The following is a 69,449-nucleotide window of genomic DNA, read 5'->3' as shown; positions in this document are numbered from 1 at the left end:
CTCGACGCCCGCGGTGATTCGCAGCTCGTCATCGACCAAGTCATGAAGAACTCCCACTGCTGCGACCCGAAGATGGAGGCCTACTGCGACGAGGTTCGGCGCCTAGAAGACAAGTTCTTCGGGCTCGAGCTCAACCACATCGCTCGGCGCTACAACGAAACCGCAGACGAGCTGGCTAAGATAGCCTCGGGGCGAACGACAGTCCCCCCGGACGTCTTCTCCCGGGATCTGCATCAACCCTCCGTCAAGCTCGACGACGCGCCCGAGCCCGAGGTACCCTCGGCTCAGCCCGAGGTACCCTCGGCCTCCGAGGGCAAGGCACTGAACGTCGAGGAAGGGCAGAGCGGGGCCACGCCAGATCAAGATTGGCAGGCCCCGTACCTGCAATATCTCCGTCGAGGAGAGCTACCCCTCGACCAAGTCGAGGCTCGGCGGGTAGCGCGACGCGCCAAGTCATTCGTCTTGCTGGGCGACGAAGAGGAGCTCTACCATCGCAGCCCCTGGGGCATCCTCCAGCGATGCATCTCCATCGCCGAAGGTCGGGAACTGCTGCAAGAAATACACTCGGGGGCTTGCGGCCACCACGCAGCGCCCCGAGCCCTTGTCGGAAATGCTTTCCGGCAAGGCTTCTACTGGCCAACGGCGGTGGCTGACGCCACTAGAATTGCCGCACCTGCGAAGGGTGCCAATTCTATGCGAAGCGGACACACCTGCCCGCTCAGGCTCTGCAGACAATACCCATCACCTGGCCCTTCGCTGTATGGGGTCTGGACCTCGTCGGTCCCTTGCAGAAGGCGCCCGGGGGCTACACGCACCTGCTGGTCGCCATCGACAAATTCTCCAAGTGGATCGAGGTCCGACCTCTGAACAGCATCAGGTCCGAGCAGGCGGTGGCGTTCTTCACCAACATCATCCATCGCTTCGGGGTCCCGAACTCCATCATCACCGACAACGGCACCCAGTTCACCGGCAAAAAATTCTTGGATTTTTGCGAGGATCACCATATCCGGGTGGACTGGGCCGCCGTGGCTCATCCCATGTCGAATGGGCAAGTAGAGCGTGCCAACGGCATGATTCTACAAGGGCTCAAGCCTCGGATCTACAACGACCTCAACAAGTTCGGCAAGCGATGGATGAAGGAACTCCCCTCGGTGGTCTGGAGCCAAAGGACGACGCCGAGTCGTGCCACGGGCTTCACGCCGTTTTTCCTGGTCTACGGGGCTGAAGCTATCTTGCCCACTGACCTGGAATACGGCTCCCCGAGGGCGAGGGCCTACACCGAACAAAGCAACCAAGCTAGCCGAGAGGAATCGCTGGACCAGCTGGAGGAAGCTCGGGACAGGGCCTTACTACACTCGGCGCGGTACCAACAGTCCCTGCGACGCTACCACGCCCGAGGGGTCCGGTCCCGAGAACTCCAGGTGGGCGATCTGGTGCTTCGGCTGCGGCAAGACGCCCGAGGGAGGCACAAGCTCACGCCCCCCTGGGAAGGGCCATTCGTCATCGCCAAAGTTCTGAAGCCCGGAACATACAAGCTAGCCAACAATCAAGGCGAGATCTACGGCAACGCTTGGAACATCAAACAGCTACGTCGCTTCTACCCTTAAGATGTTTTCAAGTTGTTCATATACCTCGCACCTACGCAAAGTTTAGTCGTCAAGGAAGGGTCGGCCTAGCCTCGGCAAAGCCCGACCCTCCCTCGGGGGCTAAAAGGGGGGAGACCCCCTCTGCGTCGAATTTTTCCTCGAAAAAGGATCTCTTTTTAGCAGGATTTCTTTCGTGCTTCTTGACTACTTCGGAAAGCGGATCCTGGAAACGATGGAGTACACGTAAGCAGCCAAGGCTGACCGAGCCGAGGGACTCCTACGCCTCCGGGATACGGATACCTCACTCATCACCTTCTGTGATAAGTAACTTGCGCTCGGATAAAGCGACTCCGTGGACCGAACAAGTCTTCACGTTCGGAAGCTCTCCTGCCGAAGCAGTCCTTCAAGCTTTCTCGACTAAGTCGGGGACAGGGCCTCATGGACGGGTGAAAGTACGCGTAAGCGGCAAGGCCGACCGAGCCGAGGGATTCCCACACCTCTGGGATACGGATACCTCACTCGTCCCTTCCGCGAAAAGCAACTCTCGCTCACACAAACATCCCTGTTACCGACAGAGTCCAGATGCTCGAAACAAGAGGAAAAAAGACGCAGCTTCGCAAGCGCGGCGAGGGTGTGTTTTTCTGGCCTCGGCGGCCGCAGAAAGCACACGCTACAAGATGATCTGATCCTGCAGGCTCGGGTCTTCACGCTGAAGGGAGCCGTAGCACCCTCGGCATCGACGACGTCTTCAGCAAAGCCCGACCCAGCCTCGGGCGGCGACGCGGTCCAGGGACTCCTCCGGGAATCCAGCCCGAGCAGGCGGCTCGACCGGTTACCCCTGGGGCCTCGGTCAACCGGCTTCCAAGGGCGCCAGCCCGACCCGAGGCCTCGACTGATCGACTTTGGCGTCGGCTCCGCTGACGGACAACACGACTAGGCTCCGGCCAACCAGGTTCCCATTCTCGAGCCAACTCCGCCTCTGTTCATACTGATATCGCTACCCCTGGCCTCGGTCCACCGAAGGGCGGCCGAGGGGTCACTTTAACTAAGCTAGAGGAGCCCCAGACAACAAGGCCGAACGGGCCGAGGGATTCCTACGCCTCCGGGATACGGATACCTCACCCGTCACCTTGACACGGGGCGACTCATGCTTGGTAGAGCGGTTCAGATAATCAACAGGCGAGACTTAGTGCTCGAAAATGAGGAAAAAACACGGCTCCGTGCCGAAATTACATACATGTTCAGGCCCCGACAGCCACAATAAACGAAGAACACTGGCATTCGAGATGCCACTACCAACGGAACTCCGGTTCCCCCCTCCGCAGGAACGAACAACCCCACTCCGAGGGGGAAGGCCCGCGGAGTAACAGAAGAACAATGAGCGGCTCGCTGCCGCCCGTTCCAACCGCGACGACAACCACCCCTGCCCTAGACAGCGAAGCGGCTTAGGCAGCAGCTTTGGGGCAGGTGTCACGGCAGGAGGGCTCTCCCCCGCTGAGGACGAGAACTAGCCATTCAGGCAGGGAGACGGAGACCCAGGGCCACTAGCGCCCTACCTATCCCGGCATGGCTGGAGGAAGTCTCCGTGGGGCTCAAGGACGCCCTTCACCCCCGGGCGCGGGGGGAAGAAAAGGGCAGCCGACCCACGCGGGGGCGGCCCCCCGACTCGCCTCATCTTCCATCTTGGCCTGGATGACGAAAATCCTTGAGGCCGAGGGAGGAGTAGAGGCCGCGGCCTGGCCCGCTTTCCCCACCGTCGAACTAGAGGTCACCATCTTGGGTGACCGCCGGTGGCGGGGTGTGGCCAGGCTGCGTGATGAAAATCCTTGAAGCCGAACGATGGCTGAGAGGTACCAACTCCCATGGAGTTGCGTTCCTCCAACGAGGAGGCGGAAAGGCGGCGGATACCCCCCATCCGGGGGCTTGGAAGATGGGAAGACACGACTCTTAAGGGAGGAAGAAGACATGGTTGCCTTCCGAAAGGAGTCTCCCTCCTTTTAAAGGCAACTCTCCCTACGTGCGCCCCTAGGCGCCGCGGGCTGAGTCTTCTCCAACACGCTCCAAGGCCCTCCCCTGCGACTCGGGGGCTGGGTCCCGCATGTCATGCAAACCAGCTTAGGGCAGAAAAAGCCAAACCGCCGCGCGTGGTGCGCACGACCGTCCAGCGGTTACAAGCGACCCCCCATTTTCGCCCAGACCAACGGGCAGAAGGGGCGGGCAGCCATGCAGGCGGCATGCAACCGCGCCAGATGGACGCGCTTCTCCGACTTCTGACACGCCAGCTTGGGAACCCAGGCCCACGCGTCGAGCAACCGGCGCGCCAGTTGCTGCATGCAAGCAACCGCACCACCACTTGTGCCACCATCGCGCCTCTTCGGTTGCGGAGCCTATGCCGCGACTCGAGGCGACCCAACAGCGCCAGCCTGGCGCGTCGGTCAAAGCGATCGAAAGTGGGCCGGCAGTAATAGCGGTGACAGGCGGGCGGGCGCAGCGGTCACGTCGTCAGCCAGGCTCACGTCCCATCCTGAGACAGCAAGAGAGCCTCCTCTCACGGCGTGGAGACGGTGCACCCGTGACCCGTCCCTCGAACGGATCGCACGCGCGCAACGGCCGCCCCGCCAACCACTCGCCCCGTCGCATTAACTCCGAGGCGGGACACGCGGCGTCTATGACGGGAGGAGCGCGCGACGCTTCACCTTCGCCATAATAACCGCGTCAGAAAAGGTACGCCACGTCGTCCGATTTCGTATCCTTTTCCGTTTTCCTCTTTCTCTATCTCTTGCAACAGGGACCGGGAAAGGGGGATACCCCGAAAGGGATCCTTCTCCGCGAAGGAACCGGGCTCCGAGCCCCTCACTACTGATCAGGGGTTCGAAGGCTGGCCCTCCGAAGGGTTCAACAGCCGCCTCAGATCGCGTGGGCCCGACACCCACTACTGGTCAGGGGTTCGAAGGCCAGCCCCCCGAAGGGTTCCATGGCCGCCTCAGGCTACTCGGGCTCCGCGCCCATTACTGATCAGGGGTTCGAAGGCTGGCCCCCGAAGGGTTCACAGTCGCCTCAGACACCGAGCGAGGGATGACCAGGGGTACGTTCGATACATAACCGAGGCTCGGGCTGCGCTCCCGAGGTACCCTAGGACACTTCCGAGACCAGCGGGAACGATCTTGTAACGGAATCCCATCGGAGGGAGGCATCGAGCCCTCGGACCCCGTCGCCAGGGGACCGGGTCCGGCAAATCACCCGCAGGTACTTTTGGGCGTGCCTCTGGGCCCCTAGCCGACCCCCAACGAACGGGGCACAGACGTCCACTCGGATTACCCGCTTGCAGCTCACCGGAGACACCATGTTCGGTGCCCATCGAGGGTAACATGGCGCACTCCCCCCCTCCTCCTTGCGGAAAGGCGACGTAGGGGCGTATGTAAAAAGTCGAGTCTGTCCCTGATCGTCCTCTCGCCCCGTGCAGAGGCTCGGGGGCTGCTCTCGCAAAACCGGCTCCGGCCAAATCGTTGACAGCGTCAACATACCAGCCCGAGAGCTTGGGCCCCGACCGTGCACCCGGGCTACGGCCAGTTCGCATGAGGGAACGACCAGACCAGCCGAAGCGTTACGCGAGGTATTAAGACCTCGAAGGAGTGTAACCACTCCTCCGAGGCCTCGGGGGCTACACCCGGCGGGTGCGCTCGCGCGCACCCACCGGAACGAAATGCAACCGAGAAAGGCTGGTCCCCTTGCAAAAAAGTGCGACAAAAGCCTCCAAGCGAGTGCTAACACTCCCTTCGAGGCTCGGGGGCTACTGTCGGGGACCATAATTAGGGGTACCCTCAAGACGCCTAATTCTCAGCTGGTAACCCCCATCAGCATAAAGCTGCAAAGGCCTGATGGGTACGATTAAGTCAGGGATCAGTCCACACGAGTGACTCGATCACGCTTCACTCGAGCCTAGCCTCGGCCAAGGGCAGCCGACCTCGAGAGACTTCCATCTCGCCCGAGGCCCCCTTTTTATGGCGGACACATCACCGGCTCGCCCGAGGCCTTGGCTTCGCTCAGAAGCAACCTTGACTAAATCGCCACACCGACTGACCAAATTGCAGGGGCATTTAACGCAAAGGTGGCCTGACACCTTTATCCTGACACGCGCCCCCGGCAGAGCCGAAGTGACCGTCGTCACTCCACCGCTCCACTGGCCAGTCTGACAGAAGGACAGCGCCGCCTGCGCCACTCCGACTGCAGTGCCACTCGACAGAGTGAGTCTGACAGGCAGTCAGGCCTTGCCAAAGGCGCCACGACGAACTCCGCTCCGCCCGACCCCAGGGCTCGGACTCGGGCTAAGACCCGGAAGACGGCGAACTCCGCTCCGCCCGACCCCAGGGCTCGGACTCGGGCTAAGACCCGGAAGACGGCGAACTCCGCTCCGCCCGACCCCAGGGCTCGGACTCGGGCTAAGACCCGGAAGACGGCGAACTCTGCTCCGCCCGACCCCAGGGCTCGGACTCGGGCTAACACCCGGAAGACGACGAAACTTCGCTTCGCCCGACCCCAGGGCTCGGACTCCGCCCTGGCCTCGGCCGAACGACTTCCGCCTCGCCCGACCCCATGGCTCGGGCTCGGCCACGGCAACGGAAGACAGACTCAACCTCGGCTTCGGAGGAACCCCCACGTCGCCCTGCCTAGGGCACAGACCGCCACGTCAACAGGAAGCGCCATCATCATCCTACCCCGAATCGACTCGGGTCACGGAGAACAAGACCGGCGTCCCATCCGGCCAGCTCCGCCGAGGGGTAATGATGGCGCTCCACAAGCTCTATGACGACGGCGGCCCCCAGCTCTCTTACGGAAGCAGTACGACGTCAGCAGGGACTCGACCGCTCCAACAGCTGTCCCTCCACCAGGCTCCGCCGCACCTCTGACAGCCACAACATCACGCCAGCAGGGTGCCCAGATCTCTCCGGCTGCCACATTGGCATGTACCTAGGGCGCTAGCTCTCCCTCCGCTAGACACGTAGCACTCTGCTACACCCCCCATTGTACACCTGGATCCTCTCCTTATGACTATAAAAGGGAGGACCAGGGCCTTCTTAGAGAAGGTTGGCCGCGCGGGACCGAGGACGGGACAAGCGCTCTCTTGGGGCCGCTCGCTTCCCTCACCCGCGTGGACGCTTGTAACCCCCCTACTGCAAGCGCACCTGACCTGGGCGCGGGACGAACACGAAGGCCGCGGGACTTCCACCTCTCTCACGCTCGACTCCGGCCACCTCGCCTCTCCCCCCTTCGCGCTCGCCCACGCGCTCGACCCATCTGGGCTGGGGCACGCAGCACACTCACTCGTCGGCTTAGGGACCCCCCTGTCTCGAAACGCCGACAGGACTAGCTTGAAAACTCAAATTTTTCAAGTGATTCTTATTTTCCCAAAGGAAAATAAACTATTTTTCTTGGAAAAATAAAAATCACTTATAAAAATGGGTTCCCAAAGTAACCTTTAGAAGATTTTGCCTTCCTAGATTTGTCGTCCCTTGCTCTCAAACTAACCCTTATTTTGATTTCCACCTCCACAAGGACCCATGAGGTAGTATCCTTGCTGCTGTTTGCCATGTGTAGGGCTATCACCGTCATCTCTAGCGAAACATATATATGCGCTGTTTTGCACTGTTATAGATTAGAGTTTGAAATAAGGAGTAAAATAGAGGTAGGATATGGATGCTGCTAGAGATAGCCTAAATGTATCATATTATGTATATATAACCGTGTAAAAACACTGTATTTTACCGTTTACCACTGTAGAATGTACTATTTTTTAGAGTGAAAGTTTGAAATATGAGATAGAGACACTACCGGAATCGTGTTCTAAGACACTCGGCAAAGACCATTTTACACTCGGACCTTGTCGAGTACTTTTTAGGGACACTCGACAAAGACTTTGAATAAAATCAAATTTACATGTTTTGTGAATGGTGAGATTTGAATTCGCAACCTCTCTCCCGCGCATACCCTCCTCTACCACTACACTACTACATCAATTATGTATATATTACGTTTTCATTCCTCATGTAATATAACAAACCGAGAGTAATTTGATTATTTGAGACTAAATGAATTCATTTGAAAATGTGACCAACTATAAAGTTACATAACTTTTCAAGATCTATAAGTTCTATTTTGATAGTTTCTATATCCGAGGTCGTTTACAAAATTTGAATTTCAAATTTGAAAACTTCACACGAATTTTTCAATGATAAAATGATTTCAAATCAAAAAATTGTCAATTACAAAGTTTCATTACATTTCAAGACCTACAACTTTTATTTTGGTGGGTTTTCCATCCAAGATAGTTTAAAAGTTTAAATTTTAAAATTCAAATATAGTTTTGCATGACAAGATGATTTCAAATCAAAACATTGTCAACTACAAAGTTTTATAACTCTTCAATACCTACAACTTTTATGTTGGTGATTTTTTCTTTCGTGGTTGTTTTCAAAATTCAAATTTTAAAATTTTTAAATTCAGACGTAGTTTTAGTTGACAAGATGATTTCAAGTGAAAAAGTTGTCAACTACAAAATTCTATAACTTCTCAATATCTACAAAGTTTTTTTGGTTGTTTGGTCATTTGTTCATCTCACGTGATAGTTCTAACAATATGCACAAATCTAATACATCTCTCTCGTAGTTTCATAAACTACGAGAGAGATATAGGTTTTATGAACAAATTTACTTTTATTTTATCATATGAAGAAATATTCAAAATATAAATTATAGATCATGATGAGTCATACAAATTTGTAGTTGAAAACTTTTTCATTTGAATTAATTTACTGCTTTAAAATGTGATTTTTAAATTATCTTTGTCTAGTGTTGAAAAAAACACTCGGTAAAAAACTCTTTGCCGAGTGTCAAAAATAAAACACTCGGCAAAAGTTTTTTTGCCGAGTGACCGAAAAAATACTCGACAAAACATTTGGCACTCGGCAAAGAGCCGAATTCCGGTAGTGACATGAGTAAACTTGTGGAAATAACCTAACCATATAAATTTCATGGGAGAGAATCAGCAACTCTTGAGCACATGTGAAGACAATAGAATAAAAAATAATATCTCGAAAATTCTAATAATTAGGATATCTGCACCTCATCGCACCGTTGGGACAACAGTATGAATGTATGATTCACTCAAAATAAGAAAAACTAACAAGATTATAAAAGGAAAATTACTGACATCTCATCGCAACATACATGCAGATGCAGTAAAGCACAAGAACGAAAGGAAAAAGAAATGATGATGGTGAAGAGCTTCGAAGTTCGAACCGACAATGAGGACGCAGTTTTTCGCGGTTTAGAACGACTGAACGAGCCATGTCCGTGTCATGCCATGCAATCACTAGTCTATTTTGCCGACTAGCTATCTATACGCGCGCGCGCCAAAAGTCAATAGTATTATAACCCAATGCACCTGTCAGTTAGATTGGGAATTATTTGATTTTATAGGCATCATTAAGGCATGATGTATTCCATGCACCTGTCAGTGGCACATTTGTTTCAGCTTTTTTTTATGAGGTTTTCTAAGAATTCAGCCGTGGAAGAATACGGATGTGGAAAGAATCTGAGTATCGTGTGAATTACGTGTGGAGAAAGATGAATAAGCCTATAGGGTTTAGGATCTTAAAAGTGACGGATTTCTATTATTTGCGACAACTCGATTGATTCTATGTCCACATTGATTTTAGATGGTTTTCACCAAAGCGATTATCACAGAACCGACCTAACAAGTTGGAGTTTAACAGTCCGCAAAAGATATCGACCACCAGAAGTTGAAAAGCCGAAACAAACAACCCCCACCACTTACCCAACGAGTGGGAGCAACCCCGAGATTCGCCAACTTTACTAAAATTTCAGCATCATGTATGTCGGCGTTTCGACCCCGGGGGGTCCCTGGACCGACGAGTAAATTTGTCGCTGCGTGTCCCAGCCCAGATGGTTTGGCGCGAGATGGAACACAAGGGAGAAACGCGGCTCGTGTTATCCCGCACCAGGGGGGTGTGCTCGTAGTAGGGGTTACAAGCGTTCGAGAGAGAGAGAGAGAGAGTGAGCCTGTTCGTTAGCTCGTTCTCCCGCGCGACCTTCTCGCATGCAGGCCCTGGACCTCCCTTTTATAGATGCAAGGAGAGGGTCCAGATGTACAGTGGGGGGGTGTAGCTAGGCGCTAACGTGTCTGGCAGGGAAGTGCCTGAGCCCTGTGTACATGCCAACGTAGCTGTCGGAGAAGCGCTTGAGCCCTGCGTAGGCGATAACGTGGCCGTTGGAGAAGTGCTTGAGCCCTGTAGAAGCACAACTGTCGGTGCTGCTGGGATCTTGTTGACGTCTCCTTGCTTCCGTAGGGGGTTGAGAACCACCGTCGTCATGGACGCACGCAGGGAGCCATCATTACTTGTTACCGGGGCGAGCTAGATGGGACGCCGGTCTTGTTCCCACGTAGCCTGAGCTAGCTAGGGGTAGGGTAATGATGTATCCCCCATGGCGCGGTCGGTCCGAGCCCAAGGTCGGGCGAGGCGGAGACTTCTCCTGAGGCCAAGGCCGGGGTCGAGCGAGGACGCGATTCCTCCCGAGGCCGAGGTTGAGGCCGAGCCCTGGGGTCGGGCGAGGCGGAGACCACCTTCCGAGGTCGAGGTTGAGGCCGAGCCCTGGGGTCAGGCGAGGCGGAGACCTCCTTCCGAGGCCTAAGGTCGGGCGAGGCAGAGCTTCCTGTTGCGCCCGAGGCTGAACATGGCTGTCGTCAGCCTCACCCTGGTGGGTGGCACAGCAGTCGGAGCGGGGCGAGCGGCGCTGTTTTCCTGTCAGGTCGGTCAGCGAAAGGGTGAAGTGACTGCGGTCACTTCGACCTTGCCGACTGAGGCACGTGTGTCAGGATAAGGTGTCAGGCGATCCTCGCATTGAATGCGCCTGCGATACGGTCGATTGGAGAGGCGATTTGGCCAAGGTTGCTTCTCGACGAAGCCTGCTCGAGTTGGGCCTCGGGAGTGTCGAGGGTGCGCCCACTGCCTGAGGAGGCCCTCGGGCGAGACGCAACTTCGTTCGGGACTATAGTTCCCGCCCGAGGCTAGGCTCGGGCGAGGCGAGATTGCACCCCTTGGGTAGACGAAGCCTTGACCTGAATCGTGCCCATCAGTCTCTGCAGCTTGTGCTGATGGTGGTTACCAGCCGTGTGTAGGAGTGTTAGGGGTACCCCTAATTACGGTACCCGACAGTAGCCCCCGAGCCTCGAAGGGAGTGTTGGTACTCGCTTGGAGGCTTTGCCGCACTTTTTTGCGAGGGACCGACCTTTCTCGGTTATACTTTGTTCCGGTGGGTGCGCACGAGCGCACCCGCCGGGTGTAGCCCCCGAGGCCTCGGAGGAGTGGTTTGACTCCTCTGAGGTCTTAATGCTTTCCGTGATGCTTCGGCCGGCCTTGTCGCTCCCTCATGCGGCCTGGTCGTAGCTCGGGTGCATGGTCAGGTTCTGAGTTTTTAGGCGGGTTTGTTGACGCTGTCAACGGTTTGGCCGTAGCCGGGTTGCGAGAGCAGCCCCCGAGCCTCTGCACGGAGCGAGAGGACGATCAAGGACTGTCTTGACTTTTATTATACGCCCCTTCGTCGCCTTTCCGCAAGGAGGAAGAGGGGAAAGCACCATGTTGCCCTCAGAGGGTGCCGAACATGGTGTCTCCAGTGAGTTGCTAACGGGTGATCCGAGTGGACGCCCGTGTCCTGTTCGATAAGGGTCGGCTAGTGGCCTAGAGGCGCGCTCCAAAAGTACCTGCAGGTGATTTGCCAGACCCGGACCCGTTCGATAGGGTCCGAGGGCTCGATGCCTCCCTCTAGTGGGATTCCGTTACAAAATCGCTCCTGCTGGTCTCGGAAATGTCCTAGGGTACCTCGGGAGCGTAGCCCAAGCCTCGACCATGTAACGGACGTACCCAGAGTCATCCCTCACTCTGCGTGCTCTGGGGCGGCTGTCGAACCCTTCCGAGGGGCCAGCCTTCGAACCTCTGATCAGTAGTGGGCGCGGAGCCCGAGTGCTCTGGGGCGACTATCGAACCCTTCCGAGGGGCCAGCCTTCGAACCCCTGATCAGTAAGAGGGCTTGGAGCCCGAGTGCTCTGGGGCGGCTGTCGAACCCTTCCGAGGGGCCAGCCTTCGAACCCCTGATCAGTAGGAGGGCTCGGGGCCCGCTTCCTTCGCGGAGAAGGATCCCTTTCGAAATATCCCCTTTCCCGGTCCCTGTTAGCAAGAGAGAGAAAGGGGAAGAGGAAAAGGATATGAATTTAAATAGAGTGGCACACCTTTTTTGACGCGGTCATCATGGCGGAGGTGAAACGATGCCCGCTTCGCCTGCCAAAGGTGTCGCTTGCCCTGCCGAGGAGTTAATGCGACGGGACGGGCGATTCGCGGGGCGGCCGCGTGCGTGGGTTGTTCGAGGAACGGAACATGGGCGCGTCGTCTTCACGCCGTGGGAGAGGGCTCCCGTGCCGCTTCTGGAGGGGACGCGAGCCTGCAGGCGATTTGACCGCTGCTTCCGCTCGTCTGCTGCCGCCATTACTGCCGGTCCACTTTTGGCCACATCAACCGTCGCGCCTCCTCCCGCGGCTGACTGACCCGTGATCGTTGTGCTCGATTGGCACTGTTGGGTCATGCGCAGGGCTGCCTCGAGTCGCGGCACCGGTTCCGTAGTCGAGAAGGCGCGTCATTGGCGCAAGTGGCGGTGCGGTTTCTTGCACGTAGTAACCGGCGTGCCGGTTACGTGACGTGTGGGCCTAGGCCTTCACGCTGACCCACCGGATGCGATGAAGCCGAAAGGGTGCACAACCGTGGTGCGGTTGCACGCCTCCTGCATGGCGGTCCGCCCTTTCGCCTGCTGGTTTCAGCGAGAATGGGGGAACGCTTATAACCGCGGGGTGGTTACCTGCTTCGCGCGCAGTGGTTTGGCTTCTTCCGTTTCTGGTCAGCTTGCTTGACGTGTGGGACCCAGCCCCCGTGTCGTAGGGGGAGGACCCCGGAGCACGTCGGTGAAGACTTTGCCCGTGACACTTGATGATGCGAGTGGGGAGAGCCGCCTTTAAAAAGGGATCGATCCCCCGGGCGATAGCCATGCCTTCGCACTCCCCTCATGCATCGTGCCCTTCCACCTTCCGAGCCCCCGGATGGGGGGCACCCGCGTTGCCTTCGTCTTGTTGCTGTTGGAGGAGCGCGACCTCGCGGGGGTTGGTGCCCTTCAGCCATCGCTCGGCTTCAAGGATTTTCATCATGCAGCCCGGTTGCATTCCCTCACCAATGGTCATCCAGGATGATGACCACCAGTTCGGTGGTGGGGAGAAGCAAGCCGGGCTGCGGCCTCTGCCCCGCCCTCAGCTTCAAGGATCTTCATCATCCTTGCTGTGGCGGAGGGCGAGCTGAGCCAGGGCCTGCCTCCGCTTGGGCCGGCGACCCGCTTCTTCCTCCGGCATTCGGGGGAGAAAGGCATCCTCCAGCTCTGCGGAGGAGGCGTCGTCCAGCCATGCGGGGGAAGGCGAACTACTGCTGCTTGGACAGTGTGCAGCTGTCCGTCCTCCACCCGGGCGACAGTCGCCGGCTGCACCAGGGGGTCGCACAACACGTCGTACGCCGCAAGGGCGGTACTCGTGTTCCGGGATGGTCCCGTTCTCGTTCTTGTGGCGAGAGCGGGAGTGAGGACCTGCCGGTGCGCTTTGGGGCGGCCGCCGCTCGCTGGTGCGGTGTTGGTGGGCAGGTGGTCGCTGTCGTCAGTGCTGAGGTGGTGGTCGCCATAGGTGAGGCTGCTTCTGATGAAGCGGTTGCCCCTGTTGACGAGACCGTCAATGCCACCTGCGCTCCGGGCCTCCGGCTCTTTGGCTTTAATGGCTGGTTCTCGTCCCCCATGAGGGGACGTGAACGAGGGCCTTCCAGCGGTAGCGTTTGCCCTGGGGCTATCGCTGCTGCTGTCTAGCCACCTGAGACGGAGGTCGTTGCCGCGCTGCTGGTGCAGCGGTCGCCGGCGAGCCACCTGGAGTTTGTTGTCCCGCAGGCCCTCTGGTGTAGAGGTTGTTCATACCCGCGGGAGTGGAACCGAAGTCCTGTTTGTAATGGTACCCTGAGTATGGGCGTTTGTTCATTGTGGCTGTCGAGGTCTGAACATCTGGGTATTTGGGCGTGAAGTCGTATTTCTTCCTCATTTCGAGCACTAGGACTCGCTTGTCGGCTAGCTGAACCGCTTAACCGAGTGTGAGTTGCCTTGCGCGGAAGGTGACGAGTGAGATATCCGTATCTCGGAGGCGTAGGAGTCCCTCGGCTCGGTCGGCCTTGCCACTCAAGGCCTCTCTTGCTCAGTTTTAGAACCTTCGGCTGCTCTGCGATGAGCTGGAGCCGGAGGTAGCGGTGTCGGCGTGGACAAAGGCGGAGTCGGCTCGAAAAGAGGCTTCATCGGCCCAGGCGCAGGTGGCTTCCCAGGCCGAGGAGGTGCAGCAGCGGCGGCTGGAGCTTGGCCAGGTCATCCGCGAGTGGGACCAACCTCGGAGTCATGCTGCCGAGGCCGTGAGCCGGGCTGAGGTCCTCGGGGGACAGCTGGCTGAGGCTACGGAGCGGCCAACCGAGATGTCTACTCGGCCCGGGGCCCTGGCGGAGACCCGGGCTGCGATGGCCCAAGCGCGGTGCTGGCGTCCTCCTTCGAGGTGGAGATCCTTCCGCCCGTGTCGCCGTCCGAGGCCGGGCCAGATTCCGCCGATGGTGGAAACGACGCCGAGGGTGCTGATGCTCCCTCTGTCGATGTCTGAACCTGCAGGAACAGTTTGTTTGTAGTATGCGTATGTTTTTTGCGGCCGCCGAGGCCTAAACATCTTATTGTCGTATTATAAAGCTGCGTTTTCTTTCCTCTTGTTTCGAGTATCAGAACTTGTTTGTCGGTAGCAGAATCGCTTATCCGAGCGAGAGTTACTTTTCGCGGAAGGTGATGAGTGAGGTATCCGTATCTCGGAGGCGTAGGAGTCCCTCGGCTCGGTCGGCCTTGCCGCTTACGTGCACTCTTACTCGTTCGCAGGATTCTGTTATCGATATAGTCGAGAAGGCACGAAAATCGTTCTGGCATAAAAGTTTTCGAGCGTTAGGACTTGTTCGGTAGCAGAATCGCTTATCCGAGCGTGAGTTACTTATCGCGGAAGGTGATGAGTGAGGTATCCGTATCCCGGAGGCGTATGAGTCCCTCGGCTCGGTCGTCCTTGCCTCTTACGTGTACTCTCGTCGTTTTTAGGATCCCGCTATCGAAGTAGTCGAAAAGCGCGAAAGACGTTCTGGCAAAAGACTTTTTCCGAGGAAAATTTTGACGCAGAGGGGGTTCCCCCCTTCTAGCCCCCGAGGGAGGGTCGGGCTTTGTCGAGGCAAGGCTGACCCTTCCTTGACGGTTAGACTTTATTTATGTATGTAAAGAGAACGAGGTATATGAACGACTTGAAACATCTTAAGGGTAGAAGCGATGTAGCTATTGGATGTTCCAAGCGTTGCTGTAGACCTCGCCTTGATCGTTGGCCAGCTTGTATGTCCCGGGCTTCAAAATCTTGGCGATGATGAACGGCCCCTCCCAGGGAGGAGTAAGCTTGTGGCGCCCTCGGGCGTCCTGCCACAATCGAAGTACCAAGTCTCGCACCTGGAAGCCTCGGGGTCGAACCCCTCGGGCGTGGTAGCATCGCAGAGACTGCTGATATCGCGCCGAGTGCAGCAAGGCCACGTCCCGAGCCTCTTCGAGCTGGTCCAGTGAGTCTTCTCGGCTGGCCTGGTTGCTTCGGTCGTCATACGCCTTTGTCCTTGGGGAACCGTATTCTAAGTCTGTGGGTAAGATAGCCTCGGCCCCATAGACTAGAAAGAACGGCGAGAAACCCGTGGCTCGGCTTGGCGTCGTCCTTAGACTCCAGACCACCAAGGGTAGCTCTTTCATCCATCGCTTGCCAAACTTGTTGAGGTCGTTGTAGATCCTCGGTTTAAGTCCCTGCAAAATCATACCGTTGGCACGCTCCACCTGCCCATTCGTCATGGGGTGAGCTACGGCGGCCCAGTCCACACGGATGTGGTGGTCCTCGCAGAAGTCCAGGAACTTCTTCCCAGTGAATTGCGTGCCATTGTCGGTGATGATGGAGTTTGGGACCCCAAAGCGATGGATGATGTTTGTGAAGAACGCCACCGCCTGCTCGGACATGATGCTGGTTAGGGGCCGGACCTCGATCCACTTGGTGAATTTGTCGATGGCGACCAGCAGGTGCGAGAAGCCCCCGGGTGCCTTCTGCAAGGGACCAACGAGGTCTAGACCCCACACAGCAAACGACCAGGTGATGGGTATTGTCTGCAGGGCCTGAGCGGGCAGGTGCGTCTGTCTCGCGTAGAATTGACACCCTTGGCAGGAGCGTACAATCCTAGTGGCGTTGGCCACCGCGGTCGGCCAGTAGAAGCCTTATCGGAAGGCGTTTCCCACGAGGGCTCGAGGTGCTGCGTGGTGACCGCAAGCCCCCGAGTGTATTTCTTGCAATAGCTCCTGTCCTTCGGTGACAGATATGCATCGTTGGAGAATGCCTGAGGGGCTGTGGTGGTAGAGCTCCTTTTCATCACCCAGTAAGACGAACGACTTGGCGCGCCGCGCCAGTCGCCGAGCTTTAGCCTTGTCGAGGGGTAGCTCTCCTCGGAGGAGATATTCTAGGTACGAGGTCTGCCAGTTTTGGTTTGGCGCAACCCCATTCCGCTCTCCCTCGATGCACAAGGCCTCACCCTCGGCGGCTGAGGATACCTCGGGCTAGGCCGAGGCCTCCTCGGACTCGGGCGTGTCGTCGATCTTGATGGAGGGTTGATGTATGTCTCTGGAGAAGACGTCAGGGGGAACCGTTGTCCGCCCCGAGGCTATTTTTGCCAGCTCATCCGCAGTCTCGTTGTGCCGTCGAGCGATGTGGTTGATGGTGGTTTTCGCCAGCTCATCCCCGAAGCCTGCTCGAGTTGGGCCTTGGGCGTGCTGAGGGTGCGCCCACTGCCTGAGGAGGCCCTCGGGTGAGACGCAACTTCTTCCGTGACTACAGTTCCCGCCCGAGGCTGGGCTCAGGCAAGGCGAGATCGCGCCCCTTGGGTAGACGAAGCCTTGACCTGAATCATGCCCATCAGTCTCTGCAGCTTGTGCTGATGGTGGTTACCGACCGTGTGTAGGAGTGTTGGGGGTACCCCTAATTACGGTACCCGACAATGTATAACTTCATCTTTCGCTTTGTCCCGTCTGCCAGCATTGTGTATATATAGGGGTGGATATCAAGCCAGCTTGGGTTGGCTGATCCGAGTTCGAGCTGACTTGTTAAGCTAATAAGCTAGCTTGGCTCGGCTCGTTAAGCTAACGAGCCACTAAGTCAGCTTGACTCGACTCGTTTAGCTCGCGAGCTAGAGAAAAAATGTATATAATAATTAATTTCAAACTAATTTAGCAATAGAAAATAGTAATTATACTCATAATTTTTTGAAGCTTAAATTACTGTAGGGGAGGGCCTACAGTATTTTTTATTGCATAAAGAGAAAAAGAAAAGGTAGATACAGGAAGGAAAACGAAAATTACAATACAGAACACTGAATCCAGGTTTTAATTATATCCCCTATCGCTGGTTTAACTCAGTGACACAATAAATTCATTTCTGTTTTGAACATGTCCCGACATCCTTCCACCGTGGGTAGAATCTCATTGAACACCCAATTGTTTCTGCTTTTCCAGATGCACCAGGTTAATAGGATGATAGTTTCAAGTTTCCATGGGACTTGCCAACGTCTTCTGATCCTCAGAATGGTGTTGATTAAATCAGTTGAACATGGCGGGGAGATTCTAATAAAGGACCAGCATCTCCTAGCAAAACTGCATCTGAAAAAAAGATGGGTGACTGTCTCTTCAGCTTGTAGAATACAGTTGTCACAGGTGTATGAATCCAGTAGCATAGCTCGCTTTCTTAGAAGTGCCCGGGTATTTAACCTGTCCTTAAGTAAGAGCCAGAAGAAGACCTTGTGCTTGGGTTGGCATTTTGATTTCCACAACCAAGTGAAGATGGGATGGGTCCACTGGTTGCCCATCAAATGAGAGTAAATCTTTTGTGATGAAAAGAGGCTAGCAGAAGCATTGCTGAGCCATTTGTCTCTCTGATTATTATGCGGAAGATTAACCAAAAGACCATTCAAAGCTTGAAATTGAACAAAGGCCTCTGCTGACAGTGGGGTGTGAAACATCTCGTGCGAAGCTGCCAATCTTGCTTGTTGGATGGTGATGTCCTTGCGTCAGGCAAAAGACCAAAGTTCTGGATACTGTGCCGATTTGCAAATACCATCCCAGTTGTCATGCCATAGAAGAGTTATTTTTCCATCTCCGATCTCCACCCGAGGAATTCCCTTAAAGGATTCAAGAGTTTTAAGGACGTCTCTCCACCAGAAAGAACCAACTGGTTTATCTGAGGGCAGAGAAAGGCTATAATGATTGGCCCAGATGATATTGATCCAAGGGATGTCAGCTTTGTTATAGAATTTATGAGGATTTTTCATGAGTATGGCTTTATTTTGTAATGCCAAATTTATGACACACAATCCCCCTGAAATTTTGGCTTGCAAACTGATTTCCAAGCAACTTGAGGGGGTTTCTTGGCATTTAAATCTGCACCTCTCCAAAGGCAGTGCCGTCTGAGTTTGTCAATATGTTTGATCACCGTTTTGGGGAGCTTGAGAGTGCACATGTAGTATGTTGGAAGTGAGGAGAAGACTGCATTAACCATTTGAAGCCTGCCAGCCTGTGATAAGAAGATAGAGGTTGACGCCAGTCTTTTTTCAATTTTCTGAATAAGAGGAAGAAAAGCACCCAGGTTGGGTCTTTGTAATCCCAAGGGAAGCCCTAAGTAAGTGAATGGCATTGATCCAATTTTGCAGTGAAATGTATTTGCAAGGATTTCCATTTTCTGGTCCGTGACATTGATGGGATAAATATTAGATTTGTGGTAGTTAATATGAAGCCCTGTGGATTCAACAAAAGAATTGAGCATCGCTTTTAAAAAGAAAAGTTGTCTAGGGCAAGCTTCCATTATGAGGATAGTATCATCTGCATATTGAATAATAGGGAAATCCGGACCACAATTGCTCGACAGAGGGAGCCATAGAATGCCACATTCACAAGCCTTGTTGACAATTGACTGCAGAAGATCAGCTGCAAGAACAAAAAGAAGTGGAGACAGAGGATCTCCTTGTCTAACTCCACGTTTGCAGTGAAATCTTTTCCCAGGAACTCCATTCAAAAGAACTTCTGAAGTGCCGAAATCAAGAATCATAGAAACTAGTGAATCCATTTGTCATCGAACCCCTTGTGTCTCAAAACCTCCATAATAGCTGCATGTTCCAATTTGTCAAAAGCCTTTTCAAAATCTAGCTTTAGAATGACCATTTCTTTTCTAGACTTATGGCAAAGGGAAATGTATTCAAAAGCCCAGGCTAAGCAATCCTGGATCGACCTAGCCTTGATAAAACCATATTGATTCTGATGAACTAACTTTGTGATCACCTGTTGCAAACGATTTGCTAAGATTTTTGTCAACACTTTAACACTTGTGTTAAGGAGGGAGATAGGCCTATAGTCACCAACTGAATCCGGAGAACTGTTTTTGGGAATGAGAGTCACGTATGAACCATTAATGATGCGCATGTAGAGAGATCCTTCAAAAAAATTATTGCATAATTCATAGAAGTCAGGGGCAATCACCGACCATCATTTTTTCACAAAGTCCGTATTAAATCCATTTGGACCTGGCGATTTATTTGATGGCAGACTTTTAATGATCTGATCAATCTCATGACAAGAGAAGGGGAGCTCAAGTTCTGACAAATTGCCAATCGACTGAATCAAGGACGGTAAGTTAAAAACCATGGATGTTTGTTGAGAAGTCCCCAATCTGTTCTTGAAGGCATTGAAAAGCATAGATTCTTTGTCTGTATGAGAAAGAGTCGTATTTCCATTGTCATCCTTTAGCGTCAAAATAAGGTTGTGTCGATGCTTAACAGTAGCATTGGCGTGAAAGAACTTAATGCCAGCATCACCTAGGGTGACCCATTTAATTTGACCTCTTTGTTTCCAATAGGTGCGCTGTTTAGATAAAAGGTCATGCAGATGGAGGATAAGAATTTCTTTGAAGTTCCATTCCTATATAGTTAAGTCTCTACTCTCCTCAATGAAGTCCAATAGCTGAATAACCAATTTAACCTTATCAATCAATTTTTCTAAATTAGGGAGAGACTTACACCAAACTTGGATCGCTTTGCGTGCCCTTTTAAACTTGGCCATGAGCCTTTTAGCTGGGTCTGGTTGGAACAGAGGCTGACTCCAAGAATCTTGGAAAATTGAATGGAAATCTTCAAGCTGGAGCCAATAATTTTCGAATCTGAATATGGGCGGTTTGGGAACATTAATTTGGACATTGACCATCCAAGGAATGTGATCTGAGGTTCCTCTAGAGAGCGAAAGTGCAGAAGTGACCGAGAAGTTGACGGACCATGCCTGCGAAACAAAGCACCAATCCAATTTTCGAGTAGAGGGTGACGTTGCATATTTGACCAAGTGTAAGCTTGTCCTTTGAGAGAAATTTCTTGAAGCCCCAACTGACTGATTACCAAGTTAAAATTCATCATTCTGAGATGGTCCCCTCCAGGTTTATTGCGGTTTTTTGGAGATATGATCATATTAAAATCGCCAAGGAAGATCCATAGTTTGTCATCATTAGTCTGAAGACTGGAGAACCAAGAGAGAAATTCCTCTCTTCTGTGAGGGGTACATGGGGCGTAAATGTTGGTAAGCCACCAGGCTTGATTAGTCAACTTTGTACGAAAAGAAATCATGTGACCGAAAGCATTTTGATCAATCACCTTAGCATCAAAATGAGAGCCTTTCCAGATTGTTAAGAAGCCCCCAGAAGCGCCAATAGAAGGTCCAAAAGCGAACTTATCAAAGGATCTGTTGCAGAAGCGACGGATGCAGGAGTCATCGAAGGACTCTTTCTTTGTCTCTTGAATACAAATGATGTCACAGTTAGTTTCCATAATGTTATTGCGCAAGGAATTCCATTTAATATCAGAGTTGATTCCTCTAATATTATGGGACAGAATTTTCAAACTGCGGTGCAAATTTTGAGGGCCAGAAGCCATGGATGAACAATAATCTTCGCACTAAGAAATCCCGGTATGCATAGCATACACCAATAGTTCTTCATAAAAAAATTGCCCATAAACAGAAGTAACCAGAGAGCCATTAAGTAAGCATGACGTGAGGGACAAAAAACTTCAAAGGGGCCAAACTAGAAATTTCCAAAAGGAGCCAACATAACAAATAACAGAAATTCCAAACACCATAATTATCCATGCCGAGAATCAAAGAGTCATCGACTCTTTCAGAGTTTGTTACGACAAACAAAAATAGCGCCACATGCGCACCGTCACCAACAGTTATCATGTTGCTATACATGGGAAACCACCAAAATATCCACCAACCGGGGCACAGAAGACACTGTAAGGCCCAAAAAGGGGAGGCAAAAGCCTTACAACCCCGTCGAGGCACTAGATCCCGCATCATCATCATCATCATCAAAGAGGGAGTCCACCGCCTGGTCTTCAGATATCCTGGGCTCATCGTCCTTGCTGCTGGGAGGAGCATCTGGCCTCTGAATAGCAATACCAGTGGCCCTGGATCTGCTTAGGTCATCAGGATTAAGTTTGGATGGGTCCACCTTACAAAATTCAGCTCCCAACTTCTTGATGATATCGTGCTGAATGGAGGGTGGAGCGCATTGTGCGCAGCATGAACAATCCCTTTTACCAATCCTAGTGCAGGTTTTAAATCCCTTGGCCTTTGCCCTAAGCCTGGCACTCCTCCTAACTGCAGTGTCGACCATGATAGGCTGCCTTTTCCTAAGAGCTGCCTTTGTCGGGGATGGGGACTGTGGCTCAACATGGGTGTCCTGACTGGAAGGGAGCAGACACTTGGAGGGAATCTTGATTAAAATGGTGTCCATGCTGGGCTCGACGAAGGTAGAGGTAGCTCCTGACAACAGAAATTTCTTGGCCCAGTCAAAAGAATCTGGCCTGAATAATAGGTCCATGAAGAAAGCAGCCCAGACTTTTGGAACAGAAACAAGGCCAGCATTGTTGGGGAATAAATCAGCCCAAGAAGAGGAACACTTTCTGGCCATAAAATCTTCAAAAGCAGGATCAGGGATGGACTACTCCAAATGTAACATGAGGCCCACATTGATGTTATCTTCAATTTGCATGTTGTCTTCTCCCTGGTCGTTATTTCCCTCCAAAATCATGTCTTCGGGAGGGAATGCTGGCAAGGCGAGAACTGCTTCAGCCGGCACCGGGGCTTCCTCCTGATGGAACTGGACTCCCTGAGGGATAATGATATCGTTAAAGTAGCCCACCGATTCATCAGAAGGAAGGTCCTCAAGACCCGACAACTGATAACTGAACTGTTCTTCTGCATTGTTCGCAACGTTTGCATTATTTGCATTGGCCACTGGCTCAGGGAGTTGAGCCTGCTGAACTGGCCAAGGGTCCCAACCTTCATCATCATTGTTGGCAACATCTTCCTCAACATTGTTCCCTTCCATGGGAGGAATGTTGAGATCGAACTGAAAATTGGCCACCGGCTGACCCATTCCAAAAATCTCTACTGAAAGCTGGTGCCCATCATGTGGGTAGGGTGGCACGGGATCCTCATCTTGAGGTTGAGCACCAAGCATAAATTGTTGCACGATGTCACATTGGACAGTCCATGAAATTCCCTGGAAACCTTTAGCCACCGAGAACACGATGAACTGGGGCACTTCCTGTAAAGATGTCACGCATGCCCAGACCAATAATCTAGTTGCATTATTTGGGTCAGGGTCCCACATGAGAACCCTCCCAAAGGCTCTGACCGCAGATGTGCTCATGCGTCCAGAAGTCCAGAGGAAAACCAAGACGAAGAAGCTAACATTCATGGTTAAAGGTTAGGGCACGCCGATTCCAGCCCTCATTGTGTCGAATGACAGTAAAAGAAAAACCTAGGGCTTGTTGTGGACCCAATGCCACTAAGTTGTCCCTGTCAAACGCGAACCTGAATCACACAAGTGCCTGTCCCAAATGGGAGCGCTGAATGCTCCTGACTTGAACACGCCGGACCCCCACAAGATACTCACGAATGATATCCTTAAAGATGTGGAAATTGACCTCATGCTCCGGCAAAGGTTGAACAAGCACAATGCCCCAATCTTCATGCGCAGAGGGTTGAGGACGAGTCACAGTACGCACCATGATTTCACGATGATCGACCTGCTGCGCCACAAAGCCATGGGGGAGGAACGACACAGGATCAACTCTGTGAAAAGCCATTTCTTCAGCGGCTCTGAGAGAAGCAAACCGCGAAGGCGGCGGAAGCACCACACTCAGCGGAGAGCTCAAAGTCGACGGATTCTTCCACGGCAGCGGAGCGGAATGGGGTTTTGTGAACAGTGCAAGTTCCATGGAAGGCGAAGAGTTTCTACTCGATAGAACCGCCTGAGTGAACTCAGCAAAATTGTTAAAAAGGGCGGCGAAGGAGGCCCACCTGTAAGCGACAGCAGAGGGGGCCTGAACCATAAACGCGGGGGATACACCCAGGAGGCTTTCTCGAACTTATTGGGGAAAGAGCCAAAAGGCCGTTTGCACTTCTGCCCCGAAAGACCAAATATTTGTGAATTTTTTCCTGAGAGAGAAAGGTCCCAAATATGACGGTGGCCCGTCGCCGCTGGGTCTGCAGAGCCATTAAGTCTGGGGACAGAATCCTGCCCCAAATTCCCCGGGCACTGTTCCATAATCTTCTTGGGCCACCAAATCAACTTCCGCGGGGCCCAAGGGAGAACGCGAGAGGTCCTCAATGATGACCGAAATCCGGAGCTAGCAACGCGGCCGATGTTGTAATTTGAATATTTTTGAAATTGCGAACGAACAACATATCCTTGATCAATGGCGGGGCGGAGTGGGAAGGAAATCCGATCGAAAACCGAATGCCGCTGCTTTAATCTTAAGGAAGAACGTCCGGGCCTTCCCGGCCAACCCAAAGGAACCAAGTTTCCACCTGACAGAGCTGGCTTACGAACGATATCAGCGAACGAGACCGGTGAAGAACGGCGATGAGAAACCAATTTCCAAGACTTCGATTCTTCCTCTGAATAACGCTGCCATTCAATGATCCAATTTGGACCGCCAGAGTTCCATAGGTGCAGATACGCTTTGAACACAGAGCAGGAGTAAGAACGAAGCCGATAAACCGCGAAACCAACATTCTTGCAAGAAAGCGAGAAACGAAAGACCCGATCAGAAAGGGGCGAGACCCTGAATAAGTCCGCCGAGCCACCAATGAAAGATTGAAGGAGAAGCCCCACAGACTCTGAGCACAATCGCAAGGAGCATCTGCCAAAGGAGACGACTAAAAAAACTCATGGCGGTCGAAGTTACCCGGGAGGAGGTTGATCGAGCGATTAAACTTGCTGGAAATCCAATCCTGAAAGCGAAGACCGTCGGAGAAATCCAAATCCGAGCATCCCAAGCCAACCTGAGGACCCCCCATGGCCATGTGCTGGGGGGCGCACCAAGTCGAGACGCGCCGGCGGACACCGAGGGCGACCAACGCTAGATCAGCAAACTCTTCTCTCTAACACAGTGTGAATATGTCGTGTAAAGCACTGGTAGTTTCATAGACCACATCAATGTAACACCAAATTAAGACAAATTATCAATCACAATTCACACTCAAGTTCATTAGTTTAACCCACAATTATATTCACATAAACCAATTTAACACATAAACACAATTCATCAATCATTAGTTTAATTCATAGGCCATAGACACCACACATACATATAAGTATATAATATGTTCATCAGTTGTTAAATAACTGATATATAGTTTCGTTTTGCTAAAATGTGATAGTTTTTTTAGCTTGAGAGCTGACTCGTTAACAAACTGAGCTAACTCATTAACAAACTGAGCTAGGACGTTAACTTCGTCCGTGAAAAAATTCGAACGAACTGATCCGAATAGAATCGATCTGACGACGAATCGAGCGAACCTGACACGGGTAATTCGTGCGGCCCTAATTCTATACACGTCCAGCCAGTTGCTTTGCTTGCGAGGCATGTTAGAAAAAACGTGTACAATGCAATATGCCTTCTTCGTGAGGCATTTTTTTTTGTTTCTTCTAAATACTTCTTCTCTGTTAATATATGTCTGACACATTTTTGTCGGTGGGGCTTTGAAAAAAAAAATATATACTTACGGTACAGCTACGTACGGCGCTGTCCATATTATTGATCCCGGAGAAGAATGAATTGAAAACAGTATATATATCTATCTAGCTATATATATATCTACAACTAACGGACATGCACGTACGCATGCAACAATATAAGGTCCCGGCCGATTATTATCACTGCATGTGAATCATCTGGACATTTAGGTACTTGAGTATTTGTGTACATGTATATTGTATACACTACCAGAGACGCGTTATTTACCGAGTGCAATATATCATGCATTCAGTAAATATAGACTTTGGTGAGTGCCACACTTGATAAAAAGTAAACACTTGGTAAAGAATGTTTTACCAAGAGCTGAATACTCGTCATAAAAAGATCCTCGACAAAGAACTCTGCTCCGCTGTGTTCGGTAAAGAACTCTGTTCCATGTTCCAGTAGTGATAGTGATAGGTGCGTGTAGCTTAGGCACGCCCGGCAGACTTTCTGTAGCAGGAGTTGGTCGGCATGGATTTGTCAAGTACTGGATCAAGTGCATGTGTACTACGATCTGTCGTCGTATTTATATACACAGACGCTTGCCGTACTCACGGACTCTAAATGAAACGCTACGCATATTGAGTCACGGTTCCAGTAAAAATCTCCTACAGCCATGCACTCTACGCACTACTCAAAAACTCTAACGAGCAGGGAAACTGTATTCCTAGAGCTTGCTTCCGTGCTACTGGATGGTACTCTGGATGGGACCGGAGGTGGGGCCCGAGACGGAAGTCGTGGGAGGCTGCGCATGCATGCAGTGGTGGAGGTGGGCCATGCTCGCCTCCCTGCATTGGGAATGGTGCTGGTCTTCTCGCAGTGGCCGGAGGTGGATATAGGGTAGACATTTAGAGTAAAAATGAGTGTGGAGGATTGTGGTATAGAGTAAAGAATTTTGCTGACCAGGACAAAATATTCTTTTTAGGGTAGAAATTTAGAGTAGTATGAGTGCGGATAGCCTTACCTAGCTAGCTATATGTGCAGCTGATTATTATGTGTACTACGTGATTTGTTGGGTAACTATACGTCTACCTCGTATCACCATAAACACAGCTAGCCGTTGGATGATACATGCATGCATTATACGGTGCATATATATGGTTCATTGCCAGCTGTAGTACGTGCCATGTACCGGTCATGTGTTTATTAAGCAACTGGTAGCTTAGGTATGGGAGCCACCACACCACTATAAATACCTCTGCTTGCTTGCACAGGCACATCCAACAGCTCGCTGGCTCACAACAGCGCTGCTAGCTAGCTTGTCAGCAACAAAGTACATACTTTTTATCCACGCGTGGACCAACGAACTATGGCCAACAAGCTGGCTACTACGTCCCTCCTCGCCGCCGTCCTCCTAGCGCTCGCCGCCCCCTCACTCGCCGGCGACCCGGACATGCTCCAGGACATCTGCGTCGCCGACTACAAATCCCTCCAGGGACGTAAGTCACGCGGATCTAATCTAATGCATGCATTTCGGTGATCTCGATCTCCACGCGCGCGGCACGCACACCCTATTATTAGCTACTATATATATATATATATATGCCTTACTGCAGCACTGCGGCTGAACGGATTCCCCTGCAAGAGGCCGGAGAACGTGACGGCGGACGACTTCTTCTCCAACGCGCTAGCGAGCCCGGGCAGCACGTGCAACGCGCTGGGGTCGGCGGTGACGCCGGCGGACGTGCGGACGCTGCCGGGGCTCAACACGCTGGGCGTGTCGGTGTCGCGCATCGACTACGCGCCGTGGGGCGTGAACCCGCCGCACGTGCACCCGCGCGCCACCGAGGTCATCTTCGTCCTCCAGGGCTCGCTCGACGTCGGCTTCGTCGCCGCCACCGCCACCGGCGGCAGCCGCCGCCCGCCTGTACGCGCGCGCCGTCGGCGCCGGCGAGGTCTTCGTCTTCCCCCGGGGCCTCGTCCACTACCAGAGGAACAGCGGTGGCAGCCCCGCCGCCGTCCTCTCCGCCTTCGACAGCCAGCTGCCCGGCACGCAGCCCGTCGCCGAGGCCCTCTTCGGCGCCTCGCCGCCGGTGCCCACCGACGTGCTCGCCAGGAGCTTCCAGGTCGACGGAGGACTCGTGGAGGCCATCAGGTCCAACTTCCCGCCCAAGTAGCTCTGCCACTGCCGTGCTCATGCATGCAAGCGCCGGCCCCGCGCGTACGTACTTGTACTTACGTGCGATCGATGTGTGTAACGAGCGTGATGGTTTAGTTCGTTGGCCTGGCCTCTTCTTGGTGCGAGGTCAGGAAGATGGCACCGACAGTTCACTGTTGCTGTGTTTCAGTTAATTTCTGCATGAGCCACTTGTATGTGTAAGGTGGTGTGTATCTGTCAACGAAAATACCTGGCAAATGAGTGTCCTCGTTGTTGCCCCCTGTATATTAATTGTTGCTATTGCAACATATTCATCTGATAATGAAACCGCATTAATAAAGCACGCATACAAAAGCTATACACATAAGGTGAGGATACAACAAAGGGATCCCTCTCGGTTCCACTACCCAGATGAATGTTCATGTTGTTGGTAGCAACCCAAGTAGTGTTAACAAGGCCGAGAGTTATACTTATAAGAAGCTATGTTTGGTTTGGAAATCGACTTCTCTGGAAGTCAAGTGACCATGCTTAAGTGAAGCAATCATGGTTAGACATGATTATAATGAAGGATTGGATTTTTCCAACATGTTCAATTGTATCGAGTAATATTCGGTACTGAATTTATGAAGTGGATCACGAGAACAAGAACCGAAGGTAAATGCACGGGTAAGACCAACCCTATAAGAGGGACAAGGGGGCAAACTGGTGTGCACTCTTTGATGTAATCCAAACCTTTCAACAACCCCACAATGTTGTATCGCCGTTGTAAAACCCTACCATGTTAATATATAAAAATTCAAGTGCTATTCGTCCACTGTTGCAGTTTCAAAAAAAAAAGAATCAACATAGGCCTAAGAAACGAATCGACACTGATCCTAAGAATTGGATTTCTCTCGAAGAAGTTGGAGAGCAGAACTCGAACTATTGCATTAATATAGGTTCTAAAGTATGAGTTTTTGTTCCAAACTTTTATCTTACCAAGCACCAAGTGATATCAAGTGCAAAATATCAAAACAAAGTAAGTGTTTAGGATTATAATTTACATTTTTCATTTTATAAACATTAAAAAATTTACTATGCTCAGTAGAAGTTATGTTTGCACATCAATTGTACCCTTTTAATTATGTGTTCATAAAACTATATATAGAGATAGTGGGAGGGGCCTCCATATTAGTATTCGCTCGGGGACCCCAAAAATGCTAGGAGCGGCCAATAGAGGAGAGTCGAGGATTTAGATAGGTTCATGCTCTCAATGCAAGATAATACCCTATGTCATGCATGTGACAGTGTCTATTGCCTATACAATATGGTTTGTCCTCTTGGCACGCCCTAACCCCCATTTATAGTCTAAGGGAGGGCAGTAGTTACAGAGATTATTTGGTCGATCGCCAGATAAGGATATGGATCCGCCTTGCCATGTCTGTCACTGAGTGGTGAACCTGAGATATTTTAGGGCCCAGGGCAAGTTTTAGAAGAGACCCTTTTAATTATTTTTATATAAAGTTTCTTCTAACATGTTTAAATATGATCGAGATATGGATACGTTGTGGATGTCAACTCTTCGACACTTCGTCGCTAAACTATTAAATCATAAACTAATAGTCTAGACAATATAAGTATATATCTAGGATTGGGCCCTTTAAAATCGGGGCCCGGGGCGGTCACCCCTTTGCCCCACCCTCAAGGACGCCCCTGCTATCACTAAAGACAAGGACACTTATCTCTATTTTTATATGCAAATTACCCTTATCTTTCGGATTCTACCATATTTACATGAAAAGTCGCCTAGAGGGGGTGAATAGACAAAACCTAAATTTTAACTTAAACAACCAAAACTTAATCTGAGATATATAATTTTAAGTGTTAGAACAGAAGGGGTTAGTTTGGTATAAGTCTAAATTCAACACTTGTGATATGCTGCTAACAAATATAAATATGGAAAGATCTTTAGTAACTATATAAAGATTAAGGCAAGTAGAACTTAGGAAAGAAAGGTGTAAAACAAATTGCAAAAGCAAGGCACAAATACACAATAATTTGTTTATCGGAGTTTGGTTTTCAAACGAAACCTACGTCTTCATTGAGGAGTTCACTAAGGACTGGGTCACTCTCAGGCCTTTTCTCACTCAAATGATCACTAAGATCAAACTTGAGTTCCCTTTCAATTTGCTCAATGGTGAGACGAAGTTTTTGCAAGGCTCTCCATAACTTAGAGGCTCTTGCCCGCTTTACAATCTCAATGGAAGCTTTGCTCTAAGGCTCAAGGATCACAAACAACTCCACATCTTCAGCTCACACAAGTGGTCTATCACTTTTCTCCCAAAGAATGGCTATCTCTAAGTTCGCCACTCAATTTGTGGCACTTGGGACACTTGTATCACTTGGAGTTATTGCACTACCTTGTATAACTTGTATCTCATCTCTTGGTTGTTGTAATAACAACTTCAAGTCATATTTATAGGCTCCCATTGCCCAAATAGCTGTTGGAAATCCACTACCAAATATGCTCTGAAACTAGTCACACTGGACTAGTCTGGTGGAGCATCAAACCTGACATTGTTCACCTGTCCCATCAGCGACCTTTCTATAAAGTTGTCAGTTGTCAGCGACACTAGACCCATTTGGCCACTGCCATGTAGTAGACCATTGGACCTTCCCTTCCGATTGTTGGGTTTACTGTTGGTTCGGTGGCACATCGGACCAGTTCGATGCATCCTTGCTGCTAAAGTCCAAATATGTGCTCTATGTGTGCTAAGTACGGTGGGCAGTCTAGTGGCACACCGGACTGGTCTGGTGTGACAAGCCTCGAAGGCCCAAAAACATGCTCTCTGAGTGCCAAGTCTGGTGCCCGGTCCGGTGCACACCAGACCTGTTCGGTGCACTTAGAGTAGCCAGACCTTGTCCAATTCGAGCACAACTCTCTTAGCTTCAACAAGATGATCGCTTTGTATGATTTGGTGGACTCTTAGATGTGGTACTTAAGGTCTTGTTTCTTCATACTCTTCTTCTCCTGTGTTGCCTTCTTCTCCTCCTTGATTACCTTGAATCCCATCTTGAGTTGGAGGTAATGCTTTTGTGAAGGATGGCTGATCTTGTTCTTGAGTTCACCGAGTGATAGGCTCTTCAATGCAACACATGAAGCCTCTTCATCATCGAATTCATCAAGATCAACTTGCTCTTCTTGAGAGCCATTAGTCGTATCAAGCACAACATCATAAGACACTTCAACACATTCGGTGCATTTGTTGAAGACTCTATATGCTCTTACGTTTGAGTCATAGCCAAGTAAAAGCCCTTCTATCACTTTAGGAGCAAATTTGGAATTTCTACCTCTTTTACCAAAATAAAGCATTTGCTCCTAAAGACTCTAAAATATGAAACATTTGGTTTTTTACCGGTTAGGTACTCATATGCAATCTTAAGAAGTCAATGTAGGACTATATATATAACCAATTTATGGCATGGCAAGCGGTGTTAACCGCTTCCGCCTAAAATTGATCGGATGTCTTGTACTCATCAAGCATGGTCCTTGTCGTATCAATTAGGGTTCGGTTATTCAATTCCACCACTCCATTTTATTGTGGTGAATAGGGAGTCGAGAACTTATGCTTGATGCCTTTTTCTCAAGATATTCTTATACTTGTGTGTTCTTGAACTCTGTTCTATTATCCTTCCTTATCTTCTTGATTCTCAATCTGAATTCATTTTGAGCCCCTTTCAAGAATTTATTCAATATCCCTTGGGTTTTAGATTTATCCTAAAAAAGAATACCCAAGCAAAGTGTGTATAATCATCTAAAATAACTAAAACATACTTACTCTCGTCGATGCTAAGCTATGAGGCCAAATAGATCCATGTGTAGCAACAAAAATGACCTTGATGTTGTCATGATGTTTTTATCGGGGTGGCTTTCTCCGACTTGCTTTCCTACTTGACAAGTACTGCATGGTCTATTTTTCTCAAAGGAAACATTGGTTCGTCCTTAAACATGTTCACCTTTTAGAAGTTTGCGAAGATTCTTCATCCCAACATGGGCTAGTCAACGATGACATAACCATCTCATGTTAGTTTTAACAATTAAGCATGCACCAAATTTAGATTTATATTTCGAGAAATATACTAGATAAAGCTTGCCCTTTAATGCACCATTAAATGCAACTGAACCATTACTACTTCTAAAAATTGTAACATCCTTATCGGTAAATAAACAATTGTAACAAATTTCGCATGATTGAGATACCGACAATAAATTGCAATTCAAAGGATTAGGTAGGAAAACATTTGATGTGGAATGGTCGGTGGTGATGGTTATCTTATCGAAACCTTTTACCTTTCCTTGCCTTACATCACCAAACGTGATTGCATTATTAGGGTCATCATTCTTCTCATAAGATGTAAACATTTTCTATTCTCTGGTCATATGGTTTGTGCATCGACTATCTATTACCCAACTTGATCATTTGGATGCATGTACCTACGAAACAAGTTTATGTGTTGTTTTTAGGTACGCAAATTAGTTTGGTCCTCTCACATTTTACAATACATTTTAACACCCAAACGCAAGTCTTAATGTTCTTATGCCGGGGCCCAACAAATTTGGCCACAACCTTGCCATATTTTTTTCATAAACAATAAGAGGCATTAAAGTTATGGTATGACATACAAGACATTTTTATGCAATGCTATATCAAGATCTAGTGCTAGCATGTAAAGAATGAGCATATGAACTATTATGGTTAGCATATGAAGTTCTAGCATGTGAGGAACAAGCATGGGCATGAGAATATGATAAAATGCTAGCTGTTTTTCTGCCAAGTTAATTTGAAAACATCGATTTCTTGTATCCCGGAATCTTCGGATGTAATCATTAACTGATTCATCTTTACCTTGTCGTAGGGCCACTAGATCTACTAAATCTAGCTCGTAATCGCCAGAGAATAAATGGTCATGAAATTTTTGCTCTAAATCTCCCAAGACAAAATAGAACTAGGAGGGAGTGTGGCATACCATGCAAATGCAGTCCCTGTTAAAGGTAAAGAAAATAAACACACACAAAATGTCTCTGTATCGGTCAATTCTCCTAATTGTGCTAAGAACTGGCCTATGTGTTCGTGCATGCTCTTTCCTTGGTCACCCAAGAACTTTGCGAATTCGGTTATCCTGGTTCCCTAAGGGTATGGGTGGTGGTCAAATCAGCTGTCATAAGGTCTCTGATATGACCATGCTAACTCCGAGCTTATCTCGGAACGCCCCGGCTATTTCTTCCCTTACTATATCAATAGCAACCGGTGGGAGACCGCCGACTCTTTGGTCCGATATGGGTGAGGTTGTTTGGATATTAGCATGTTGTATTCCCCCCATTGGTTGGTTTTGTGACGTATTAATATTTTCCCTATGTGGCTCATAGGAACGACCGTCTCTTTCCGACCTTCTATGGGTCGGAAAGTACTCACTCCCATGTGTTTGGAATGCTATATTACGATATTGGGGTGTTGTAGTATATGACGCGAAGTTTAACTGGGACAAATGAGGATTTGGGTAACAATCTTCCTCAAAAGACTACGCGTCGGACCGTCCGGTTAGATATGCAGACCGTCCGGCTGCGTGCGCGGACTGTCCGGCCATATGGTCGGATCCTCCATTATTGTATGTGGACTATCCGTCGTTGTACGCGGACGGTCCGACTGGGTAGTTTAGGGTTTGCGCAGTACGTAGCTGCTCGGGTGCATTTCTAAAAATGGGACCGGCCGCTGCTGGCCCGGATGGTCCACGCACGTGCGGACGGTCCGGACATGCACAAATCAGCAAATTTATCGCAGATTTGCGTAGGAGGCTGTGGTTACCCAGGGTGTGTGTGTCTATCGGCATCCCATAAAGGGGTTGTGACTGGTCAGGACAACATGTAGCCGATGAATCATGTGTATTTTCCCCCCAGTTCAACCTCGTGCGAAGGAAAATTTGCGATGATGGACTTATCAAAAGCACGTACTAGCCTTTTATAGTAATTTTGCATACCCCCTATGATATTTTGCATTTGGTCTTGCTGCTCATCTATATAATTTTTAAGAGATTGGAGTTTGTTTGTGTCGCTTACCTTGGGGGTAGCTGCAGTCTGTCGGAGTGAAGCCATATCAGTCGTCCGTTGCCAAACGACCTTGTTGTTCCTGTCCACCTGGAAGTTGGCTAGGAATTTTGCCTTTGCTTCCTGGATCAGCTACTCCTTGTGCTCCTTGAACTGGAGCTGTTTTTCAGCTGGCAAGGTTTTTGTCGGTGTCTAGTGTCCGACCGCACACCCGAGGGTACCCTCGTGGTGCTTTTGGGTAGAACGGTGTTGTTGATCGTAGCTCGATGGTTCGTGCCAGAAGCACGAGAGAGAGAGAGAGAAAGATAGAGTCGGGCGATTTTCTATAGGTTCGGGTCGGTTTGAGAGGCGTAATACCCTACTTTCTTGGGTGGCTTTGTATGTGTGGTGTGTTTACAAGTGGTGTTTCCCGAATGGGGAGGTGCTAATGAGATGAAAATGATGGGGTCCCCCTAGGCCTTATATACACGACCGTGGCGCACTCCCTACGCACACGCTGATCACACTCTTCCGGCTTATCTCCTAGCAAATAGCGAACTAACTTAACTTATCTTAAGGAAAACCCGATGACTTCATCCCGATCTATCTCCGGCGTTTGAGGGCGTCGGGCACGGGAAAGACGAACGACTACCTTAATATTACGCATAATCCGCGGATGATCCGGGCACGAACCCATTGCCTTCTTGGGTCGGCCCATTTCAATTGTAGTCTTTTCCCAGCCCACGATGAGACGACCTTGCGGGGCGACTGGCCTGTGGCCCCACGCAAGGGTTTTTGCCTTCTAGTGGACCCGAGAGATATCTGTCCCCCACAAGCCCCCAATCTTTGATTTGATTTTGAAATAATCGACTCAAAGGTTCCTGGTCCTGCCTGTGGGTTCGTTGCATGGCCTGATTTTTGTACTACTGTTGGGTGCACCGAAGGTGCACCCATTAGGTGTAGCCCCCGAGCTTTGAGTGGATTTTAGAAGTAATCCATTCAAAGGTCTTCATCTTTATGCTTTTGAAATTAGCATTTTGGCTTCAAGGTATTGTGAATCTGTTGGGTGCACCAAAGGTGCACCTGGTGCACCCAATGGGTGTAGCCCCCGAGCTTTGAGTGAATTTTAGAAGTAATCCATTCAAAGGTCTTCATCTTTATGCTTTTGAAATCAGCATTTTGGCCTCAAGGTATTGTGAATCTGTTGGGTGCACCAAAGGTGCACCCAATGGGTGTAGCCCCCGAGCTTTGAGTGAATTTTAGAAGTAATCCATTCAAAGGTCTTCATCTTTATGCTTTTGAAATCAGCATATTGGCCTCAAGGTATTGTGAATCTATTGGGTGCACCGAAGGTGCACCCAATGGGTGTAGCCCCGAGCTTTGAGTGGATTTTAGAAGTAATTCATTCAATGTCTTCATCTTTATGCTTTTGAAATCATTTTCAGAATAACCAGGCGATGCCATCTGTCCATGCTTTGTTAGGTCTGGAATCAATTTGATCGTGACAAGTTGGACATCTGGTTGGTTGAGACAGAGGGCCTTCAGCTGGACACCACTCTGCCCTGTACTTTAATGTTTTTGTTTATTGGATTTGCGCTTCAGTAACCACATTTGAGCTTCCTCCCATTTTAATCGATCTCCTCTTTTGTCACAGTACATTCATTGCGTATATTTTGTGGGTATCACCTCTTCAGAAAATCTTGAAGATTCCGGGTGATACACCCAATGGGTGTGCCCAAGGGGTATCTGAGAGCACCTAGAGGGGGGTGAATAGGTGATCCTGTAAAAATCAAACACTAATAGCCACAAAACTTAGTTATGAGTGTTAGTATGGCTAAGTAGCTTGAAGCAAGTTCTTGTGAACACAAACAATCATAGAGAGATCAACACAAGACACGCGATTTTTATCCTGTGGTTCGGCTAAGTAACACTTGCCTACTTCCACGTTGTGGCGTCCCAATGGACAAGGGTTGCACTCAACCCCTTTCAAGTGATCCGATGATCAACTTGAATACCACGGTATTTTCCGTAGACTTTCTCACGTTTGCGAGGAATCTCCACAACTTGAAGCCTCTCGTCCTTACAATGATGATCACAAAGAAAGCACAGAAGTAAGGGAGGGGAGAGCAACACACACAAGACTCAAATCCACAGCACAACCACGCACACAATTCACAACTCGAGCTCGAAGTACAACACACGGAGTTCGCAACTCAAATGGAGCTCAAATTGCTAACACAGAGAATCAAATGCGTAGGAGCGGAGTCTGGATGCTTTAGAATACTCAAAGAATGCTTGGGTGACTCCTCCATGCGCCTAGGGGTCCCTTTTATAGCCCCAAGGCAGCTAGGAGCCGTTGAAGATCAACATGGAAGGCTATCCTTGCCTTCTGTCGAGTGGCGCACCGGACAGTCCGGTGCGCCACCGGACAGTCCGGTGCGCCACCGGACAGGTCCTATAGATGGTCCGGTGCTTGATCTCCTTCCAATTTTGGCATATCCGACTGTTGCTCATCTGGGCTGATTGGCGCACCAGACATTGTCCGGTGCACCAGCCGACCGTTGGAGCAGTCCACGTGTCACGCGAAGATTGTGCGGCCGACCGTTGGTGTAGGCGACCGTTGGCTCACCGGACAGTCCAGTGCACCACCGGGCAATCCGGTGAATTATAGCCACGTCGCCCCTTTGCTTTTCCCGAGGGCGACGAGTTCGCCGTGGATGACTCACCGGACAGTCCAGTGCACCACCGGATGGTCCGGTGAATTATAGCCGTACGCCGCCGTCGAGTCCCGAGAGTGGCCTTTTCACGCGGACCAGCTTGGCTCACTGGACACTGTCCGGTGCACCACCGGACAGTCCGGTGTGCCAAGCCGAGCTAGAGTTGGCTGCATAGAGCCAAGTCTTTTTCCAATTCTTTTCTCCCTGTTTCTAGCACTTAGACAAAATATGTTAGTACTGAAAACAATGTACTAAGTCTAGAAATGTACCTTTTTCTTTGATTTGCACTTCTCTCTTTATTTTGCACATTAGAACTCAATTAAATGTGTTGGACACTTAATCACCAAAACATTATAGAAATTTCCCAAGGGCACATTTCCCTTTCAATCTCCCCCTTTTTGGTGATTTATGCCAACACAACCAAAAGCAACCAAAAGAAGTGCAACATCAATGCAATTGAAGACCAAATTGTTTTTGACTATAATTTGGCATATTTGGATCGCTCTTTGCCACCACTTGGTTTGTTTTTGCAAATCAAATTCATTTTCCTATCTCTAAGTCAAACACACTTGTTTGGGCACGTAAAGAGTTATTCCAAGAGTAAAATTGATCAAGTGCCAAAAACTCCCCCTTTTCCCATAATCAAAATTCTCCCCCACAAGAGACCAAATTTGCAATAAGAATATTTTGGAAAAATCAAAAGTTCTAACTCTATTGTTTTCAAAATTCACAAGTGGTAGCTGATCCATTTGCTTTGGCCTTAATTTCTCCCCCTTTGGCATTAAGCACCAAAACGGGATCATTCTTGGCCCTTTAACCCCATTGCCTCACCAAATATGTCAATTAAGAGCAAAAAGGCAATGAGAGCATATGTATGAACTTGGAAGTAATTACACTAATACCGGAGTGCAGTGGAAGTCTTTTGTAACACCCCTGGTGTTACTGTAACTAAAACTTGAGCATGACATCATAAACATTGGCATTGCATATGATTGACACACCTAGAGTGCATTCACTAGGTAAAAATTTCAAACAAGTTGTATTGTTTTAGTGTTTTGCAAATAGAACCCTGGATAGGGAACTTAACCCTAAATAGGGATTAAAGGGGTAAAACATAACCCAAATTGAGAAAACCTAAAAGCTTTAGGGGAATAGTCACAAAATGTTCCCAAGAATGAACTTGAATCACATTTATACCCCTGAGATACCAAAAACCCCCATTGGAACCCTGGAAAACCCTAAGTCCAAACCCTAGGGGCCTATGTGCAAAAACTGTGCACATTTGGATTAAAGTGTAAAAACTACTATGTTAAAGCATATAAAGTCACATGGTTCACATTTAGGAAGATTTACAAGCCAAACCCTAAGTTTTGGACTAATTTGCAAAAAGTACCACTTGACCTCTATTTCATTCTAAGTCTGAACTTCAGTGTGGTTGGCTCAACTTTGGAGCCTTGTATCTTTCGAATTCTAGGGTTTTTGCCCTAGGTCACCACATCAAAGTTGTAGACCAAACAAAGGAGAACAACTTTGCTTAAGAGTGTAAGCATAGTTGTTAAGAAGAAATTGGAGAAAATCAAGCCTAAAGTCTGGCTGTCAGGCTGGTTCCACTCTGAAATTCAGACTTTCAGTGTAACAGAGCCATCTTTGGGTTTGAATTCAACCTTGATCCAGTGCTCAAAATGAGTTCAATCCCTATAGTCGAAGTATTGCTGGTTTGTAGCTCTACAATTTTGCTGCAGAGCTTGGTATGAGTTGTCATTGAGAATTGAGAGAAAGTTTAGCTCCAAGTTTGGCTGTCAGGTTCATCTGACTAAACATATCCCATGGTACAGTACTAGGATCAGATTACATCGCCAGCGCAGGACTCACACCGCCGACGACCGATCCCCGCCGTGATTCGCGCCACCGCCGTTGAGATTTACACTACCAGTGATCAGATAAGCTTGCCAGATAGTAACCCTTCGCCGGAGGATAATTCCGGTGACTCACCGCCGTACCCCATGTGGCTTGCGCAGATAAGCTCGCCGGTGAACCGCCGTCGCACGGCCTTGCGCCGTGTGTCCGAGCCTTGCCACCGCACCGCCACGATTACTTTAGCTCCCCGTTGCTCACCGAAATAGCTGCCACGACGTTGAACACGTATTTGCTGCGCCAGTGTTCTTCTTCATCTCCGGCCGCCAGCACGGCTCGGCCGAATTGATCACCACCGCTCGCTATCCCTATAAATTGAAGCCTCCGCAAGCTCTGTAGGGCAGTAAACTATCCAGCCACCACGAATCAGCCTCGATCATTCGCCTGAATCCACGAATTTTGAGTTCTCCCCAAACCGGTCTCCGCCACCGTGAAACACACCCCATCGTGGCCGAACCGCTCTGGTAAGGCTCTGCCCAATTCATGTGTTGTTTCCATAGCCCTGCGCGCTTGTGAAGCTCACTGTGGCATCCGTTCTTACAACTCGGCCTTGGTTTGGCGGGAACGCGTGATCCCGACCTCGGTGTCCGCCGTGATCGTGGGCAAGCGACTCCCAGTAGGGTTCATGTTAGTTTAATGGTTGTTCCTAGGTCGCCTTAGGTCAGTGAAGTCTCCCCGCTAGTTAACCCGAGCAGTCATCGCCGGCCATGGCCGGTACGGACCACGTCATGGATGATCTGCGAGCACGCCGTGGCCAAGGGTATTCGTGGGGAAGAAATAGAAGTTCAAGGACATTTTTACAAAGTGTCAGCGACTTAGTGCAATAGTGAATGAACCTACTTCGGTTTAGCCGTTAAGCCGAGGGCCTCTGTGCAAAGTTGCCAGAGCGCGCGCGGGCGCGCGAGGGCGCGCTCCCCTGTTCCCTGTGTTGCTGGGCCGCCGGGTTAGAATTGGCCCAATACTATTCACAAGTTTCTCTTTTTCTTTTTATTCCAGAGCTAAAACAATTATAGAAAATGGTAGAAAAATCCTAAAATTGTCAAACCAATTTTCCTAGACTTCTTATTTTCTATAGAATTTAATAAAAATAGTTGACTGCTTTTTAGATTAAATAATGAATTTTGGAGTATTTAAAGTAGCTTAAAACATTGCTTCTGGATTTTTAGAAAATAGATAATAAGTCCAAAAATACCAAATTTTTTATATGAGCTCTACACCTTATTTAGAAGCATTGGGTAGAATTTGGTTTGATTTGAACCTTGTTTGATAACTAGAACCCAAAACCCTACCCCCTGCCCTTTGAACTCCTTTACTGACTCCGGAAACCCTAAGTTCTCGGAGTTCCGTGAAGGAAAGTTGTATTCAAGACTTAGATAATAAATCCTTTATTATCTTTGCACTCTCATGAGCATTACATGGCATTCATTCTTATATATACCTATATGGTTATATTTAGAAAACGAAGAAGAGATCGAAGTAACTGAAGAGAAGACACCACCACCTTCGGAATCTCAGGCCGGAAATTGTTTCTACTTTGATATCTGCGGGTTCGAGCCTGACTCACCTATTAACGAAGGCAAGCCCCGGTGCATTTGCCACCTTCCTTGATGTTTTTAAAATCTTTCTCACTTGATTGCTGCATTAGGTGATAGGAGTTGAATGCTTAAACAATTCATGCATTACCTTCCTTGAACTTGATTACGTTCCTTGAAACCCTGTTTTTACAAAAAGGTTTTACTATGCTTAGTATTGCTCTAGAAAAACAAAAGGATTTGTTTTACAAAAGATGATTGGCAAAGTGGGAGGGTTGTTTTCAAAAATAAAATGTGATGGTGGATCCATCATGGTCGTGATGGGTTCAACATTGGAACAGATGTACCTCTGCCAGGTACCAAGTTTTTGGGTTGAAATGATTAAGCTGAGACCGGGCGGGTGACTTGCACGAGAAAGGAGTCTCGGTGTAGTGTCTCCGTCTGAGTCGATTAAGGACCGTGTCGATGTAGGCTTGCTGACCGAGGACCCTTTAACTGGTCACATGCCTCGTCATGGGTAAGCTTTGCCTCGGGTAGACTAAGGCCAGAACAAGATAACTCGGAATGGGCGTGGAGCGGTGGCGAGAGTAGCGTGTACCCTCCGTGGCAAGAGGCTGGACGGTGGTGTAGCTGTGCTCTCGGTTCGCGTGAACCTGATCTGGTCTTAAGAACCCCGATGGCGGGTTGACATATGCAAAGGTTAAGTGCTACATATGTCGTGTGATTGGAGATCCTCAGCTGAGTATAATCGATTCGGATCGCCGTACCTTCGCGGTCATGAAGACTTGGTCACTGCCCTATACGTAGAACTCTTGTAAAGATGAAAGGTTTTGTTAAGAAATTGGCTAGTGTAGGTCAAGTGATTGAACTAGGGTAGAAAGAACTCTAGTTGCAGGTAATTTTACTTAACTTGACAAATAAAACTGGATTTTAAGGATCCACTTTAGTAAGCATTTCTGCAAAACAGAGTCTTTGATCATTGAGAAACCTTACCTTGACTCCCTGATAACTAGCATACCCTTGAGAGTCTTTTCTTTAGTCGGGTAAGACTTGCTGAGTAATTCCATACTCAGGGTTTATTCCCCCGTTGTTTTTAGGTGAGGAAGCAACAAACTTTTGTTGCTTTTGCTCTAAAGTGGTTCCAAATGAAGAAAAACAAGAGTGAAGCTGCGGGAGGACATGGTCCTCCATAAAAACTTTTATAAAAACTATCGGGAGGAGTTTTTGCCTCCCTTGGTATTGTAATAATACTACTCAGCACTCGTTTTATAACTCTGGTCTTAATAAATAACTTGATCTTACTTTCTAAATAAATGTAAGTTTATGTAATCACTTACGCATTTCTATATCTCCGATGTTCTGTAATGTCTGCAAGACGGGTGAAACGCTCTTGGGAAAGGTGAGAAAAGCAGATACCGAACTTGTCAAGTGATTCAGGGGCACCTACAGGGTTGTATGAAGTCCGTTGGATAAGGACAACTGTAGGTGGGCCTAATTACTTGAGAGGTTCCGTCACAGCTGGTATCGGAGCGAAGCCCTTCTCTGCAGATATTATGAGGCATCTTCAAAAGGATTTTCAAAAGACTTATCTAGAAACTCTCTTCCCTTCTTACCTAAGTATTCTGAAGAGTTTATCTTAAAGACCAGATAGTAAGAGTGCAACATATAGAAGGTGTGAATCAACTAAGGTTGATTCTGTAATTACACATGCATCATGCTAAAAACTATGTTAATAGGATTTCCCCTTAGAGAAATGCTGCCACGCACCAGAAAGACCACGCGCAAATTTACTGGACCCATTGGCGTACCCCGCCATTAACTTGCCCCAAGACATGAAGAAAGTAGCAGTGGTAGCAACGATCCTATCGGGGATCTTGAAGCAGAAGTGAATCGGCTTCAATCAGAACTCCGTCACAGGAATGATCTATGGGTCGCGAATGGTGAAAGAATAAACGAATTAAGAGCAGCCATCCGTTACTTGCAAGATCAGCTCGCGGGCCGAGATTTAGCACTCGACTGGGTTGTTCAATCTCGTTCGCTTGCCTGGGCCAAAGAGGCAACAGCTCAAGCTCGAGTAGCAGAGCTCAACTTGGTCGTTGATAACCTGCAGATATATTGCAATACCTTACATGAAGAAGTTCATGTATTATATTCGCAACTGCACCCCAGTGAACCTGCGGATCCTGTCGAATCGGAAGCCGGACCTTCTAGAGTAGCAGGAGAAGCACTTGGTGGTGAACTGGACCTTTTCAGGACCCCTCCCTCTATGAAGTTGGTTGACGAATGGTCTCCTACGCCCGACAGTAAAGCTACCAAAAGTAAAAAGAAGTGGCTTCTCAAGTGCCCGTAACATTGGCCGGACGAGACTTTCCTACTAATATGATTGTTCTGAAAGGCCAAGACATAGATGTCATCTTGGGCATGAACTGGTTAGCCCAGCATAAAGTAATTCTCAACCCTGATCTGAGAACCATCAGGTTGAGTTATGTCCAATCGAGGGTTGGTGACTTGATTGCCTAAACCCAAAATTGGGCTATGTTCATATTTAGTGAACCGTGACCCGACCCAAAGTTGAATTTTCTGTTATCACTCCATGACCACACCCATACAAATAAATGCCTAGATAATTTCCTTGTCGGACCTAAAGTGTACTTGGACTTCAAACAAGGATCTCAAGTCATGTCTCCTTTTAGAACCATTCTCTTGTTCAGCTGATACAGGTCGAGGTCTCCATTGTATTTGGCCTCTCCTTGCGGATCGCCATGTTGCTTTATTAACCCAACCTAGGAAAGACATGTCCGACCATTTTCTTGAATTTGATGCCTTTGGTTTCTTCATATCTATCGAAGGCATACCAACTTAATCCTTGACCTTGTGATCTCTATGATGAGCACAAAAATATGCTTGGGGCTGAACTAACAGTCTCCCATCGTACTTCTTTCATCAAGTTTAGGTTATGGCCCTGCCTTGTTCATTTCATCGGGCCATGATCTATTTGGCTCTCTACTTATATCCATCTTTACTGATGGAGTATCTCTTTGTATATTGTCACCCTTGCCCATTCCATTAGTGTCACGCGAGATTTCTTATTGGTTACGTCTAGCAATGGTGTTATGACTAAAACCGATGGCACCGCGATGAAACCGAGGGCCTCCTGTGGATGCACACACATGGTTGCGCTACTTGGCACCCGTTGGTATCACCGTTAATAGTTATAATCCATTATTAGACTATATCGATATGTTATCTTTGCGCAAATTGTTCTTACCTCGTGAGATTCATTATTGGTGCTAGTTTTGTAATGGTGTCATGGTTAAGAACTTATGGTACCGCGGCGAAACTGAGAGCCTCCTGTGAATGTGCAAACAAGATTTTGCTGCTTGGCGCATGTCAGTATCGAGGTCTCTAGTCATGATCCATTATGGAATTACACTGATGTGTTATCTTCCATTGACCTTTCCCTTGAAACAATTTCTATGTTGTTTGTGAAAGAGATCAAGCAACATCCGTCATTTCTGTTGGATCAAAAGGGCATACCACTTTCCTGTGTGGTCTTATTTCTTTTGATCTTGGTAGTGACTACTCATACAAGTTCCCTTTACATCCTTTGTGTAAAGGTGAAGCCTTGGAGCTTTTTAGTGTTGGAAAACAACTGATTAGCTCTCAAAATAGAGGTCTGTTTCCCCTGCTGCTGAAATGCAGGAGTTTGTTCATTCGCTCTCTTATTTAATCCATGTATTCCCTAACCAAGTGGATAATTCATCTCGCATGAGAAAAACGGATAAACAACTTGACCAAATAAATTTTTACCCACATACATAACCTCTTATTAACAAAGAGTGAACTCTCAGCCCTTGGCTTACCAATGGTATTGAGGGGATTTGCTTAATGTCAAAAGTAGTTCAACAAGTTGGTTTTGACTAACTTGTAACTGCCCGATGAATGAAGGCTGAGTTTAGAGATCGTTTTATCGAGTTGTCTAAACTCACTTTGGTTCAACCCACCCTAAAGAAAGTACTTACCAAAAATCAAATTAAGTCGACCAGTAAATTATCGCTCTAGTCGCTCCTCGACCGCCTCACGCATGCTTTTCCTGCGTGTGTGATCATGCCGATCCATGACTAGTGTCGGATAAAATGGACTGGATGCAAAGTCCGCATCTACAGATCCCTCCGCTGGTGATTTTTTCTATCTCACCTTTCATGAGCTTGGATTCCCTGGCTAACATGAGTTGACCGTGATGTTATTCGACAATCACACCCGTCTCGTGTGCTATGAACTCACTGCAGCCACTTGTTGGTAAACCTCTTTCTGTGTGTTTTACCCAAGATGGTGCATCTGATTCTGTTTGGGTAAAATTGCATAATTGCCGCCCGCCCAACAGACTCAGATAGTACAGTGTCATCAGAAGAAGCAAATTGCACACATGGAACCTTATGTGTTCTTCTGGCTGACATTGTCTCTATTAGTGGGCAAAGATGAAAAATTGAAATTGCACGCTACGCGGCTAGATGTGACACTTGTAAACGTGTCAAGGCCATATACATGAAGATTGTCGGTCCATTACAATCTTTACCTATCCCAACATGGAAATGGGAAGATATTAGTATGGACTTCATTATGGGATTACCCAGGACTACAAAAGGGTATGATCCTATCTGGGTTATAATTGATCGGCTTACGAAAATTGCTCATTTTCTGCCAGTCAAGACAGATCACCCGGTTACTGTCTATGCCCAATTGTACATTGCTCGTACTCTTAGTCTGCATGGTGTTCCAAAAACCATAATGTCGGATCGTGGACCTCAATTCGTATCCAAATTCTGGGAAGAACTTCATAAATCCCTGGGTACCAAATTACTCCATAGTTCGGCCTATCATCCTCAAACCAGTGGACAGACTGAGAGAGTGAACCAAATACTTGAAGATATGCTGCGGGCATGTGTTCTGGAATTCCCACAAAAATGGGATGAATGTTTGCTGTTAGCGGAATTTTCATATAATAATAGCTACCAAGAAAGCATTAAGATGGCACCCTTTGAAGCTTTATATGGATGACGATGTCGTACTCCGCTAAATTGGTCTGAACCTGGTGAAAGGTACTTCTTCAGGCCTGATATGGTGAAAGAAACTAAAGAAAGAGTTCAAAGGATAATTCATAATTTGAAGAAAGCTCAAGCTCGTCAGAAGAGTTATGCAGACAAACGGCGAATGCCCTTATATTTCCTTGAGGGAGACTATGTCTACCTAAAGGTTTCGCGAATGAAAGGCGTATCGCGTTTTGGGGTTAAAGGAAAGCTTGCACCACGATATATTGGTCCTTTTCTTATTCTTGAAAGATATGGTCCAGTGGCATACCGACTTCAACTACCCGAAACCTTGTCTGCTGTGCATAATGTGTTCCACGTGTCACAATTGAAGAAGTGTCTTCGGGTTCTCGATCGAACCATTGAAGTGACAGATGTTGTCCTTGAACCAGACTTGACATATTCCGAGCATCCCATTCGAGTCCTGGACCAGAAGGACAGGGTTACCCAAAGAAAAACTCTCAAGTTTTACAAGATACAGTGGAACCAACATTCCGAAGATGAGGCTACATGGGAAACTCAAGACTTTTTAGATAAGAATTTCCCAGGCCTTTTAGCCTCTTGTAATTTGTAAAGTGTACAACCTTGTTATAATAAAGGAGTGAATCCCAAACCACCCCTGCCTTGTACCAAGAATAAGGAAATAAAAATGTGATGTGTTTCCTTTACCATTACTTACCCTAGGACTTTTAATCTCGGGACGAGATTCTTTTATGGGCGGAAGGATGTAACACCCCTGGTGTTACTGTAACTAAAACTTGAGCATGACATCATAAACATTGACATTGCATATGATTGACACACCTAGAGTGCATTCACTAGGTAAAAATCTCAAACAAGTTGTATTGTTTTAGTGTTTTGCAAATAGAACCCTGGATAGGGAACTTAACCCTAAATAGGGATTAAAGGGGTAAAACATAACCCAAATTGAGAAAACCTAAAAGCTTTAGGGGAATAGTCACAAAATGTTCCCAAGAATGAACTTGAATCACATTTATACCCCTGAGATACCAAAAACCCCCATTGGAACCCTGGAAAACCCTAAGTCCAAACCCTAGGGGCCTATGTGCAAAAACTGTGCACATTTGGATTAAAGTGTAAAAACTACTATGTTAAAGCATATAAAGTCACATGGTTCACATTTAGGAAGATTTACAAGCCAAACCCTAAGTTTTGGACTAATTTGCAAAAAGTACCACTTGACCTCTATTTCATTCTAAGTCTGAACTTCAGTGTGGTTGGCTCAACTTTGGAGCTTTGTATCTTTCGAATTCTAGGGTTTTTGCCCTAGGTCACCACATCAAAGTTGTAGACCAAACAAAGGAGAACAACTTTGCTTAAGAGTGTAAGCATAGTTGTTAAGAAGAAATTGGAGAAAATCAAGCCTAAAGTCTGGCTGTCAGGCTGGTTCCACTCTGAAATTCAGACTTTCAGTGTAACAGAGCCATCTTTGGGTTTGAATTCAACCTTGATCGAGTGCTCAAATGAGTTCAATCCCTATAGTCGAAGTATTGCTGGTTTGTAGCTCTACAATTTTGCTGCAGAGCTTGGTATGAGTTGTCATTGAGAATTGAGAGAAAGTTTAGCTCCAAGTTTGGCTGTCAGGTTCATCTGACTGAACATATCCCATGGTACAGTACTAGGATCAGATTACATCGCCAGCGCAGGACTCTCACCGCCGACGACCGATCCCCGCCGTGATTCGCGCCACCGCCGTTGAGATTTACACTACCAGTGATCAGATAAGCTTGCCAGATAGTAACCCTTCGCCGGAGGATAATTCCGGTGACTCACCGTCGTACCCCATGTGCCTTGTGGCTTGAGCAGATAAGCTCGCCGGTGAACCGCCGTCGCACGGCCTTGCATCGCGTGTCCGAGCCTTGCCACCGCACCGCCACGATTCACTTTAGCTCCCCGTTGCTCACCGGAATAGTTGCCACTGCGTTGAACACGTATTTGTTGCGCCAGTGTTCTTCTTCATCTCCGACCGCCAGCACGGCTCGGCCGAATTGATCACCACCGCTCGCTATCCCTATAAATTGAAGCCTCCGCAAGCTCCGTAGGGCAGTAAACTATCCAGCCACCACGAATCAGCCTCGATCATTCGCCTGAATCCACGAATTTTGAGTTCTCCCCAAACCGGTCTCCACCGCCGTGAAACACACCCCACCGTGGCCGAACCGCTCTGGTAAGGCTCTGCCCAATTCATGTGTTGTTTCCATAGCCCTGCGCGCTTGTGAAGCTCACTGTGGCATCCGTTCTCACAACTTGGCCTTGGTTTGGCGGGAACACGTGATCCCGACCTCGGTGTCCGCCGTGATCGTGGGCAAGCGACTCCCAGTAGGGTTCATGTTAGTTTAATGGTTGTTCCTAGGTCGCCTTAGGTCAGTGAAGTCTCCCCGCTAGTTAACCCGAGCAGTCATCGCCGGCCATGGCCGGTACGGACCACGTCATGGATGATCTGCGAGCACGCCGTGGCCAGGGGTATTCGTGGGGAAGAAATAGAAGTTCAAGGACATTTTTGCAAAGTGTCAGCGACTTAGTGCAATAGTGAATGAACCTACTTCGGTTTAGCCGTTAAGCCGAGGGCCTCTGTGCAAAGTTACCAGAGCGCGCGCGGGCGCGCGAGGGCGTGCTCCCCTGTTCCTTGTGTTGCTGGGCCGCCGGGTTAGAATTGACCCAATACTATTTGTCGGCGTTTCGAGACCGGGGGGTCCCTAAGCCGACGAGTGAGTGTGCTGCGTGCCCCAGCCCAGATGGGTCGAGCGCGTGGGCGAGCGCGAAGGGGGGAGAGGCGAGGTGGCCGGAGTCGGGCGTGAGAGAGGTGGAAATCCCGCGGCCTTCGTGTTCGTCCCGCGCCCAGGTCGGGTGCGCTTGCAGTAGGGGGGTTACAAGCGTCCACGCGGGTGAGGGAAGCGAGCGGCCCCAAGAGAGCGCCTGTCCCGTCCTCGGTCCCCCGCGGCCAACCTTCTCTAAGAAGGCCCTGGTCCTTCCTTTTATAGTCGTAAGGAGAGGATCCAGGTGTACAATGGGGGGTGTAGCAGAGTGCTACGTGTCTAGCGGAGGGAGAGCTAGCGCCCTAAGTACATGCCAATGTGGCAGCCGAAGAGATCTTGGCACCCTACTGGTGTGATGTCGTGGCTGTCGGAGGAGCAACGGAGCTTGGCGGAAGGACAACTGTCGGAGCGGTCGAGTCCTTGCTGACGTCCACCTGCTTCCGTAAGAGAGCTGAGAGCCGTCGTCGTCATAGAGCTTGGGAGGCGCCATCATTGCCCATCTGGCGGAGCTAGCCAGATGGGACACCGGTCTTGTTCTCTGTGACCTGAGTCGGCTCGGGGTAGGATGATGATGGCGCTTCCCGTTGACGTGGCGGGCCTTTGCTCCAGGTCGGGCGACGTGGGGGCTCCTCCGAAGCCGAGGTCGAGTCTGTCTCCTGTTGCCGAGGCCGAGCCCGAGCCCCTGGGTCGGGCGAGGCGGAGGTCGTTCGGCAGAGGCCAGTGCGGAGTCCGAGCCCTGGGGTCGGGCGAGGCGGAGTTCGTCGTCTTCCGGGGCCGAGCCCGAGTCCGAGCCCTGGGGTCGGGCGGAGCGGAGTTCGCCGTCTTCCGGGGCCGAGCCCGAGTCCGAGCCCTGGGGTCGGGCGGAGCGGAGTTCGCCGTCTTCCAGGTCTTAGCCCGAGTCCGAGCTCTGGGGTCGGGCGGAGCGGAGTTCGCCGTCTTCCGGGTCTTAGCCCGAGTCTGAGCCCTGGGGTCGGGCGGAGCGGAGCTTCCTATGGTGCCTTTGACAAGGCCTGACTGCCTGTCAGACTCACTCTGTCGAGTGGCACTGCAGTCGGAGTAGCGCAGGCGGCGCTGTCCTTCTGTCAGACCGGTCAGTGGAGCGGTGGAGTGACGGCGGTCACTTCGGCTCTGCCGGGGGGGCGCGCGTCAGGATAGAGGTGTCAGGCCACCTTTGCGTTAAATGCTCCTGCAACTCGGTCAGTCGGTGCGGCGATTTAGTCAGGGTTGCTTCTTAGCGAAGCCAAGGCCTCGGGCGAGCCGGAGATGTGTCCGCCGTTAAAAAGGGGGGCCTCGGGCGAGACGGAAGTCCCTCGAGGTCGACTGCCCGAGTCCGAGGCTAGGCTCGGGTGAAGCGTGATCGAGTCACTCGTATGGACTGATCCCTGACTTAATCGCACCCATCAGGCCTCTGCAGCTTTATGCTGATGGGGGTTACCAGCTGAGAATTAGGCGTCTTGAGGGTACCCCTAATTATGGTCCCCGACACTATTCACAAGTTTCTCTTTTTCTTTTTATTCCAGAGCTAAAACAATTATACAAAATGGTAGAAAAATCCTAAAATTGTCAAACCAATTTTCCTAGACTTCTTATTTTCTATAGAATTTAATAAAAAGAGTTGACTGATTTTTAGATTAAATAATGAATTTTGGAGTATTTAAAGTAGCTTAAAACATTGCTTCTGAATTTTTAGAAAATAGATAATAAGTCCAAAAATACCCAAATTTTTTATATGAGCTCTACACCTTATTTAGAAGCCTTGGGTAGAATTTGGTTTGATTTGAACCTTGTTTGATAACTAGAACCCAAAACCCTACCCCCTGCCCTTTGAACTCCTTTACTGACTCCGGAAACCCTAAGTTCTCGGAGTTCCGTGAAGGAAAGTTGTATTCAAGACTTAGATAATAAATCCTTTATTATCTTTGCACTCTCATGAGCATTACATGGCATTCATTCTTATATATACCTATATGGTTATATTTAGAAAACGAAGAAGAGATCGAAGTAACTGAAGAGAAGACACCACCACCTTCGGAATCTCAGGCCGGAAATTGTTTCTACTTTGATATCTATGGGTCCGAGCCTGACTCACCTATTAACGAAGGCAAGCCCCGGTGCATTTGCCACCTTCCTTGATGTTTTTAAAATCTTTCTCTCTTGATTGCTGCATTAGGTGATAGGAGTTGAATGCTTAAACAATTCCTGCATTACCTTCCTTGAACTTGATTACCTTCCTTGAAACCCTGTTTTTACAAAAAGGTTTTACTATGCTTAGTATTGCTCTAGAAAAACAAAAGGATTTGTTTTACAAAAGATGATTGGCAAAGTGGGAGGGTTGTTTTCAAAAATAAAATGTGATGGTGGATCCATCATGGCCATGATGGGTTAAACATCGGAAAAGATGTACCTCTGCCAGGTACCAAGTTTTTGGGTTGAAATGATTAAGCTGAGACCGGACGGGTGACTTGCATGAGAAAGGAGTCTCGGTGTAGTGTCTCCGTCTGAGTCGATTAAGGACCGTGTCGATGTAGGCTTGCTAACCGAGGACCCTTTAACTGGTCACATGCCTCGTCATGGGTAAGCTTTGCCTCGGGTAGACTAAGGCCAGAATAAGATAACACGGAATGGGCGTGGAGCGGTGGCGAGAGTAGCGTGTACCCTCCATGGCAAGAGGCTGGACGGTGGTGTAGCTGTGCTCTCGGTTCGCGTGAACCTGATCTGGTCTTAAGAACCCCGGTGGCGGGTTGACTTATGCAAGGGTTAAGTGCTACATATGTCATGTGATTGGAGATCCTCAGCTGAGTATAATCGATTCGGATCGCCGTACCTTCGCGGTCATGAAGACTTTGTCACTGCCCTATACGTAGAACTCTTGTAAAGATGAAAGGTTTTGTTAAGAAATTGGCTAGTGTAGGTCAAGTGATTGAACTAGGGTAGAAAGAACTCTAGTTGCAGGTGATTTTACTTAACTTGACAAATAAAACTGGATTTTTAAGGATCCATTTTAGTAAGCATTTCTGCAAAACAGAGTCTTTGATCATTGAGAAACCTTACCTTGACTCCCTGATAACCAGCATACCCTTGAGAGTCTTTTCTTTAGTCGGGTAAGACTTGCTGAGTAATTCCATACTCAGGGTTTATTCCCCCGTTGTTTTTAGCTGAGGAAGCAACAAACTTTTGTTGCTTTTGCTCCAAGGTGGTTCCAAATTAAGAAAAACAAGAGTGAAGCTGCGGGAGGACATGGTCCTCCATAAAAACTTTTATAAAAACTATCGGGAGGAGTTTTTGCCTCCCTTGGTATTGTAATAATACTACTCAGCACTCGTTTTATAACTCTGGTCTTAATAAATAACTTGATCTTACTTTCTAAATAAATGTAAGTTTATGTAATCGCTTCCGCATTTCTATATCTCCGATGTTCTGTAATGTCTGCAAGACGGGTGAAACGCTCTTGGGAAAGGTGAGAAAAGCAGATACCAAACTTGTCAAGTGATTCAGGGGCACCTACAGAGTTGTCTGAAGTCCGTTGGACAAGGACAACTATAGGTGGGCCTAATTACTTGAGAGGTTCCGTCACATCTTTGCATTGTTCAAGTCCACATTTCCCTTTCAATGCACATTTGAGACTACATCAAGTATACTCAAACAAATAGATTAGTCTCAAGGGGTCAAGTTGTAGCACATCTCCCCTAAATATGTGCATCCTTCACACATGGACTTGTGAGGTCCGGAGATCCCTTGCACAACTTGAGCACCATAAATAAGCAACAAATCATGTAAATTCTCAAAATAACATGATCAAAGGCATAGAACACATGTATGCTATAGATCAATACAAGTTATGCGAATCTAAGACATTTAGCTCACTACGCAACCTGCAAAAGGTTTTCTCATCTAACGGCTTGGTAAAGATATCGGCTAGCTGGTTCTCGATGCTAATGTGGTACACCTCGATATCTCCCTTTTGCTGGTGGTCCCTCAGAATGTGATGTCGGATGTCTATGTGCTTAGTGCGGCTGTGTTCAATAGGATTATCCGTCATGCGGATAGAACTCTCATTATCACATAGGAGTGGGACTTTGCTCAGATTGTAGCCAAAGTCCCTGAGGGTTTGCCTCATCCAAAGTAGTTGCGCGCAACACTGTCCTGCAGCAACATACTCGACCTCAGTGGTGGATAGGGCAACAGATGTTTGTTTCTTTGAACTCCAAGACACCAGGGACCTTCTAAGGAATTGGCACGTCCATGATGTACTCTTCCTATCAACCTTGCATCCAGCATAATCGGAGTCTGAATATCTAATCAAGTCAAAGGTAGACCCCTTTGGATACGAGACCCCAAAGCAAGGCGTAGAAAATAAATATCTAAGAATTCTCTTAACGGCCACAAGGTGACATTCCCTAGGGTCAGATTGATATCTAGCACACATGCATACGCTTAGCATAATGTTCGGTCTACTAGCACATTAATAAAGCAATGACCCTATCATAGACCGGTATGCCTTTTGATCACCGGACTTACCTCCTTTGTTGAGGTCGACATGCCCATCGGTTCCCATCGGTGTCTTCACGGGCTTGGCGTCTTTGATTCCAAACCGCTTGAGAAGATCTTGTGTGTACTTCGTTTGGGAGATGAAGGTGCCGTCTTTGAGTTGCTTCACTTGGAACCCAAGGAAGTAGTTCAACTCACCCATCATCGACATCTCAAACTTTTGAGTCATCACCCTGCTAAACTCCTCACAAGACTTTTGGTTAGTAGAACCAAATATTATGTCATCGACATAAATTTGGCACACATAAAGATCACCATCACAAGTCTTAGTAAAAAGAGTGGGATCGGCTTTCCCAACCTTGAAAGTATTAGCAATTAAGAAATCTCTAAGGCATTCATACCATGCTCTTGGGGCTTGCTTAAGTCCATAGAGCGCCTTAGAGAGCTTGAACACATGGTCGAGGTACCTGTCATCCTCAAAGCCAGGGGGTTGTTCCACGTACACCTCCTCCTTTATTGGCCCATTGAGGAAAGCGCTCTTCACATCCATTTGGAACAACCTAAAAGAGTGGTGAGAGGCATAGGCTAACAATATTCGAATAGACTCTAGCCTAGCCACAGGAGCAAAAGTCTCCTCAAAATCCAAACCTGTGACTTGGGCATATCCTTTTGCCACAAGTCGAGCCTTGTTTCTTTTCACCACCCTGTGCTCGTCTTGCTTGTTGCGGAAAACCCAATTGGTTCCCACAACATTTTAATTTGGACGTGGCACCAGGCTCCAAACTTCATTCCTCTTGAAGTTGTTGAGCTCTTCCTGCATGGCCAACACCCAGTCTGGATCCTGCAAGGCTTCTTCTACCCTGAAAGGCTCAATAGAAGAGACAAACGAGTAATGCTCACAAAAATTAGCTAAGCGTGAGCGAGTTGTTACTCCCTTGCTTATGTCACCCAGAATCTGATCGACGGGGTGATTTCTTTGGATCGTTGCTCGGACTTGAGTTGGAGGGGCCAGTGGTGCGTCTTCCTCCATAACTTGTTCTTCTTGTGCTCCCACTTGATCACGTGCCTCTTCTTGAGGAACCTGTCCATCATCTTGAGTTGGGGGATGCACCATTGTAGAGGAAGATGGTTGATCTTGCTCTTGTTGTTCATGTGGTCGCACATCACCTATCGCCATCGTGTGCATCGCGGCCGTCAGAACATCATCTTCATCTATGTCATCAAGATCAACTTGCTCTCTTGGAGAGCCATTAGTCTCATCAAATACAACGTCGCTAGAGACTTCAACCAAACCCGATGATTTGTTGAAGACTCTATACGCCTTTGTATTTGAGTCATACCCTAGTAAAAACCCTTCTACTGCCTTGGGAGCAAATTTAGAATGTCTACTTTTCTTCACCAGAATGTAACATTTGCTCCCAAATACACAAAAGTAAGAAACGTTGGGTTTGTTACCGATAAGGAGTTCATACGAGGTCTTCTTGAGAAGGCGATGTAGGTAGAGCCGGTTTATGGCGTGGCAAGCTGTGTTCACAGGTTCCGACCAAAACCGCTCGGGCGTCTTGAATTCTCCAAGCATCGTTCTCGCCATGTCGATAAGCGTCCTGTTCTTCCTCTCTACCACACCGTTTTGCTGTGGTGTGTAGGGAGCAGAGAACTCGTGCTTGACGCCTTCTTCCTCAAGATACTCCTCCACTTGCAGATTCTTGAACTCGGACCTGTTATCGCTTCTTATCTTTTTCACCTTGAGCTCAAATTTGTTTTGAGCCCTCCTTAGAAAGCACTTTAGGGTCCCTTGGGTTTCTGATTTATCCTGCAAAAAGAACACCCAAGTGAAGCGGGAAAAGTCATCAACAATTACAAGACCATACTTACTTCCCCCGATGCTAAGGTAGGCGACGGGTCCGAAGAGGTCCATGTGAAGAAGCTCCAGTGGTCTTGACGTTGTCATCACATTCTTGCTGTGATGAGTGCTTCCCACCTGTTTCCCTGCCTGACAAGCTGCACAAGGTCTGTCTTTCTCAAAACAGACATTGGTTAGTCCTAACACATGATCTCCCTTTAGAAGCTTATGAAGGTTCTTCATCACAACATGTGCTAGACGGCGATGCCAGAGCCATCCCATACTAGTCTTAGCCATTAAGCATGCATCTAGATCGACATTCTCTTTTGAAAAATCAACTAAATAGAGCTTGCCATTTAATACACCCTTAAATGCTAATGAACCATCACTCCTTCTAAAGACGTATACATCAACATTTGTAAGCAAACAATTGTTGCCCATGTGGCACAATTGACTTACAGACAGGAGGTTGTACCCTAATGACTGTACTAAAAATACATTTGAAATAGAGTGCTCGCTTGTGATGGCTATCTTTCCCAAACCTTTGACCTTTCCTTGGTTCCCATCTCCAAAAATAATCGTATCATGGGAATCTTTGTTCTTGACGTAGGAGGTAAACATCTTCTTCTCCCCCGTCATGTGGTTTGTGCATCCGCTGTCGATTATCCAACTAGATCCCTCGGATGCATAAACCTGCAAGGCAATTTAAGCTTGGATTTTAGGTACCCAACTCTTGTTGGGTCCTACAAGGTTAGTCACAATAGCCCTTGGAACCCAAATACAAGTTTTGTCTCCCTTGCATTTGGATCCCAACTTTCTAGCAACTACTTTTTCATTCTTACATGAAAGCATAAAAGAAGTGTTGCAAGCATGGAAAACAGTAGTAGATTCATTAAACACTTTCCTAGGTACATGATGCACAACATGATTTCTCCTAGGCCTACTTCTACCGTGAACAAAAGTAGAACTAGAGGCAAACATAGCATGTGAATCAAAAGCATCATGATCATAACTCCTATTATAATTGGAATGACTAGCAACTTTCCTATTATACATGAAAGCATGATTCCTTTGAGTATTCCTAGCCATAGGGGCCTTCCCTTTCTCCTTGTTGAGAATGGGAGCCTTATGGCTTGTTAAGTTCTTGGTTTCCCTTCGAAAACCAAGTCCATCCTTAATTGAGGGGTGTCTACCAACAGTGTAGTCATCCCTAGCAAACTTTATTTTATCAAAGTCATTTTTGCAAGTCTTAAGTTGAGCATTAAGACTTGCCACTTCATCATTCAACTTATTAATAGAAATAAGATGTTCATTACATGCATCAACATCAAAGTCCTTACATCTATTACAAACACTAACATGCTCTACACATGAATTTATTTTACTAACTTCCTCTAACTTAGCAGTTAATTCATCATTTAAACTCTTTAAACTAGATATAGTTTCATGGCAAGCAGATAACTCAGAAGATAGCATTTCATTCCTCTTAGTTTCTAAAGCAAGAGATTTTTGAACACTAATAAATTTGTCATGCTCTTCATACAAAATATTTTCTTACTTTTCTAGCAATCTATCTTTTTCATTTAGAGCATCAATTAATTCATTATTTTTCTCTACTTTAGCTCTATATAAACCTTTAAATAAGCTAGAGTAATCTACTTCATCATCGGAAGAATAATCATCGCTAGAAGTAGTGTATTAGGGGTATCTCGAACATGTACCTTCTTTTTCTTGGCCATAAGACATGTATGGCGTTCGTTGGGGAAGATAGAAGACTTGTTGAAGGTCGAGGCAGCAAGTCCTTCGTCGTCGGAGTCGGAAGAAGAGCAGTCCGAGTCCCATTCCTTTCCAAGGTGCACCTCGCCCTTTGCCTTCCTGTAGCTTTTCTTTTTCTCCTTCTTCCCGCTCTTTTCTTGACCCTAGTCACTATCATTATCGGGACAATTTGCAATAAAGTGACCAGTCTTACAGCATTTGAAGCAGGAGCGCTTCCCCCTTGTTTTACTCTTGGAGGGATATTCTTTGCGTCCTTTGAGTGCGGTCTTGAAGCGCTTGATGATAAGCGCCATTTCATTCTCGTTGAGCCTGGCAGCCTCTACTTGTGCATTCTTGCTTGGTAGCGCCTCCTTGCTGCTTGTTGCCTTGAGAGCAACGGGCTGTGGCTCGTAGACTGGTAGTGGATCGTTCAAGGCGTCATCCACATATCGTGCCTCCTTTACCATCATGCGCCCGCTCACGAATTTTCCGAGTATCTCCTCGGGCGTCATCTTTGTGTACCTGGGGTTTTCACGGATAAGATTCACAAGATGGGGGTCAATAACTGTAAATGACCTGAGCATGAGTCGAACGATGTCATGGTTCATCCATCTTGTGCTTCCATAGCTTCTAATCTTATTGACCAGGGTCTTGAGCCTGTTGTAGATTTGTGTTGGCTCTTCACCCCTGATCATGGAAAATCTCCCTAGCTCGCCTTCCACTAGTTCCATTTTAGTAATCATTGTAGCATCATTTCCCTCATGTGAGATCTTGAGGGTGTCCCAGATTTGCTTGGCGTTGTCCAAGCCGCTAACCTTGTTGTATTCATCCCTGCACAAAGATGCTAGCAAAACAGTGGTAGCTTGTGCATTCTTATGAATTTGTTCATTTATCATCACAGGATTATCCGTACTATCGAAATGCATTCCATTTTCCACTATTTCCCAAATGCTCGGATGGAGAGAAAATAGATGACTATGCATTTTATGACTCCAAAATGAGTAGTCCTCTCCATCAAAGTGTGGAGGTTTTCCCAGAGGAATAGAGAGTAAATGTGCATTTGAATTGTATGACATGCGAGAATAGTCAAAAGAGTAGTTTTGATTAATGAAAGGGAATTAGGCTTACACCTAGTCCCTAATTAATTTTGGTGGTTGAACTGCCCAACACAAATAATTGGACTAACTAGTTTGCTCTAGTGTATAAGTTATACAGGTGTCAAAGGTTCACACTTAGCCAATAAAAAGACCAAGTATTGGGTTCAACAAAAGAGCAAAGGGACAACCGAAGGCACCTCTGGTCTGGCGCACCGGACTGTCCGGTGTGCCATCGGACAGTGTCCGGTGCACCATCGGACAGTGTCCGGTGCACCACCGGACATGTCCGGTGCACCAGAGGACTCCAACTCTAACTCGTCACCTTCGGGAATTTCTAGAGGCAACTCCGCTATAATTCACCGGACTGTCCGGTGCTCCAAGGAAGAGTGGCCTCAGGAACTCGCCAGCTTCGGAAAACTGCAACGGCTGCTCCGCTATAATTCACCGGACATGTCCGGTGTACACCGGACTGTCCGGTGTAACAGCGGGGCAACGACTATTTCGGCGCCAACGGCTACCTGCAGCGCATTTATTGCGCGCCAGCGCGCGCAGAAGTCAGGCGTGCCCATACTGGCGCACCGGACACTCTACAGTGCATGTCCGGTGCGCCACCGGACATCCAGGCGAGCCCAGAAGACAGAGCTCCAACGGTCAGAACCCAACGGCTTTGGTGACGTGGCTGGCGCACCGGACATGTCCGGTGTGCACCGGACTGTCCAGTGCACCATACGACAGTCAGCCCCACCAAACGGCTCCATCGGAGGAGTTTGGTGACTCAGAGTACTCAGAGGAGGAGTTCTCCTCTGAGTCCGAGGGGTCTCCGGCTCCCATCCCCCTGCGTGAGTCGTCTGACGACTCAGACGACTCCCAGGGGCTTGCGGCGGAGGTCTGGACGTACATCCGGGCCGTCGAGCGCTCCGGGCTCGAGGGCTCGGATGAGTCGGAGTACTCCTCGGATGAGGAGGACTCGGACGGCGGCGGCGAGGACGAGGACGACGACGACGATGGCGACGGTGGCGGCAGGGGCAGCGGCGGCGGCAGCAAGGACGGCGACGGCGGCGGCAGCAGGGGCAGCAACCGTGGCGGCAGCAGCAGGGGCAGCACCAGGGGCGGCAGCGGCGGCGGCAGCAACAGGGCCAGTGGCTAGATGCCACTGGTCTTTTAGATATTAGTATAGTATAGTTAGAATAATGTAGTAGTAATGTAGAGTAGTATAGCGTAGTGTAGTAGTAGTAGTAATGTAATGTAGTAATAGTAGGGAAGTATCAACTCGCAAAGAGTTGATTTGTAAGTTTGTTATCTTCCCTTTTAATGAAAGAATGACTTTGGCTTCTACTTGATGACTCGTCTTGCTTGCTTGTAAAACTGATTCCTTTGAGACAGTAGATGAATAACTTAGGGATCAAACTGATGCTTCCAAAAATAGCTGCCGAGTAACTTGTAGGCGGTGCCGGCGTTTTTTAGAGGTAACACCGAGCAACTGAAGACTGTATCAGTGTGTTAGAAGCAACGCCGAGTGATTGGAAAGCGACGTAGGCATTTTAGAGTTAGTGCCGAGCGACTGAAAGGCGATGTCGGCGTTTTAGAGGCAACGCCGAGCGACTGAACACTATATCAGCGTTTTAGAGGCAACACCGAGTGATTAGAAAGCGACGCCGGCATTTTTAGAGGTAATGCCGAGCGACTGAACACGAAATCGGCGTCTTGGAGGCAACGCCGACCGACTGGAAGGTGACGTCGGCATTTTAGAGGTAATGCCGAGCGACTGAACACGAAATCGGTGTTTTGGAGGCAACGCCGACCGACTGGAAGGCGACGTCGGCATTTTAGAGGTAATGCCGAGCGACTGAACACGAAATCGGCGTTTTGGAGGCGACGCCGAGTGATAGCAGGCCGCGCGAGCCACTTTGAGGACGATGGGCGAGTGATGAGGTGGCGCACCGGTGTTCTGGAGATAACTGCCGGGTTTCCACGTGGCATGCTGGGGTTTTGGAAATAACCGCTGGGTGATGACTGGGCACTTTTTGAAACGGTATCTGGCTCGAGAATATCCCATAAGAGCTGCACTTTTAGCCGCCTTTGCTTTCTGTGTCCTAGTTCTTGCTTTCCCGCTTCCGAATCCTCTCCGCCATTCGCCTCCCGCTCTGCTCGCTGGTAGAATCGAGATGGCACCCAAGAGGAAGACCGCGAGCTCGTCTGCTGTGGTGATTCCTCCAATCGACCCCAACAGCCAGTTGCCTTTCGCAGGTAACCACATGTCCATCATTTCTAAAACTGAACTTCTCCACCTCGTATCTATCGGGGTTCTTCCTCCGCAAGAACTCTGTTCTTGGCGGATTTGCCATGGGTTTACTGTTCCGACAGAGGATACCCATGAATCCGTTGTTTACGCCCCTTTTCTTCTCCGCGGCCTCGGCCTTCCTATCTCTCCCTTTTTCCGCGGCCTCCTTGATTTCTACCATATTAACTTGACCCATTTGAACCCCAATTCAATTCTGCAAATCTCCATTTTCGTTCACTTATGCGAAGCCTTTCTTGGCGTGCTACCACATTTCGGTTTATGGAAATACTTGTATCATTGTCGCCCTGGGATGGCCGGGGGACAACATCAGTTGGTCGGGGGTGCCAGCTTGGAGATGCGCCGCGGGAGGAAAACTGAATATCTCGAGATCCCCCTCAAGGACAGTATTAAGGGATGGCGCCTAGAGTGGTTCATAGTTGAGAATTATGGGAATTCTCTCCCCTCCCGGTCGGGAAGACAGCCGGACGTTCGCACCCCAAGCTGGACCGAGTCTCCCACAGATCACGAGGTAGCCGAGGCAGGTGTGTTGCTAGCTGAAGTTGGACTGCTGAAAGAGAGGGGTTTGACTGCTGAAGCTGTGGTTACTGACTTTGTTTTCAAGAATATTCAGCCACTGAAAGACAGAGCCTATCCAGCTTATCTGTATCGAGGGCTAGCCGACTCAACTCGGGTTACCAACAGGAGAATTCCTTCTGCAGACTTGGTGAGCCGACTTGAAATGATCCTCAGGGGCAAGGTGTCAAATGTTGGTGCTCCAGTGGCGTATTCGGCCTGGAACTTGCCTCCTCCCAAAGCCTTCACCCTTTTCGTGTCGAATCCGCCCATTACTGATGGCGGTTTGGGCCTTAGAGTGCGACCCTCTGCTGAAGAAGTCAGTGCTTTGGTTGCTTCGCTTGGGGAGATTCCTGATAACGAACGGCAGGTTCATTTTGAGGTGCCTCTGAACCCTAGTGATGCAGATATAAGCGCTATGCTTGATTTGCTAGCTGAAGATTCTTCCGATGCTGCTCCTGCTGGGGCGTTGGCAGTGGTGCCCCTCCCAGAGGTTGATACGACTTTGGATGCTCAGAAACCTGTTAGTACTCGCTCGAGGCGCCCTTGCCGAGCCAATCAGCCTGATCCTTCTGCTGACGAGCAGAAGAAGAAAAGAAGACGCCTCCGGCGAGTATCCAGCTTTGATCAGGACGCTGGTACCTCGGTTCCTGCTACTGAAGAAATGCCTGCGACTGGACTTAATGATGTTGACCCCAATGGGTGTCCCCAATCTGCTGCTGATCCCAATGTGGGTGCTCCATCTGTTGCTGACCCCAATGGGTGTGCTGTTTGTGTTGCCAATGTGGATGATGAGGAGGAAGAGACTGAAGCTCCTTTGACTCGGAAAAACAGTCGGCGGTTCATCGCCAGCGGTGAAAGTAGTGGAGTTCCCTCTCCTGCTTTGTCTGCCCTCATTGGTCTGCAAGAACTGTCCCTAGCCAACTTTGATCAGACTCTCGAAGATATGGTCCCAGAAGACTTGTTATCGGAGCCAGTGGATGATGGTGCAATGGAGGCTTGCGTCGACGTGCCTGATGCTGGGTTGAGGTCATCCCGTGCCTCGTCGACCTTATAGCGCGATCTCGAGGGTCGGGAAGCTGACTTGGATTGTCTTGGTCCTATGGAAGTGGCTGAGGGCCCGTCAACCTTAGAGGTGGTTACTGCGGAGAGCTTGGACCTCGAGAATGGTGCTGACACATGCCCAGCCCCCTAGGATGTCGCAGGGGATGACTTAGCTTGGGTGAAGAGTGTAAGCCACTGCCCAGCCCCTGAGGGTGCTGCCGGGGATAATCCGGCTCAAGTGGGCAGTGCCAACTATGACCCAGCCCCCGAGGGTGCCCAAGCAGGGTCTTCTTCCTGTACTTCCATGGACGTTCACGCGGGATCTCCTCCACACTCTGGCTGTATGGTGGTAGCCCAAACTTTGGATCAGGGAGTCGCTTTAGAGGGCAGCGTCCCCGCTGACCGAGTGTTGGGCTTTGTTGAAGGTACTGAGCTGATCTCTGCTGGCAGGTGTTGTTGCTTTGACCGTGATGGTGGATGGGATGGCCTTCGTTCTTTTCCAACCTCCAGGTATCGTGATGTGTTTTAGCTTGATTTTCACATTGTATGAGCTGTTGTCATCACCCTCTTCTGTTTTCCTCATCAGGCTTTGGTGGATGGGATGGCCAGCCAGCTGAGATTGCAGGGTGCTTCCGTCCCAGAAGTGGCTTTGTCTCTTGCATGTTGGAATCCAGTGTCACTTCAACATCGCGTCTCTGAATTGGAGGCAACCAACGCTGGTTAGTGCCCTTTTTGCTTCTCTTTGCCTTTGCTGTGGACTGTTTTACCTTCTGACCCCGTTTTGTTTGATTATCTCTTGCTAGGAATGACTCGGCAGATTTCAATTATTGAGGAAAAACACTCCCGAGATCAGGCTGAATGGGTCCAGCGGTGCGTTGACTTCGAGGAGAAGTACTCTCAGAGCCAAACTAAACTGGGTCAGGTCTCCGCTGCCTTGGATGACGCCAATGCCCTGAGTTCTTCTCTTCATGCTCAGCTCAATTCTGAAAAGGTAATTTACAAAATTGTGCCTTGCCTTGCTGTGTTCCTATTACTTGCTTGGTTTTTGAAGGAGTTGATTTTTGCTTGCAGGAAGAAAAGTGTATCCTTGCTGCTTCTCGTGACAATCTTGACAGATTGTATCGTGATTCTAGCAACTCGCTGACCATCTTGGAGAGGAGTCACCGCTTTACAATGGAGGAATTGGACAACCAACGTTGTAAGCTGCAGGAATCCGCGGACGAAGTGACCCGCCTCAAGCAGTTGATATCAGCAAAGGATGCCACCATCAAAGAACTCCGAGCTTCCAAGAAATCCATTGCCCAGGAGTTAGAGACTGCTCGACTAGCTGCTAAAGTTGCCGAAGAAACTTCTGTTACTCTCAAAGCTCAGCGCGACAGAGCCATGGACAAGGCTATTCGGGCGGGATGAATCTTGATGAGGAGACCCGGCGTGGTTGTTCCTGAAGACATAAGGGCTGACGTGAATGCTGCCCCCGATTCCTCGAGTCGCCCTTCTTCGTCGGTCGCCCCTGAGAAAGACATTGCGAAATAGAGAAACATTTTGCGTGCTTTGAGCGCACGGTTAGCATGATCGAGTATTTGTTAGAGGACATCAGTTCAGCATTCGAATGATATAATTACTCTCTTATTGTATCAGAATTCATCAGTTCGTAAATTTGCAGTAATGAAACGACGCACGATGATTATGAGATTTGTTTGCGGGATATAGAAGTCACCCCCTGAATTGCATAGGCATGTGCATGTTGCACCGCCTTAAGTCGTTGCCGACTTAAGTCGATTGTTCCGTTAGTAGGGCATAGTGGTCACCCCGAGTTAAGTAAGCGTGAGCATGTTGCACCGCCTTAAGTCGTTGCCGACTTAAGTCGATTGCTCCGTTAGTAGGGCATAGTGGTCACCCCGAGTTAAGTGAGCGTGAGCATGTTGCACCGCCTTAAGTCGTTACCGACTTAAGTCGATTGCTTCGTTAGTAGGGCATAGTGGTCACCCCGAGTTAAGTAAGCGTGAGCATGTTGCACCGCCTTAAGTCGTTGCCGACTTAAGTCGATTGCTCCGTTAGTAGGGCATAGTGGTCACCCTGAGTTAAGTAAGCGTGAGCATGTTGCACCGCCGTAAGTCGTTACCGACTTAAGTCGATTGCTCTGTTAGTAGGGCATAGTGGTCACCCCGAGTTAAGTAAGCGTGAGCATGTTGCACCGCCTTAAGTCGTTGCCGACTTAAGTCGATTGCTCCGTTAGTAGGGCATAGTGGTCACCCCGAGTTAAGTAAGCGTGAGCATGTTGCACCGCCTTAAGTCGTTGCCGACTTAAGTCGATTGCTCCGTTAGTAGGGCATAGTGGTCACCCCGAGTTAAGTAAGAATGCAAGTCAATCGTAAACGAACTGAGTATCTTTGAACCCTCTTTTTTATTGATGACATGTTTCCACTTTACAGAATACATCGTCGTCCCAGCAGTTTTGAAATACAGCTAGGGATAAAACTTTCTGAGGTGTTCTATGTTCCAGGAGTTCCCAACTTCGGTGCCATCCATCTGAGTGAGGCGGTACGATCCGGGCCGAGTGATTTCTGCTACCATGAAGGGTCCTTCCCATAAGGGTGATAACTTGTGCCGTCCCTCCCCCGTTAGAATTCGGCGGAGGACGAGATCTCCTACTGAGAAGAATCGTTGTCGCACAGCCTTGTCGTGATAGCGCCTTAGAGTCTGCTGATACCGTGCTGATTGGATTACCACGTTTAGCCATTCTTCTTCAAGTACATCAATGTCCTCCAGCCTGGTGGCCTCAGCTTCTGCTATGCTTTCGAAAATCAACCTTAGCGCCCCGAACTTGAGATCAGCGGGTAGCACTGCCTCCGACCCATAGACCATGAAGAAAGGAGTGTTTCCATGCAGGGCTCGGCTAGGTTGGGTTCTTAGGCTCCAAACGACATAAGGCAATTCCCTTATCCACTTTCCTGCGAATTTTTCATTTTTATCGAAGACCTTTTTCCTGAGTGCCTCCAATATCATTCCGTTGGCTCGCTCAACCTGCCCGTTGGCCCTTGGATGTGCTACAGATGCATACTTGATCTGAATGCTCTTTTGCTCGCAGAAGTCGAAGAATTATGAACTTGTGAAGTTGGATCCTAAGTTAGTCATGATGCTGTTTGGTATCCCGAATCTGAATATTATGTCTTGTATGAATTCCACGGCCTTAGCTGAGGTTAAAGAAGCAATGGGTTTGAACTCTATCCATTTAGTGAATTTGTCGATTGCTACCAGTACATGAGTGTATCCTCCTTGATCTTTCTTGAAAGGTCCAATCATATCCAGTCCCCAGCACGCGAAGGGCCAAGTTACTGGTATGGTCTGCAGTTGCTGTGCTGGCAGGTGTTGTTGCTTTGACAAGTATTGGCAAGCTTCGCACCTCTGAACTAACTCGGCTGCATCGTTATTTGCTGTTGGCCAATAGAATCCTGACCTGAAGACCTTCCCGACTAGTGTTCTGGATGCTGCATGTATTCCACATTGCCCAGCATGGACCTCCTCCAGAAGTTGCTTTCCAGTGGACGGGAGGATGCACTTCATGAGAACGCCTGATGCACCCCTTCTATACAATGTCTCCCCAATGAGCGTGTAGTGAGCCGACTGTCTGGCGATGCGCTCTGCCGAGTTCTTGTCGTCTGGTTCTTCTTCATTCTTTATATACTTAATGATCGGCCTTCTCCAGTCACCAGAGTCTGACTCGAGTTGATCTATGATGTTGCACTCTTCTGTTTGATCCATTGAAATACTTGGCTGTAGGATTTCTTGCACGAAGACTCCGGGTGGGACCTGAGTTCGACTGGATCCTAGCTTGGACAGTACATCGGCTGTTGTGTTCCGATCTCTTTCTACATGATGGAATTCCAGGCCCTCGAATTTATCTTCCAGCTTTCGGACGGCAGCGCAGTATTTTCCCATCGAATCGCTTGAACAATCCCACTCCTTGTTTATATGGCTGATGACTACCAGAGAGTCCCCATATACCATCAATCTCTTGACACCCAACGATATGGCAATGTTCAATCCATGGATCAGAGCTTCATACTCGGCTGCATTGTTGGAGGCTGCGAACAGCAACTGGAGGGCATACTTGAGGTGTTCGCCTCTAGGTGCAGTGAAGAGAATCCCTGCTCCCGCTCCCTGCAGTTTCAGCGAGCCATCGAAATACATTCGCCATATTTCTGCAGTCTCTGGGTTATCTGGTACTTGCTGTTCAGTCCACTCTGATACGAAATCAACCAATGCTTGAGTTTTGATAGCAGTGCGAGGTCGGAACTCGATGTCATGAGATCCCAGCTCGCAAGCCCACTTGGCTATTCGGCCAATGGCTTCCTTGTTGTGAAGAATATCCCCTATCGGAAAACCAGTAACTACTATGACTTTGTGGTCATCAAAGTAGTGACGCAGCTTGCGGGCAGTTAGAAGTACTGCGTATAATAGCTTCTGAACTTGAGGATACTTTTTCTTTGAGGGGCCTAGAACTTCACTAATGAAGTTAACTGGATGTTGTACTGGATAGGCAAGTCCTTCTTCTTCTCGCTCGACTACCAACGCGGTGCTTACCACGTGAGTCGTGCAAGATATATACAGCAGCAAATCTTCAGCTGGTTGAGTCGACGTAGCTCGCCGGGGTGGTTTCAGTACTGGTGGTGTTGTCAAGAATTTTTTAGTGCATCTAGAGCTTCTTGTGCTTCTGAAGTCCATTGACACTTATCCACCTTCTTGAGTAGCTTGTAAAATGGCAAACCTTTTTCTCCCAGCCTGGATATAAATCTGCTCAGAGCTGCCATACATCCAGTAAGTTGCTGAACCTTCTTTTGTGATCGAGGAGCTTCCATATTCATGATAGCTTCAATTTTATCTGGATTAGCCTCAATTCCCCGGTGGCTGACGATAAACCCGAGTAACTTTCCAGCTGGTACCCCAAAAACACATTTTTCAGGATTAAGCTTCCATCTATACCGTCTCAGACTGTTGAAAACCAGCTGTAAGTCTTCGATGAAGTCTTCCGAATTCTCCGTTTTGATTACCACATCATCTACGTAGGCCTCCACACGCTTGCCCCAGTGATCGGCTAAGCATGTTTGAATGACTCTCTGATAAGTTGCTCCAGCGTTTTTGAGGCCGAACGACATGGAGGTATAACAGAAAGCACCAAACGGAGTGATGAACGCTGTTTTTTCCTCGTCTTCCTTCGCCAAACTAATCTGATGATACCCGGAATAGCAATCTAAGAAAGACAGCACAGAACATCCAGCGGTGGAGTCCACCACCTGATCTATCCTTGGGAGCCCGAAGGGATCCTTCGGACAGTGTTTGTTGAGATCAGTATAGTCGACGCACATGCGCCAATCCACTTTATTCTTTTTGAGTACAAGAACAGGGTTGGCTAACCACTCGGGGTGTAATACTTCTCTAATAAATCCAGCCGCGACCAAGCGAGCTAACTCGGCGCGAATGACCTCTCTCTTGTCGGGCGTGAAACGACGCAGCTTTTGCCGAATCGGCCTCACCTGGGGATAGACCTTCAATTTGTGCTCGGCCAGTTCTCTTGGGACTCCCGGCATATCCGCAGGTTGCCATGCGAATACGTCTCGGTTATCTTGCAGAAACTGGACGAGCGCGCTTTCCTATTTGTCGTCCAAGCTGGAGCTGATGATGGCAGTCTTGCGTTCATCAGCGAACCCCAGGTTGATCCTCTTAGTTTCTTCAGTCGGCCGCATAGAGGTCGCGGCCTGAGCTTCGTTTGCCGGTACCGCGAGGTCCTCCTCAGACTTAGAGTTCGCCAGTGTAGAAGGAACCGTCGACGGCTTGGTGGTGAGGGCTGCTTGGATGGCCACTCGGAAACACTCTGCGGCGCCTTGGAAGTCGGCGCGCACAGTTATGATCCCTTGCGGTCCTGGCATCTTCAGTATCATGTACGTGTAATGCGGAATGGCCATGAATTTGGCCAATCCCGGCCTTCCGATGATGGCGTTGTACCCGCAGTCGAAGTTCGCCACTTCAAACCTCAGGAACTCGGTTCTGTAGTTCTCCGGAGTTCCGAAGGTGACCGGCATGTAGATGTGGCCCAGCGGGTATTCCCCTTCCGTCGGCACGATGCCGAAGAAAGGAGTGTCCGACTCGTGGAGCTCTTTGAGGTGAACTCCCAAGCCTTGAAGTGTCCGGGGGAAGGTGACATTGATGCTGCTCCCCCCGTCCACTAGCACTTTCTTCACCCGGCTCTCTCTGATCACCGGGTCGACGAGGAGCGGGTATTTGCCTGGATGGTCGAAGTTGAGCCATTGATCTTCCCGAGTGAAAGTGATCGGGTGTTCCGACCACCGGTATGGGGCGGGAGGACCGGTGGTCGCCACCAGTATCTGGCGGTCGTTGAGCTTTTGTTGCCTTTTGTTCTCCTGCGACCCATGTCCGCCGAAGATGACGTTGACCTCCCTGTCGACGCGTGGGAAAGCTCCTCCTCCTCCCCCCTCCTCCTGCTGATGGGGTTGTCGTGGTTCATCTGGTCCTCCCCTCGGCGGAGGAGGAGGTAGAGGTTGGAAGGGTCGGTCGTGCCCGATGGAGTGCTTGAAGTCCCGGTAGTTACGAAGAGTGTGGCGCATGTCTTTGTGGTACGGGCACTGGGTGTCGAGGATGTCGTCCAGCGTGCGTTCGCCTCCGCGAGGTCCTCCTCGGGCGCGAGAGGCAGGTGGTCCGGCGGCGTGTACTTCTTCGCGAGGCCTCTTCTCCCATCGTTTGTCGGGTTGCTGGTTCGCGTCACGTCGTAGTGCTGCCGGTGCGGGCTTCGTTCCTCCGATGAGGTCCTGGGCCCGCTCGTCGGCGGTGATGTAGAGGTCGGCTTCCCGGAACAGCTCCTCGGAGGTAGTCGGCGCCTTCTGTAGTATGGCTCGGACGAAAGCCGAGTCGTTGGATCCTCTGTAGAAGTCCTCGATCACGGCCGCCTCCGTGACCTCGGGGATACAATTTCTCATGGTCTGGAACCTTTTGAGGTACGACCGGAGAGTCTCGTCCCCCCGGCGCTTGATGGATTTGAGGTCCCATGGTTGCGCCGGCTTGTCGGAGAGGGACTGGAAGTTGGCGGTGAAGCGTCGACTGAAGTCCCCCCAGTCGTCGATGCAGTGTCGGGGTAGATGTCGCAGCCATTGCAGCGCGTCTTGCCCAAGGACGATGGGTAAATACGCGGTCATCACGTCTTCGGACGCCCCGGCAGCTCGAGCAGCGGTGGTGTAGACGGCTAGCCAACCCCCTGGATCCTGCTTAGGTTCATATTTGTCGACATTGGATACCTTGAAGTTGGGAGGCCACTGAATGGCCCTAAGGCGCGGAGTAAGAGCGGATACTCCGCACGTGTCCTCCTGTCGTCGGGGACGATGTCTGTCCCGGGGAGGGGAGTTGTGGTTGTGGTTCCTCGACCGTCCCCGGGTGGTTCCGCCAATTGAGGCCGTTGTCGACTCAGTTCTGGTGGCCTGGCTCTGAGCTGGGATGCCATGATCCCTGTCGTACTCCTCCCGACGGCGAATCTCGTTCTCATGCCGCCGTTCGCGCGAAGCATTGATGGAGCTTCGTGCATCTCGGCGACTGTTGATGGCGTGTCGTAGATCGTTCGGCGGGTGAGCAAGCGGTAGAAGATGGTTGGCTGCCTGGGTGAACAGGCGTCGGTAGCCCTCAGCGTCGGGAGTCCGAGGAAGTCCATCAGCTATCCGAGCTAGTACCCCTCCGACTTCGCCCGGCGTGTTCATAGCTCGGGCGAAGTCGGGATTCAGGTTGCGCCCGAGGAATGGATTCTCCCGGCGTTGCCTTGCATCTTGCTCGGCTTGTTCGTGAGCCCGTCGGCGATCACGTCGTCGGGAGTTCCTTCGTTCTCTAAAGACGCGTTCTTCCGGAGTTTCTCCTTGTTGGGGACTTGTTCTCAAATGCTATGAGTTAAGAACAAGGCAACACAAAAAATGTTAAACGTTAAGGTCCTTCGTCCTTCGAAGCATTATTTCCTTTGAGGATATAATGATTTTCGGACGAAGGTTATGAAGGACATACCTTCATAAACACGACATATAAACAATAAAGAAGAAAACATATGAAATGTAAAGGATAACGTAAACAATTATATATTATTATCAACTCATTTCTATATTATTATTATGGAAAAAATAGAAATGAGATCAAATTACAAATGTACCTTCGGCTTAAAAGAAGGTTAAAGTACAAGCGTGACACAAAAGCAAATGCCAAGTCATCGTGAACAGTACGGGGGCATTGTTCACCTATTTATAGGCGCGGGACACAGCCCATGTAAAATTACACCCATGCCCTTTACATTTGGTAATAATTCTATAGCAATCCACCAAGGTCTAAATAGCCTTTTCATCTTTAAGTCGGTTTCCTTTTTTGCTATCACGCCGAAGCTTTCCTGCTCACACCTTCGGCGCTGTGTCAACCTTCGTATTCTTTAGGCTTCTCCCACTGTGGTAATGATTCGAGTCCGAAGATACCTGTTCATGCATTATACTCCAGAAACATCGTTAAATCATGTTTTTGAGGACCTTCGGAAGCCGAAAGCCCCCAACAGTAGCCCCTCGCAATATTAATTTGTTAGTGTAATAAATTTAGATTGCGACATGGACGAAGGCCTTAAGCCGAAGGTCCGAAAAAACACCTTTCCTTTGCTAGAATAGCAACATTCACTGACAAGCGTGGTTTTCCAATTTTCAATGCACTGGGCGTATAAATAAGAGCATACCACGAGCTCACTTGGTACGCTTTCTTGCCATCTGCTCTTACTTACTCAAATTTTATCTCTTGCGCACCACACTTTCTTGGCTTTTAAGTTTTTAAGCTTCGGCTTTGAAGACAGTTTTTTAGCATTTTCGAAGATGTCTGAAGTTAAAAAGGCTGCTGTCGAGATGAAGCTGAGTCTCTCTGAAGAGAAAAACCTGGAGTTTCTTGTAGCAATGTCGAAGACCAATACAGAAAAGATCACCAAAGAGATTTTAGAAGGTTTATCTGAAGATACTGATGACAGCGATAGTTATGATGTGGATAGTGGTGGTGAAGACTCCGAAGATCGCCCTTGGCGACCAAGCCATGCGGTTTTCGGTAAATCAAGTATCAAAGAAAATCATCTTGTCAACATGAGGGGAAGATATTTCTGGGACTTATCCATTGTGAGGGCCGATGAAGGAGAGAAGACTTGTCCGTCCCCTGAGGAAAATGAAGTCGTAGTGTACCGAAGCT

The 69,449-nt window shown here is 49.0% G+C and overlaps 1 pseudogene; it reads left to right on the top strand.

Moving 5' to 3' along the window:
- Nucleotides 1-26,163: 26,163 nt before the first annotated feature.
- On the top strand, nucleotides 26,164-27,368 carry LOC103650733 (putative germin-like protein 3-2; annotated as a pseudogene).
- The last annotated feature ends 42,081 nt before the right edge of the window (nucleotides 27,369-69,449 follow it).

This window comes from Zea mays, chromosome 3, assembly GCF_902167145.1.
Source record: "Zea mays cultivar B73 chromosome 3, Zm-B73-REFERENCE-NAM-5.0, whole genome shotgun sequence".
Taxonomy (NCBI): domain Eukaryota; kingdom Viridiplantae; phylum Streptophyta; class Magnoliopsida; order Poales; family Poaceae; genus Zea; species Zea mays.
Note: the sequence above shows the minus strand (reverse complement) of the source record. Positions and strands in the feature narration are given on the sequence as shown.